Source organism: Acanthochromis polyacanthus, chromosome 20 (assembly GCF_021347895.1).
Source record: "Acanthochromis polyacanthus isolate Apoly-LR-REF ecotype Palm Island chromosome 20, KAUST_Apoly_ChrSc, whole genome shotgun sequence".
In the NCBI taxonomy this organism is placed as follows: Eukaryota; Metazoa; Chordata; class Actinopteri; family Pomacentridae; genus Acanthochromis; species Acanthochromis polyacanthus.
Window position 1 is genome coordinate 20,380,228 of NC_067132.1, and position 63,590 is coordinate 20,443,817.

Sequence of the window (63,590 nt, forward strand, 5' to 3'; positions counted from 1 at the left end):
CAGCAGGTGGAGGTTCAAACGGGTCCCAAACCAGAGGCACCTCGGGAGGGATCGGATGGCTGCTGCCTTTAGGCCTGGCCAAAGTTTGACCCGCTCTAAAAAACAGGCCTGTTCCAGACCATTGCTGCTCCCCCACCCTGCTAAAACAACACTGGGAGAAAGTGTGCGTCAATATAGGTATAAGTCTGGTGTAAATGGTGTGTGCGTGTGTCTATGACTTGTGAAGAAAGGGCACGTAAAGGTGTATATGCACCTGAAAACACTGACCCAAACTTGGGTAAACACACAAATGACAACCTCATGGGCTTCCTACTTTGAACTCACGCTGAATGTGTCAGTGCACGAACATATGACCCGTGCATGCGAAGCATTCTTCATGTGAGGTCAAATATGTGTATGTTTTTATGGATCCACATCAAAGTGCAAAGTTTACGTTGCCTTTTGTGACTTTATTGAGTACATTTTCAGTTCATCATGAGGATTTTTGATACCCAAGTGGTTCTCAAAACTTTATTGAGGATTTTTTTGTGCTATTTATTATGTATTCAATCTTTTATCACTTGTGTCACTGTGCATGCAGCCTATTGCAATCACTCCTGCTCTTCCTTCTACCTTTTCCTAGTTTTAGCTTCTTATTTAACTTTATTGCTGAGAAAATGGATTCTTAGCAACTTTTTAAAGCCTTTCCAACATGTTATTGTAGAGAATTTTGGATTTTTTTTGTCGCCGTGGAAATACTTTTTTCTTGCAACTGGGTCATTATCATAAGCAAAGGATCAATAAAGTATTTCTGATTCTAATTTGTCCCTAAACTAAAAAATAGTACAAGTTTACTTTTTTGCTCATTTAGGAGCCGCATACGTCTTTCCTACATTGAACCTCATTGTTACTCTTAGGTAGTAATAATAATAGGCTTACTATAAGAACAGTATCTATAAAACCCTGAGAATAGGTTGGACATGTGATAGGGTTAGGACTACTGAACATCTTAACAGCCGTTGATGGCCACCAGCTGCTAGGCCCCGCCCTTTGGTCAGTGACTGATGGGCCAAACTTGACCTTCTCTCTTAACGGCAAGGGGTATGGGGCTGGGGTGGGGTGGGGGGTGATTGAAAACATCCTCTCAGAGTGATGGCTGTTTCAGGGGCTGGAGACACGGGAAACATGGCCTGCCAGTCACACACTCTCTGTGGTATCAAAAAGAGCCAGCAGTGGCATGCCAGACATGTCACCCATGCGCCAGGCAGACTTCGCAGGCCAAGCTGAGCCAGCAGGATGCCACCAGTCTCTAACTTTACCAGACACAGAGAGGTTATGATTACAAATGTGAGAGTTTTGCCATAAATTCTGAATTGCAAACTTTCTTCACCAATTGCAACACTATGCATGCGTCTACTGTAGCTGAGTGAGCTGCAGCAATCGAGACTGTGGCTCCTGCCTAATGGATTGTATCCAATAATCTGAAAGACATCTGCTCAAAAATGACAGAAATATCATTACCTGGTAAATGAGGGACAGACTGGGACAGTATGCACACTGTATATTCATGCTCATGTTGGTCTGTGGATGCAGGGAAACCATATTCATGAGGGTTTTGTCCTCCACCAGCTACGAGAGAGGACATGTAAATACAACTTTGATTGTGTGGTTTGTGAGTTGCCTGAGAAAACAAGATCAGGATTAGGTGTCTTTTTAGTTTGACACAGCTAAACACTACAAAGCTCACAAAGGAGATTATTGGGCCTTCTTTATTAAATCAGTATGGAGCTTGTAATGTCATTTACAAACAGGAAAAACCTTTAGAAATACATGAAAAATATTTAAAAAGCTATTTCCAATGTGTGTGTTTCTGTTGAGGATCTGGTTTACACACTATTCTGTGATCTTAGGAAGCGCCTGAAAAAAGAAAGGCGGCGAGAAAGACGGAGACAACAGTGAGCGTGCCTTTGATTGTAATTGACAAAAAGGCCATTTTGGGGATAAGGGAGGGTGGGTTATATGTGGGCTGGATGTTTGATTTGCCGTTGATTTGTGGAGTCCCGCAATTTAAATCAGCAACATGAACTCCAAAAGGCGATTAGAGGTGATTTAGCTTTTTTGAAAATGGAGACATGGAAAAACAATTTTACATCTTTATGTTTAGGTGTAATTATTTATAGCACATTTGAAGGCTGTGTCATGTGGGACGGTAAGTAATCCATAGCTGATTTCAGGGAGTTACGCAGTTTATTCCCACTCTAACAGACTCCCTCTGCACACCTCAAGAAGTCATTCCAGATTGTCCCCTCAGTTTTCAGGCAAAAATGAGGAGGGGGGGCTCAGCTGATCGAACAACGGCTGTTCTCGGCGGTGACCTCAGGTGGCAAAGCAAAACTGCCACAGAGCCCTGAAGTGTCATCTCGGTGTGGAGAGGAGCGAGTCCAGCTGAACGGAGGAAGGTATACGTGTGACTGGGCCTAGGTAGAGCCACATATAATGTTGAAGTGGACATCTCCTGATAGTCACGCTTGAGGAACGGCATGAGAAAATGATGTGCGCCCAGGTGGTCAAATGCTCTTTTTGTCTCTCAGCAGACAACCAGTGCTGCTTTTGTTGCTGTTCATCACTTTGAAGGAGGACCCATGGTGGGTGTTTACGGTTCCTCGCTTCCTCTTGGTTCTGCATGCTTCCATGCGCCCCTCGCCAAACGAGCAGGAGCTTTTGTTGTAGGAGGGGAAGTGGAAACTTGTAAGAGATTATAATATATGGCGTGAATATATGGGGTGCGAGTAATAAACCATACATCTATTCAAGTTGAGCTGCTTGGTGGCCGGACTCCCTCATATTCTACATGCCTCCCCTGAGGACCCCATATCGGCACCCGTTTAATCTATACAACAACAAAAGGAACACTCAATTCATTTTACACCATATTATACATATACTGTGGTAGCCCTATTGGGCACACAAGCTGGAAACATATTGCCGCCATTCATTAGGCCCAGATTAATACTTGCAAAGATATACATAAAGCCCAACAGAATGATATTGCTGGGAGTTGGCATCCATAAATTGTGGAGATATAGTGTCGGCAGATAGAAGGCATATGGCCATGGTAGGACACTGCTCCTTGTAATTGAGCAGCAGAGCAAGCAGTCCATAAAGATGCCAAGACATAGTTAAATATTTATGTAGATGAATGGAGTAATAAATAAATGGTTAAATGAATAATGGCTTGACTAACGTGATCGCAATAGATAAGCCATGTTTTATTCAGGACCTCTAACCCGTTTAGAGAGAAAAGAAGACGTTATTCTAATGAGTCGTTTGTTTAAATTCCCTGTGAGTGAAAGTAAGGAGACGGTATTTTGATAAAGCAGGATTTTCACCGCTCAGTTTAAAAGGCTTACGACCTTAATAAAATTATGCACGCGGCCTTTTATGCAGGTTTGCTGCACAAATTTGACTCTTTGGTGATTTGAGGTGATATTTCATTGTTTTAAATAAAATGTCACTTCTAAAATCACTGCAAATTGGTGATGCTGTAAAAATCAAAGTTAATCAGCATTTGAGTAGCACTTGAATATTATTGTTTCTCTGTCTAACAAAGCCATTTCTTCTCTTTATGGACAGATAAAAGTCTCCCTGTGCTTTTCTCCAATTGGGGATATTGTATGTCTATGGACTCCCCACTGAGCTTGACCAGATTGCTGTTTTGGCATGCCCTCTACAGGCCAAACCTGGAACTGACACCACAGGCAAGTAGAGCACTGCCTTCTGAGATTATCTTTTTAAAATCCCTATGAGGAGATGTAACACTGAGACGCTGGTAATTAAGAGAAAACATTTGCCCGCTTTCAAATTAATAAGCTATATTCCGACAGTGTAAACTCTCCTTTGCTTTGATGTTTATCTCACCAAAATTAAATATCAGATTATTTGGGAGAAATCCAAAGAAGTGGTCCGTGCTTTATCATACCCAGAGCCTTTGAGATACTTCCTTCAGTGGACACAAGGGAAGAACTGTCAACAGCATAGACACAGATTCCCACTGTGAAGTCAGGACCACATCAGACATGAAGCTGTCCACAGCATGCCATCAGGATTTCACTCTTTGTCCTTCAGATTCTTTTCTCTTCTCCCTCTGCATGAAAAACGATGCCATTATGCTATTTCATGGCCACAAATATAGTCATTCATAACCCACTGTTGTCGGTAATTTTCAAGTCAAGAAATTCTAAACAGATCCACATTAGGTTGGAAGAATAACAAAGGATTTTTTTTTCATATAGTGTGTATTTATTTTAGATTTCCCTAATCAGATAAGACACTGTAAAGAACTTAGCTTCATACATTTTTTGATTTATAGCGAAAAATAGATATTTGACGGCATTCTATAATGAATCATTTCCAGTGGCATGTTGCTGCTGTCCATCTTAAATCTCACTGGGGGCCCGGGGTTCTTCAGACAGACCACATTCTAAGACATCTCTTTGAAAATTGTGCCTGAATAAAAAAATATTTGCAGAGATGGCAACAAATCCATTTTAAAAAAAAAAAAGGTAGTGATTCTTTCAAAAATCAGGCGAAACACACTTTTTTTGGGGGAGAAATTAGGCATAAGAAAGATGAAGAAAGAAGAGAAACTCAGCATGATTTCAGAATTTGTCTGCAGGAACTGCATGATATTGTGGCGGAGAAAATAATTTTCGGCTGTTTGTGTTCATGCGCTTGTTTGCCTGTGTGTGTATTGCTCTGCATATAACTGAGAGTGTGTATTTGTCTAGCCTTTGAAGACACTGCCTTCCCCTGTGTGTCTTTATTGTGGGGCAGCTGAGGCCCTGCCTGTAGCTCTGTCCAGCACCGAGACTCAGACACCAGCTGCATTCACCGTCACAGACCTCTGCTGGCCTTTGATGTCTGTTCCGCTGCCCAGCCCCTGACCACTGAGACACTGTGCATCCACCAACCATCTCCAGTACAAAAAAAAAAATATATATATATATATATATATATATAAAAAGACCGAAACACCTCACTCCTATTTACATGTTTTTATTATCTAACGGGAGAGGAGAAGTTGTTTGATATCTGTGGACAAAAACAAGCTGTTCGGGTCTGGGCACTCTGGGGTGTCGGACTGATTGACTACATGGGCAAAGTTCCCAGGGTCTGTCTTTGTGTCCAACTGCTTTTCAAACAGCCCCAGGCTTGAGAGAGTTTTGCCTCGGGCAGAAAAATGATAAATTAGAATTACATTTTACCAAATCAGAGTGTCTAGGTTTGGACTAGAAAGGTGCAAGAATGAAATGAGATAGCCTTTTATCATGTGGAATCAAAGGACAATGGTGTTGACGTGAATGTAGTAGGTCCTATGAATATGCAAAATAAAAGACAGGGCTCCCCGCGGCTGTGTTGATGCAACTGATAGGACACTTTTTTTATTTGGTTTGTAGTTTACATTTTTGCAAATTAGCGCTGAGATGCACAAAGCTACAACACTGCATTGAGGTGTACTTGCTGGTGCGTCTAATGAATGAAATCTCCATAAATAATATCAATTATGCATATGTACATGTATTAATTAGTCTAAATCAAAGATGATATACATTGCATTAAACGGGGACTTCAAAATATTGCTGAGATCAGTTTACAGTCACACACTGTCTGTTGGTGCAGCGCATTTCAAAATTCAAGTGCTCAAACTGGGGCATACCTGCCTCCCCCCTTTTCGTCTCCTTCCTGTAGTTAGCTGCTTAGAATAAAGACTGTCCTTTAAGACAGCAAGGTGAGCTGTCCACTCAGTGAGCAGCCTGGGCCGACACAAAGGATATGACTTGGAGAAGAAAAAAGAGAAGGAAAAAGCAATATGTCCCATTCCTATTATCCTTTGTGCTTTCATAACGGAGGGTTTTAAAGACTGTGTCTGTGCCATAACCTCTCAGAAATTCACCAGGTAATGGCATTTTCTTCAGAGGCTGTGCAGCGCCGCAGACAGATGACACAGACATCCAAGTAAACCCCTGGATAGCGCCTTGCTTCACGATCGTTGTTAGCCTTAAAGCCCTTGCGCAAGCAACTCACAAATGCCTAATGGTCTTTATCATAAATATCAGTACTGCAAAGGTTATAGTTAGATAGATATGTCCCTGTGCTCCATTTAGTTGCATAGCAGACACTTTTGACTGATGCTGCTTTCAAATAGGTAGAAGCACATTGATAGAGGAGGCTTAGAGCTAAATAACAAGTAGGCTACACTCTGTGTAATCTTAATGCAGGTGAAATATCTACTCTTGTATAAAGGTTATCTCAATATAACTTCTACATTGTTTTCTCAAATCTCAGCAACCTCCTCAGTTAAACTAATGGAAGACCTTGCCATTTTACAATAGCATGACTTAGAGGCACAACTGTGAACTTAGAAAGTGTCTGCATCAACATATAATTCTCACAAAAGAATCTGCAGCTTTCTCCTCTGCACTGGGAGGACTGTGGACAGACTGGAAAGGCTATTTAAGTTTTGACTAATGGTTTACTTGACTGAATTATAATCACATGATAATATCTATTGACTGTCATTGATTTGCTATTAGAGGACTAGTTTAACCTTGATTGATAGCAGCAGACCTGTCGAGTTCAAGGCCATAAAGGGATCACTGACAAGCAACAATAGCCCTTCTTAACATGCCCCTAAGGTCCCCTTCAGCAGCCGATCAATAGCTGACCTCTATAGCTATTATTTACTGGCAATAGCATTCAGCTTTTCTGAAATGATGTACAGTATCTGTCTGAGGGGGGGAAGGGAGGCATTGTTCTTGACCTTGTGCTTTGCAGACTAAAATATTCTGCTATGATTGACACCGAAAAATGGTAAATTAAATTAAGGAAAATATTTACAGAAACTTAATATAGTGCTATATTTTATTTAATGTAATATACTAGAATACACTTTCTCCCATTATAAACAGAAATGTTAGAAATTACAGATTTTTTCATCTCCATACATGTGTATATTATATTATAGTGTAGTAATCTACACTGCAAGCAGTGCCCAAATACTTTATTCTTTACATTCTAAATAAAGAATGTCAGAATCAGCTCTCTTTTATACAAGAGCAAAGAAAGAAGGGTAAACGAAAGTACACCAGCAGTGCTGGAAGAAGTATTCAGATACTTAAGTAAAAGTAGAAAAACAGCACAGTGGAAATCATCCACAAAAGCCCAAATATAAAACAGTAAAAAACTTAATCTGCAAGATGATGTTCCCTGTCAGTGTTTTGCTTTTGTACATGATGTTTTTAGTTTAATATTTCTGCTGCATTAATTTGTAGGTCGCATTTTACTGTTGTGGATGTTTGAGGTTTAGTTCATTTTATCTCATCTACAGTGAGTGTCAGTAACCAGTAAGATAATCATGTATTTATAGGGGAGCTTTCCAGTGAGAATTGTGCATCTTTTAAAAAAAAAATCAACCTTGAATGAGCTTAGAAAGACAGTCCAGCTTTGTACTTAAAAAACAATTGTTTGTATATCTCATGTAGGAAAAGTTCCAACCCATAAAGGAGCCTTAATTTGTATTTGTCAGGAAAAAAACTAATTCAAAATCATCAAATTTGGAGGTGCATAGACTTCACTGGAGAGTAAGGCTTTGAATAAATGAACTGAAGCTGTCGGATAAATGCAGTGGGGGGGAAATATGAAGTTCACAAAATGAAAAACTTCAGCAAGCACAAAATCTCAGTTTGTAATTTAGTTGCTGCTTGAATAAATGTTCTCTTACATCCTGTCGTTAGATGTTCATGATGATGATTTTTCAAGACCAAAGCTAACCAAATTAATTAATCCTCTAACGTCATTGTCTGTATCTTGGATTTCTCTATTCCTCAGTGCCATAAAAAGCCCGCCGTTGCCCTAAAGTATTAATAACACCTGAGCCCCCTCTGTTGCCCCCGGATGACATTATTCTTCATTGAAAAAAATACAGCAACAGCTTAGGAGCAGCACCACAGACTAATGATGGGGATCACTTCCACCCTCCGTAAAGTAGTTTCTGGAAAGTGAAAGTGTTCGAGTGTGAAAATGATCCCTATTATTAGTCTGTAGAGTTGTTTCTAAATAAAATAAAGTGGAAAGACCTTTTCCAACAAAGAACATGTCATCCATTGCAAAGATATGGTTCACTGATGTGTTTTTAATAAGTGTTGGACAACGATTGAGATCTATTGCACGGACCAGTGAGCTAAATCAGGCTTCATACACACAAACAATAACAAGATCAATTCTTTTGTTGGTTTTGTCTTTTGTTTGAAAAATGAGAAAAATTTACTGGAGTTATCCTTTAATTATAGCAAGATGTCTGTGCAGTGGGTTTATATTCGTGCTATAATATCTAAGTCGTAAGTGTGCACTTGGTTGTAAAAGCTACAGTGGCCTCCCCATTAAGAAGGACCTGGGGGACAGAGTATCTCTCACCGAGTGACCTTTATTATGAACTGAACCAGTGGGTCATTGGATGTGACACATATGTATTAGGCTGATTAGGGCCCAGCCCTGACCCGTGGTCTGCAGGTGTCCAGCAGCGTGACACCAGCAGTCTCTCTCTGTCGAATTAAGAGTAAATGTTGGAGGCATGTGACCTTGAGTTCGGAAAGAAAATGACTTTACAAGCTATCCAGTCGGAAGAAAGCCGACTTGCTTTGGGCGTGTTCTTCCTGACAAGGTGGCTGTTTTTTTTTTTTTTACTGGTTTCGCTAAGAATAAAATGATAATGCTGCTTATATTGCACTTTAAAGTAATGTCAGTTTGATAAAGGGATTTTTTTTTTGTTTAATTCAAACCTCCAGCTTCCCTCAAAGGTTAAATGTGCACACGAACATACACGCAAGTGCATGATTACATGTCTGCGTGCGGTGTGTGTCTGTCGGTCAACAGAATCCACTCAGACAGGTGATGTGGGTGAGTAATCCATTAGAAGGATACAGAATCCCTTCCTCAGCAGTGCACAGTTTGAGTGCGCTCAGCAAGACCTTGATGGGCCCCAGAGCCAGGGCCTGTCAAGCCAGGAGGCAGAGTGATGGAGAGCCCCCACCATGGTGCACTGGACCCTGGCTCTAACCCACGCACTGCCACTGAGGCTGCACACTCAGGGGCCTACGGTCACTGCAACACAATCCAGATGTACTTTACTGTGTGCGTGGACGTGTGCAGGTATGCAACGCGCCGGGCGTACGTGCACACGCTCTTCTCGCTAAGAGTATGGGACTGTGCCAACAAAGGCCCAATGCAGATTAAGATATTTCCTGCCAGTCTCCTGTCTGTCTCTCTCAGGGGCTTGGGATATTTCCATTATTGAGGGAAAATTCACTCAAATCCCTCAACCTTGTCAGCCAATGACATGCAGTCCCAGAGGACACTGGGCTTTAACTCTGAGGGACATTAATGAAAAGGCTATCAGCTCCCTGAAGAAATACTGCAGCAGAGAGTGCTGCACCAGATAATGGCCAAGGGAGGCTGAAAGCAGAAGTGTTACGTGGAAAGTTTGCGAAAGTTGGCTTCAAAATCGGTTTGACAGACAGTTGTGAAGATGTTGTTTGTGTGGACGGACTCCAGACAGAAAACCAATGCAGTTCTTCTTGTGACTGTTCGCAACTTGTATCTTTATTTGTGTGTTTTCTTGACCTTGGGCACCGACGGTTACCTGGAAAATGATCTGTGTACATACCTGTGATATATAATATACTTTCTGAATGTTCTGTATAGCAAATGACTTCAAATTAGTAATAAGCCAACACCAGGGCGAACACGATGCAGTTCTTATTATAAATCAAATCTCACAGGACTTATTAAAGCAAAAGGAGAAGCCTCAACTTCACTAATTGGTGCCATGATTTTTTAAATAAGTGTGTGTGATTTCTTCTCCACCAATTGCAGTGAATAAAGACACTCTGGGTTGTTATGAAAGTGAATCAATAATGTAGAGCACTGCTGTGTCTTTATTGCCTATCTGGGGAGCTACCGATTCATAAAAAAAAAAAACACATTACATTATGGGATTTGCTTGCCCAGGGGTTTGGGTTATTGAAATTAAAAAACATGCAATCAAAGTCTTTTGTAAATACGTCTGGTAATTTATTGATGCATGCATCTACAATAATGATTCATTAAAGAGTAAAGATGTGAAGTTATTAAGAGGTGACTCTTAGTTGCTGACACATTGCTAATCACAGACTTGTCTTTTGGAAAACTTTGCTAAAAAATTTAATGGAGTCTCGAAATAGCAAGAACTGATTGAAGCATAAAGCTATCAAAGATGGGCTGTAGATTATGTGAGAACTGATTGTAATGACAGTTCAAAAAATACAATACATTAATAAATAAATTACCATCCTGACACCATGTCATGATGTGCATTTGTGTGGGTTTTTTTGGGAGTGCGGTGGGCGGAGTGAGCGTGTGTGTGAACCCTGCCAGCCTGAAAATCAGTTTGGGCTGTGAAATCCCTGTCAGTGCCCAGGGCTTAGGCATTCTGATCTGCTTGGGAAAGCTGCTACACTAATAAATGGCATTAACCCGGAACGGTCACATTGTCTCACTGTAAATGTTCTATTCATTTTTCATACTTGTGTGTGCAGCCGTCTTACTCTCTACAATATTTTATCTTTCTGAAATTAACACCAACCAGACTGCATTAGCTAAAAACTCTCTTGGGGGACTAAAAACCCATATCTTTTCATCCTGAAGGGGCTGTAAGACTTCAGGTGTGTTCCAATACTCATACTATCATACTATATAGAAGGCCAGAAAAAGATTTAGTATGCCCCAAAACATAGAATGTCAAATGTAGAATGAAAAAATACAAAGATGTCCTTCTCCACCTGGTCAGATTTTAGCATGCTTTTCTGGAAATTCTGATCCAAAATTCTCTGTCCAGTTATACATCATACACAGTATCTTAAGCATGTATAGCCCCTAGCATAAGCCACCAAATCTTGCTGTCAACCTGTTGGCAGATGAGAAAAACAAAGCAACTTAGTTGCCTTAAAAATGTACAAAACTTGTAAAAAAAAAAAAAAAATGTAAAAACTAAGTGTAGAGCACATCTGGATCTTGTTTAGTTTTATTTAGCTTATTTAGTTTTCTCCCTCTATTCTGTTCAGCTTGAGCAGTGAAACTTTTTTGAATTAAACCTCAAAATGTTGAAGAGGAAGCAAAAAAACCAAAAAAACAACAAAACAATAAAATTATGCTCGCTGCCTTACAGACCTACTTTTGTTTCTGCATTGACGAACCATACTTGACATATACTCACACATTATGGCTGCTCTCATTTGCACTTTCCCCTCCAAATGAAGTGATAATGTAGATAAAATGGTCAAACTGGGAAGTCTGAGATGACCACAACTCACATAAATGATGGCAAATAAAATGCAAATACAGATCCGGCATAAAGTGTCTCAGTTACACTTCATTGTGACAATGCTTTCACTTTTTCTGCCGTGCAAAGTTCTGAAATTCATGCCTTTTCTATGAAGATATGCTATAATGGCTTGTAACACGATACTTGTTAATTAATGATGTACAAATAAGTGGACTGTAGTCATATTTCGAGTAACCTATTGTCTTCAGATAGTATCACAGGAATTTTCAACGGTATAATCAGTCATTCTCCCTGCCTAAATAGAGAAAAATACTCATTGTGCTGTTTTGCATCACTGTGTGCACCAAAACCTAATGTGAAAGAGAATATTAAAAGAGTTATCTGAGAAGATCAGGAGGAAAATAATTACCCAAACACGCTTAGAGTAAAGGCTACAAGACCGTCTCCAAGCAGCTTGATGTTTCTTTGAGGCACAGTTGCTCATACTTTTCGAAGAATAGATCAAATGGTGCCAAAAAACTTCAAAACAGACTCTATGCCATCGGGTTCTGTGGATGAAGGCCATAAGACCACAAATTTGAAAGAGAAACATGAAAAAGCCCAACTGGGAATATGTTAAAATGCATCTTGGACAATGCTTCTGGAAGAATGTTCTTTGGACGGATGAAAAATGGAGCTTTTTTGGTAAGTCCCATCAGCCGTATGTTTGTAGAAGAAAAAGCTGTGGCTTTCAAAGAAAAGAACACCGTGACTACTGTGAAACCCGGACGAGGCCTCAGTTGTGTTATGGGGCTGCTTTGCTGCATCTGGCACAGCGGTGTCTTGAATCTGTACAGGACACAATGAAGTCAGAAAATTATCAAGCCGTTTTGAGTGAAGCATACTGGCCGGTGTCAGAGAGCTCTGTACTAGTCACAGGTCATAGCTCTTTCTACAAGATAATGATGCCAGAACATACATCTAGGAGCACCCAAGAATGGACGAGAAAAAATACAACTGAAAGGTTCTGAAGTCGCCTGCTGAGCCAGATCTTAATCCAACTGAACATCTATGGAAGGGCTGAAATTTTGCACTTGGGAGAAGGTTTAGATCAACCTGAGAGAAATGGAGAAGTTTGCTTTGAAAGAGTGAAAACTACCACTTTTTTAAAAAAATCTATCAAAGTAGGAAATTATACATATTACCTTTAAAAAACCTTGATTATATGGATTACCACAAAAATTGTGGACTATGATATTTTATCATGAATCAAAATTTTTGTCTCCACAATTTTAATCTGTTGTATTGTTTAAAATGTTGAATTAAAACTCAGAAGTAAAGTGTAAGTTCTGTTAAATATGAACACAAGAGTGATGGGTGCTGATTGCTTTGTTAGTTACAACTTAATTGAACTTGTCTGAAGTTGCTCATGGGTATATTTTTCCCCACTTTTGACAAAACCAGCCAGTGGAACAGTTTAGTTATGATTCTTGTGCTTGTACTGAAGATAGCTTTCATCTGCGACTGTTGTTCCGATCGCAAACATTCCCCAAATCCAAGACTTTGCCTTGAAACCTTTTAGATTACATCCGCATATTGTAGATTTTACCGTATTGAGTATTTCACGGTCAAATATTTGTACAGCAGTATACTGATGGTTGCATAAGTTAACCAGCTCCCATCAAAATATCATTAACAGTAATTGAAACTCTCCGTGGATGTCTGCCCTCTAGGTGTTGGGGCCGTCAGAGTTGGTTATGTAAAGGAGGACATGATGACAGTGGATGATGTGTGCGCTTGTGCGTGTGTGTATATGTGCGAGCGTGTGTGAAAGGTGAGTGTTGTTGGTAGCTTGGACAGTTCGCGACCCAGCGGGGACATTGGCGCTCCGGCTGGGTAGGTAATGATATCAGATGCCACGCTCGACAACAACAGGTGCCTTGGCACTGCCACCTTCTACCTCCACGCTGTGTCAATGACATCAACACCAACCCTCTGGTTAATTATAGATCACCAATCCCCTGCTCTTCACTGTTCAGCAATGACAGGCACACAAGACTATGGGGAGATGTTCTGCTGAAGCAGGCTGACAGGTTGGGTAAAAAACATGACACAACAAGCTGACGCCTTTTTCCAACTTTGAGCTATTTTATATTAATGTCACGTTGCATGAAAATTCACAAGGACGGCAGTTTTGATTCGAATTTTGCTTCGATTTTTAAAGGCTACAAACAGATGGCATACCCTAATCAATATTTAAGTTTATCCATCAATTATTTCTGGTGAAACATACTTAACTAGACTGCTAACATGCTTTTATTTTGGCTTTTAATAAATGCGATAATGCAGTTCTTCTTATTATGTTCCTGTCAACAAATATGTTAATTTCCTCATTCATTTTTTTTTGTCATGAAGGGCATATGATTTTTGTTGTCTTGTACCTCATATGCTCAGAAGCCCTTGTGACTAATTCAGTAGAAGTGCTCAGCTCCGGGGTGGAGATTGGGAGCAGATTTAGGTGCAGCATTTGGATGACCATATGGAACTCTTTGTGGCGCCAAGAGACCATGCAGCTTGGAAACCTGATCACCATCTCCCTGGTGACAGCTGGAGCCTTTACACCATCAGAACATTTGTAGACTTCTAATTTGTCATAACCACCTCCTGTGGCAAAGAAATATGCTGCAAAAATTAGGTAAGCAAAGTTTGGAATTTCTGGGACGGAGCAAGATTTCGGGAGCACGGCCAAGAAGGGAGAAAGCGAAGAGAGGGTTAAGACGCGTGGGGGGGAGTGCACGCATGAGTACATGTGGGAATCTTATCTTATGCTTACATAATTCTTGCTATCTTGCTAATGAACCGGTTATGAGGGTGTTTTCACTGCATAGGAAAAGAGAAACTCGTTGTTGTGTCTCTGGTATGCTCAGAATACACATTAACAAGAGTCCTCTGGAGGTTTTTAAAGGGTTTACCTTGTTCCTGTCCAGTCATAATTTCATAAGGACATGTATGAGTGTGTTTCTGTGTATGTGCTTGCAGGTCATGCACATGTACCTCTGCACCTAGTGGTTGTCAATCAAGCACAAGCTCCCTCTCTCAGTAGTCCCCAAAGAGAGCTGCTGGTTATGGTAGCTTGTCAGTAAATATATCCCATTAATATTTCATAGAACTGTTTTTTTTCCTGTTGTTGTTGCTGCAGACTTCTCTCGGTGTACCTTGTTCTTCCTCCCCATTTGTCTGAATGGACTGTGTACCTTTATGCTCATCAACCAGAAAATACCTCCCCCCCTCCCCTCCCTTCATTCTCCATCTCCAGTGTGTAAAGTGTTTTCTGCCTGAAGGCACAATTCTCTTGTCATTGTTGTACACTCAGGGTCTTGTTGTGGTGTGATGTAATTGTTTTTGCTCTGAGACCTTTCACATCGCGAGCCTGAAAACAAAAGGATAGTTTTGCGATCTGGGCGCCTCTAAACCTTTTAACACTCGCAGTTAGGACGCTTAAACCGTGATTGTTTAGCTGGCAAATTAATGACTCTCTGACAAAGGCTCACACTAACAGAACAGTAATTGCTCGAAATACAACTCCCGTATCAGCAGTCAAACTGGCGGTGTGGGTCCGTATCGCCGGCAGGAAACGGAGGCTCAAATTCTCATTGCACTTAGAAGAGCTCGGGGAAAGGCTTGTAGGCTAGCATTTTCTAGTGGGAAATAGCCTGAGTGTTTTTTTTCGTTGCAGAGTGGTAATGCTCTCTAATGCTGATGGTTGACTCTCCACAGGCAGTCTTGCAATTCTCAGGTGGGCCTTCCCAAAGCACTAGCTGAATTAAGTGGATATGGCTGCGAGATTTTTAAAGTGCGTCACAGCGTACGGGCTGCTGGTCTACCGTGACATTAGTTGGTTGTTAAGTGTTCTTTAGCGGATTACAGCAGGCTTTGGCATGTTTCTGACAAAGCAAAATGGGGCTATCAAATCCAGTTTGGCCTGATTGTGGACCGAGAAGCGATAGATTCTGTTTCTGTTAATTTGGTTCAAGCTGGCACCTCTGGGAGAACAGCAGACAGAGAAATGTCCAAGTGGGCATCGGGGATGGGTTTAAAAACAATAGATGGGAAGCCAGGCATTAGGAAGCATAAAATGGAAACTGTGGGGATGTGTTCGGCCCACAGTGAGTTAGATAGAAACTGTTGAATACATAAAGCTCCAAAGCCCATTACTGTACATCTGTATTGTTCATTTTGCCAAGAAGAGACAGCTGTATTTGTGTCAGTGACCACAGTAAAAAGTCTATCTTCTCTCTCAACAAAGATAATGAGGATGAAGTGGTCCGAGGCTATCCCTAGCTTCATGTTACACAGAAGCCACACAGTGATATATACAGGGTTTTTTTCAGTTTGACAGGAAGAAGACATTGGTATCGGATTTGTGTCCGCATCAGTAGATGTCGTGAGCTGAGATACGAGAAAGGATACTTGATCAGAAAACAACAGTACTGCAGATGCTTTCAAGTCGAGGTCAAAAGTTTGTGGTATGAGACGTTCATTGAAACAAAAGTGTGTCTCTGATTGTTACTTCTTTTATTGCTCCTCTGGTTTCTGAATAAAGACAGGCAAACAGCTACCAATCTTCAGTGAGTCAATCCTGAGAAGAAAAAGAAAAATCTTGTTCCATGTTAGCAGCCAGGCACAAAAGTCAGGGTGAAAGCAAGAGAATAAAGGGGAAGAAAAGGGACTGGCTTTAGAAATGCTCGGCTTCAGTGGAAAGCTAACTGGACTGTAACTTAGATAGTTTGGAGAGAGAGAGAGAGAGAGGGCTATGGATTTTAATCCGTCAGTCGATAAAGGTCAGTGCTCGAAAGGGCTTTATTCCTCAGCTCCACATCAAAGTGTAAATCCGCTGATTGCAGGCCCTGAATGGGGAGACAACAAGGCTCCATTTGTGGTCTGTTTCTATGGCTCAGTGTGTGTAAGACCCCGCGTGCGCAGACCCATAATACAGGGGGTTTCTATCAGGGGCCCCCTAGATCAATGGGCCGCATGACCTTTGCATTGTGCTGCCGGCTTGGCCCGTGATGTCATGCCATCTATCCGGTGCTCCACTTAAAGGGGCGAAAGAAAAGCAAGGCAAAGTCCCACACCTTCCTCCCACTGAGCCACAGAAAAGACAGCATGAAAGGCATCATCTGCAAATGTATCCACCTGAAACGGAATTTATCCCTCTCAAAACACACCTTCGCAGATTAGGGGGCTCGCCGAGATGCCCGTAGGTGTTCGGAATGAGACGTCCGCTGGTTAAACGCTGACTGTTACAATGACAGTTGTTGTGCTCCGTCACCATTTGTGTTTGCTGATGTTAACAAAAGTCTTGTTGGCTGATTCAGATAGCCCTATCACTTCTGGAGTGTTGTTCAGCACTGATCTATGGCTGCTGAAATTAAACATGGTGCAGCAGAGACTCCGGGGCCAAGAGAAAAGAGAAGCCCTCTCATTGTTCCCAAGTGAAAGGTCCTCTTTATAGTGAGGAGAGACGATGGCAGCTGGTAGGTTCTTCCCTCTATAGAAGATAGAGCACTTTCACAGTGTTGTGGAGTGCATTTGAATGGAAATCTAAAGAGGTAGGCGTGAACCATTTGTTTTGCTATGTTTGTGTTTGCTGTCAACATGTCTGTCTGTGTTTTGGGGCGGCCCCTTTTTACTGCACAAAGTGGCTAACCCCCCAACACACACACACATACACACACACACACGACCCCACCAACTCCTCATCTCCCCCCCGAAAACCCCAGACATAACACGGTGGAAGGAAGAGCTGCCCCAAAAGAGAGCACAGGAGCCATCTTTGTGGGCAGCTTTGTCACGATGACAGATGTTGTAATTGCCAACTGATGGATCACTTGTCAAGGATGTCATTAGGACTTTGGTGGCCGGTGCCCATTGGAAGGGGAGAAGGGGTTAAAAGAACAACTGGGAAAAGACGGAGCCAGCTCAGGCGGGAATGGATGGCGGACCAGGTCACATATATTAGCCTTTTGACTGCAGCCATGGAGATTAATAATGTGATTGGCCACGCGTTAGAGGAGACACCATCGAGAATAAAAGGGTCTCTACTCCTGCCGTCTTGTGATGGCATGAAAAGTGTTAAAGATGGGGCGTACAGACAAAACAAACCCTCTATGGTTTTCTATAAAGCCTTGTATTGGACACTGGCATTGTGCTGCAAGCAACAGCCTTTAGGTGATGAATGATGCACATATGTACATGCTCCCACAAATACTTCACTCTTCATAATTCTGTAAAATAAAAATTTAACTTCTCCAAATCTCGGGCAGATCATTGAAAAAGATAGTGGGGCCCTGCCTGAGACCAAATGAGGCTTCTGAGGGGCCCGACGCAGAGAGAGGCTCTATTCTCTGGTGCCACATTCAAGGTCATTTAACCAAGTGTCCCCATGTTCTACAAAGTGTCACTCTACTCCAAAGTAAATTGTCAGTTTGTTTATACTCGCCATTTGATTGTGTAAGGCACCCACCCCCTAACGCACACACATACACACCCACGCACACATATCCACACACCAAAAGCTCCCCAGAGGTCAATTAGGACAGACAAGGGGCTTTCAAACAAAGGGTGCTAGTGGCCCAGAGCAGCCAAGGGAACCACATAATTAACAGTTATAAAGTACTTTACTCTGTTAATTTAATTAGTTAATCCTTTTATCAGTGATGCTTTGTTAAGGAGAGTCATTACAAGGCTCCTCTTCCAGTGTTAGGGCTGAATGGCTGGTAATCGAGCTTCACAAGTGGTCTGATCTGCGAAAGGCCACAAAGACACTCAGTGGGTTGAGAACTATGGACTTCATCAAGGAAATGTCATATCTTCATTCTGTGGAAGCTGCGAGAAAGTCATGACAAATCGCCGTTTGCGATGTTATTTCATATTTGTGCCACAACTCGACAAGAAAACAGACAGAGCAGTTACAGATCAAATACATTTGAGCATATGAGATTACATGTTTTTTTTTTTTTTTTTTTTAAAAGTCTGATTAAACGGGTACGTTTGAAGTCAAACTATCATTTTCATGTGCTGCCAAGTCTCATCTCTTTGTCCCTTTTGGAACACCACCCCCTCTGCCCCCCAAAACCCATATCCGTATTTTGCACTCTAGAAATTATTCAAATGAGCCGAGCTTGCCATTACATTCATTTCTTTACAGCACCACTAGAAGCTTTAACAATAACGTGCATGTAATCCTGTGTGATGCGGTTGCACACGGTGTCACCTCTTTTCAGGTGCAGCACCTTTTGAACATCACATCTTTTTTGAAATTGTTTTAATAATCAACTCCGTTGCCCCCTGTTGGGCAGTGAGCCTGGCATCCTGGGTTCAGGTGGAGCTACCAAACAGACGCCCTCTGGCCTTCGTCTTGCTGTACTTGCACACGTATTTAACTCGCACTGAAGGATGGAAACACTGCGATTTAACTTCAGATCACTCCTTGAAATATGCAGATGGGGGGAAAAAAATCATCAACAGGCTCTGTGTGTGCCATCATCCCCCCCACTCCATATTAAAGTGGAACACAAGGTCCTGCTGATTGCTACAAGCTTTACAGTCACAGCAAAACACCATTACAGATGCATGTGCTGAGCTGAAGATAGATTTCACGGCTACTGTATGTAAATATTCTGGCGCTCAGTTCATAGCACCTTCACATTTGCTATGGTACATTTTACTCATATGAATGATGTAATGCATCAATGCTGTAAGATTGATTATTAAGCAGCAACTATTTGTTTCTTATACACATTCACAGGAACAGAAACACATAACCAAATTCTATCCAAAGATGTTGCATTTGCTCATTTTCTGCACAGAGGCTGTCTACAATTCCATGAGGATGCTTCAAGTGCAGTAGTCCAATGCCAAGAAAGCGGGTATGGAGTTTACAATCAAACAAAACTCCTCGTCTGACCAGATGGCTCGTTGTTTACTTGTGGTGAGGAAGGGGGAAAAAAATCATATCACTGATTGCAATCATTCTCAACCATTGCAGCTTCATTAGGCAGAGTTGGGAGGTCCTGATGATGTAGACACAAAACACCTGTTAGTTACCACGTTAATGTTAATCTGGACCATGTGCATCTTCCCAACATGTCAAGATGAAGTCTGGAGACACGTCAGACCAACACTGGAAAATTAGCCCCTGGTTAATTACCTGCACCTGCATCCCCCCCAGTGCCCTGCAGCCCCCTGGCCTCTACTTAACTAAACTGATGAAAACAAGAAAGGAAGATTCTTCTGTTTTCCAGTTTCTTCTTACGTTAATGCGCGGTGTAAATAATACACACTGACATAAACAAAAGTACTTACAAGAGAGAGTTCTGAATTTTTAATAAGGCAGTGCACACCTGAATAACATGGACCTTTAAGGCCTGAATGTTTTATGGTCACAATGTGGGAAACGAAGGTTCAATCCATCACACAGATACTACTAAATTCACCGCTAAATGATAAAAAATGAGAGAGAAGAGCACATTGTCTACCTGTCAAAGCTCTTAACGGTGATGGAACATTGCTACACCGAGTTTAATTTTTTCTTAAGTTGACTGGTTTCATTTAATGGTACCTAATATTTCCATTCCATAAAACTAAGGAGAAAATTTTGTACATTTTCTTACATTTATTTGACAGCTAAAGTCACTAGTTACTTTGCCTATTAAGAAATACATAAAGAGCTTATAAAATGTGACACACTGCTCCACAATACATCAGTAACATAAAAAAAGGAATAAATTGTAAATAATTGTGTACAATCAAGGAGGTTGTATGTCTGCATAATGAAATTCTTTACTTTTGAGACTCTGTACAGTTAACTGATTTTTGTACTGTTACATACAGTAAGACATGACTACTGGCAACGTTTATCTAAAAAGGATCCAACAATATTTCCAGATTTTAGTGTATATGTAATCTAATATGCATGCCACAATTAAATTATTCCAAGACAATGCGATGCTGTGCTATAGCCCAATAACTATAGGCTATACGATCAAGTTTACAAACTCCCCCAACCATGAGGAAATGGCTCCTCTATAATTTCTGGCAGTCTTTGATGGGGATTTGTGCCCAAATGAAAATGCATTCGAAATGAGCAGCCCTCTGCGGCCCCCACAGTGTGCAAAGATGGCATACAGCAATAATCTTAAAAAAATGTAATTAAACACAGATAAGATTAATACAATCAGGGAGAGATGATTGAAAGATGCTGTTGTTGTGTAGGAGGGTGGTCAGGCCCCCGGGCCCCTGGGCCCCAAAACGAGGTGGCTAGCTGTGGGGAAGGGGGCCCTTCGCACTGGGATTAGCTTAGCCAGGTGGGGGAGCTTCGTGGTTGGAGCATTTAAATTAGCGGTGAGATGACAACCCCCATTAGGAGGGATTAAAGGCCTGCTGGCAGGCAGAAATGCACTGGCACTGGCAGGGGCATCCGTCACACAAAACCCAAGGCGATGTGGCACAAGTCAGTCACTCGACAGCCGCTGTCGTTCTCTCATTACGGTTACACATGACGGTGTAATGCAATTTTGTAAACTTGACTCTTGTCCATGAATTCCTTTTGTTTTTGACTTTATCTGTTTGTTCAAATTTGCACAAGTGGTTGCACTGAGGCATTTTATCACAGAGATGACATCCGGCCAAAGTTATGGTCTGAGCGCGCAACAACTCTGTTCTGTGAACTTGCCTCAGAGCTCAGTCCTGAAAACACTTTCTCTTATGTTAATGTTTCCATTTTGTGTTTTTAGCCACTCTTTTAATGGCCTTGTTTCAAACTATGCAGTCTCTCTTAAAGTTAATCCAAAAGGACAGCGCCCAGGTTCAGGGGTGGGATCGCACAGAAGCCCAGTCACCATGGAGGTCCCCGCAGAGAGTCTGTCTGTCGGTGGGATTGTGCTAACGTCAAAAAGCTGCAAGAGGAATTACTGGCTTACTGCCACCTGACAACGGCACTTTTTGTTCCTGATGCATTCCCAAGTTATGAAGGCAGAGGAAAACAAAACAAAAACCAGCAATCCGATTAAAACAATCTCCTTGTGTTGTGATTAGCATACATTTGCATGAGAATAGCCCTCTGTGATCAAACAGTGGTAGGTGAGTGCGGCGCCCTATGTGGTGTTATGGCCCCTCAGAAGGAAGCCCACAATGTACGCCACGAGCGGGGAATCTTCCCTGCCTGGCTGTATGCAGGCGGTTTGGCCTGCGCTGCTCGTCGTAAATGTGTCATCTCTCCCACGGCAGCTTACAAACAAGAACTTTTAAAGCCTACCACCTGCTGGACTAAGAACTGGGATCAGTGTGGGATGAGAGGATCGTATCTCTATGCAAACTAACCGATGACAAGTTCCAGATAGACACAACAACAGCTGAGGCTAGAAACAAGAACATCAAGCAGAGGGGGGATTCTCTCTTTTAAGTGTGCATTTAATAAAAAAAAGAAACCAAAATGTATGATTTAGCATTTCACAGTTTGGTGCGTGGTGAACATACAAACAATAGTGTTTCGCTGTTTCCTTATCAGTGAGGTAAGGGCGGCAAAGCAAACAATGACAGGCGCTGCAAGGGTGTCAGGAACAGCTTGAGATGGCGTAGGGGGAGAAAAAAAGGAGATGATAAAAAAAGGAACTGTAGACAGACAACGTCAGATGTCACTGTTTGGTATTTCTACAAAGCTCCAGAGAGAAAGGCTAGCCTGGAGCCATCACAGTGTTTGAGACAAATGAAGTGAGAGTGTGCGAGCTCCTGTGCCAACCTGGGCCTTCGCTCTTCCTCTACAGTATGCCGGGCTCTCCAGCGGCAACAGGAAATCAAACAATTAGCAGGAGGGAAATAAAAGGTCCTTTTTCGCCCTCTGGCACTTGTAAACACGGCAGCAGTGTTTGGAAAATGCTGCCGTCATCATGCAAAGTTCTGTGTCCTGCTGTACCGGGCAATGGTGTCAGACAACACATCCTGACAAATAGAAGACACAGTTCTAAGGTTAAAACAACAAGTCATATATGTTGACAGTGTAAAAATGGCTTAGTATTTATGATATTTGGGGTGAAGGTAGGAAATAAGTTGAATTTCAAAAAATAAAATGACCGCAATTATACAGAAATGCCACAATTTGCCCTTTTATTACCTCAAAAGTAACATTTAAATTATTTACATATTGAATATATGCAATTCCCTATGCAAGACTATATAAGAAAACAAATTAAAAATGTAAATGCGAAATTGGAAAGCACTCGTTATTTCTTTCTATGGAAAAAAAATAATGTCTCACAATTAAATTTTTGACACCACACACCCCAGTGTAGTGAAATGATAACTGGAAATAAATAGAGAAAATAACTGAGAAAACAATTACATCAACTGGTTTTTAATGCACAGACATACATTTTTTTTTTTGCGTAGATTTAATGGAGGATGCAGCCTATTAACTATTCATGAATGAATATAAAAAGCAAACAAGTTTGTGGCTTAACCTAAATTGTTTGTTGTACTTATACTCAGTCAGCTGGGTATTGAGGCTACATTTAGAGCTACATGAAGTAGGTTTAAAGAGTAGAGCAGGAACATGAATCTACCCATATCGCGGCACAGTTCAACGTGCTCTCTAAGTGGAATTCTTAACTATGGGACCCCTTCACAGCGAGGAGTTTCGGTTTACATAAAAGAGCCAACCAAGGTCTGGGACATTGCACTCGGGACCGGGGCATCCCAGTCCTCTGTCTAAGTGGAATGGAGAAAACATGGACGTTAATGTAAAAGCAGAAAACAAGGAACATGTGTTTTCTTCCTGAGATGAAAGTTTCCAGGCTGGTTAGTTTGAAGTGAACTGAGAGCTACTTAAATGTAGGACAATGTGCTGGACCCGATGTTTCTAATTTTTCTATCTGTCATAACTCCTTCACCTCTTGCAGGTTTTTTTTTTTTCTTGCTGGATGTGTTTTGTGCTTGTTTTTCCTTCTAACCAACCATGTTCTATCAATTCATTTATGCCAGAAATGCAGTAAGTGACATTAATGAATTATAATATGTCTATTTAATATGTAACACACTAAAAGAAAAATAATAGGAATGGAAGACATCACCACTGAAATGAATATTAAAAAGCAAAATGTAAGAGATGCTGGATACAGGTGCAGCCCATACCGGGAATATCATCAGAAGAATACTCAGTGGAAAAAATGATGTAAATTATTTTGCAGAAATTCACAGTGAATGTTCACGAAGTCAGTATCTCTTTTTAAAAATGCACATGTAGACTGAAAATAATTCATTTTAAATCTGTTTATTATTGTTATAATTATTACTACTACTATCATATTGCATGGCACCAGTGTTCTGTGAATTCAAAAATGCATTTTAGTCATTACACAGGAATCACCATCATAAAAGACGGACTTTCAAATAACTTATGGCTTTTGTGTGAGTGTAAGTAATGTCATCAATTTGTCTGAATAGATTTTCAACAGCTTTGTGGTTCTCATTTTGAAAGACACTTTAAATGTGGACATACTTATGGCTCATTCTTAATTACAGTTGATTACCTGCCACATGCATACAAGACGATTTGAATAATGCACGTAACAGTGAAGCTAATGGATATTGGCAGCGTATCTTTACTGTATTGAACTATTATTGAAAAACGGGTCAGAGGGTGTGTGTCCAGGCGAAAAGGGTAGAGAAGTACATCTGACTTCTTTCTTTTTCTAAAAGGCTTTTAAATGATGGTATTGGAGTGCATTGACTGGCCCTGGATGAATAGTGCTGACCTTAGATGTCCTTCTGTAGAAATAAATGGCAGTTATTTGTACAAAGGGCGTAGGGAATAACTGTAAGCCCGGGAATACAATGTAGTGATGCTTAGTGACAGTTCTGTGTTTCGTTTTGTACTGCTGTGTAAGACCTCCATTGTAAATTATCCTATAATTGCAGTTTCATAGCTGTAGGTCTGTGTTTACACTTATTTGAATGCATTATGAGGACATGCAAGGATTATTTTAGAATATGATCACAAGTAATCTAATAACTAAATGCAAAAACTGAAAAATAAACTTTTCATATCAATGCAGCCCAGTTGTGAGCGTTTCCTCTCCCTGCAACAGTTATTTTTCCCCACTCCACAGACTTGTTCAGCCTGCCTCTTCACGTGAAACTAAGCACACACACTGCACAGAGTCCATAGAGCCACTGGAGTCCAATGTTGGCCTGACCTGTCCACGTTTTCCCCCAGCCTGTCTCTGTGCTCCCAACATCCCTGTAAGTAGTGCTTTACACTCGGGCACCCTCCAGGGCTTACGGGGGCCACTTTGATAGAGATGGATGCGCTGGTGCTCTACTGCCCTCCAATGGCAGCTGCCATACAAACACTCAGCAGCGCTCCACTCCACTCTGACTGCCAGTGCTGGGCAGTTAGCACTCAGCGCTGAGAGGATGGACTGGAAACCAGGAGACTGACCAAAGTGAGGCCAAAGGAGAAAGGCCTCCACACAGGAAAACTAGTTCAAGCAGATGATGCCATGCAGGAGAGGCATGTAGTGGAAGGCTGTGAACAGGTGTAAAGAAGCATGGTAGCATGATGGATGCTATGACCTGCCACTGCTTCCTCCTGCATTCACAACTGGTGATGGTTATGGTTTACAAAGCAATACAATATGCCTTATTAATTTTGACCTTTTGCTCTCTACTTCTATTTCTACGGAAGCAAGCACACAAACACAAACATACTGTATATACGCATGCAAATACACATTAACGCACTTACACGCACAAGAAAACACGCACCCAGAGCTACATATAGTTCATAGAGATAAATGTAGACAGTGTGCTGAGGCCCAGATGGCTTAGTCACAATGGCGGTGCAGGGCAGCCTTTGATGGGTGTGAGTGATTGATTTCAGGCTTGACTGGCTCTGATAGAGTCACCTCAGGAGGCGCCTGGCAACCACAGGCCCACGCCAGAGCCTTTCGGCAAGAAACAAGATGGAGCTGAAATTCGCTGGATGCCCAGCAGCTTCATTCCCGTCCCCATAGAAGTCCAATACATTCTGGGTACTTACAACCACTGGAATTGGATAGATTTTGTCACTGGCTTCAGCTTTCAATGGCAAAGTGGTTTACAGTAGAGTAATTGGTCATTCAATATGTCACAGCATGTTACCCTCAACACAAAACATGTCTATTTTCAACTATTCCGTCTTCATTTTGGAACTTTTTTTCCCCCCTCCCTTCAGTCTTTCAAGAATGTAAATGCAACTGTGAAGTTGTGATTAACTATCAAATCCAGAGACAAAGTATAATTTGTGAGCGATAGAGTCCTCGCAGAAATAATTCCAGTTTATTTTATATCCATATGGCTTTTCCTTTGTTACTTTCTGCTCCGCTGAAACGCTGTAATTTGCCCTGCATGAAGATATTGAGCGATAGCTGTAATGGAATATGACTGTCATCTTGGGGTGACATTTTCAGCACTGCCACTGTGCTGCGGCTGACTCCGCTGAGCTCACTGGGCAGGAGGGCACCGTGTTCATGAGGACATATTTGCCCCGGAGTCATCTCAGTTACCCGCTGCAGTATGACATGATTTGACAATCAATTAACCGTCCCCTTGCTAAACAAGACCTCTCGATTAGAGTCAGTCCGTGATGTCAGCGGCGAAGGTTCTCCTCCATTGTCAGGCATGTCAGCTATGAAAAGGGAAGTTTTGACTTGGAAACTAACAAACTGTGAACACTATTTGTATTGTGGTGCCATACGAGCTGCTACACCATCAGCCAAAATAGTTCATTATTGTGACTTCATTCATTTATCTTCCTTTTGTTTCACTTCCTTCAGGTCTAAATGATCTTATTCTGATCCTTTACACCATCGAGCTGGGTCGTGTCAAAGGTTGCCAAGAAAAATGCAAACCACAAAATGAAAACAGCCCATAAAAGTGAGAAATCAGTTTAAATTTGCAATTATGTTTGTGTTTCTAATCACACCACCTAATTGCTTTAACTAAATAAATCACACTCTGATTCACCATGGCAATAGCATTACTATGGTAATAATTACTACTGTGATGACATTGACATCAGGCAGGTACACTTTGCCTCATTTGAATAATTAACATCTTAAGACACAGTGCTCTTTCTCCTTCTCCCTCCTTCTTTTTTTTCAATCATCCTCCATTTCTGCTTCTAATTGTGAGTTTATTAAGGAAGGGATTGATGAGGCCTATGCATAATTCACCAATTACTTCTACACATTTATAAAACTGCATCCTAAAATAACATGTGTCACATTTATTTAGGATTAAAGTTTAATGTGTCTTGTTGCTTATGAGTAAGAAATGAATTTGTGTCAGATTATCCTGCAGCTATTCTGCAAGAATATAAATCATGGCTTGATTTATAGAGAAATGCAAAATAAAGGAGAATACTGTGGAGAAGATTCACAGATTGATGAAGAAAGGTTTCGAAATGTATGAAGACAGGACAGAAATGCTGATGCCTTTGCTTAAAAGAGAGCTGCAGTGATGTGTATATGCAGGAATGCATGAGATGTTTAAATATAGAAAGGTAAAATAGATTTTTAAATATCATTGTCAGACTTGATCATTTTGGTTTCTTGTGATAGACTTAAGCTTTTATGGATGTCTAAAAAAAAACACCAGCGTAAAACAACATATTTCAAAAGACAGCATTAATAACCAAAACTCATTTCAGCTGAGACACACTGTCTTTACCCAGATACGTACGAAAACAGAAGCGGGGTGTCATTGCCACTCACGCAGCCCTGGCTCCAAGCAGACATATATCTAACTGGAGACAGAGGGGCGGGCAGAGAGGTGAGAGAGAGGGCAGGGTAGCTCTGCCCGCCTGGGGAGTTTGGCATGTGCCCTCCCTGGGCCTCCTGCAGACCTGGGGTCAAAGTAAATAAAGGGGCGATGTGGACCGCCTCCAGCAACCCCCTTACCACCCTCTTTTCCCGCCCTTCATCCCACACCCCTGTAACAGGAATCGGTCTCTTTACCCAGTTACCACGCCCTCCCGGAGCCATCCATACCTCCACTGCCACATGCCGCCTTTTCTACATTCTCCAGTTCCATGTCCAGACACGAGGCCAGGGCCCCAACTCATCAGTTTGTAACAGTCTAACACTGGAACACAGCCGGGTAGCTGCAATAAAGGGGGCTCTGGTGGTGGTGCAAACAGCGATTCTCCATATGTGTAACGTATTCAAATGCAAACACCGTAAGAAAGCTATGCACACCGAGACAAGATATACAGAGTTACAGCTGCACATGTACTTACATTACAAGTCTCAGCATACGTGTGCATGCCATGCAGCAAATTACATGCACACATGTAGCCATATATACTCACGTATTTGCACACTGGCTTACCTTAACTTAAGTCCATTTTGCACACACAAATGCGTGCACACATACATAAACACACACATATGTGCACACAGATACACACAACTTCACCGGTAATGAAATCCAGAGCTGCGTTTCACCAGAACGTGGGTGGAGAGAGTATAGAAACGGGTTCTGAACTGAGGAAATGGTGGAGAAAGAGTTCACATTCCCCCCATAGATTTAGAAAGTGGAAAAATGCTTTGCACGTAATAAAAAAACAATAGGTAGCCATAGAGCTTGCTGAGCTCATAGCAGGAAACACAGGATTTGCAGTGTGAGCGGGGTCTAAGAGAGCTTAGCAGCCTTGTAACCTCATGTTAAATGTCTGTTAGTCCACGGCTGTTCCAGAGGTTAACACACTCACACATTGTTCCCCTTGCAAGTTTAATGTACCACTATAATACTGCATCGAGCCTCCGTCCATGTTGTGTCACCCTCCCCTCTGTTCATCTGACTTCTCTGAAATGTATCAGAAAAGTTTCCACACATGTAAAAAAATAAAAATAAAAAAAATCATGTAATGCTTTCAACAAGACACCAGCCATGTCTGACAAAAGGACAATACGCCAACATCCTCTCCAAGTTAATGTCAGGGCAGAGTAGACACATGGAGACCGACTCGCTTTCTCCTCCTCCTCCTCTCACATCCCTCCATCTCCCCATCCCTCCTGCTGGAGGAATTCCCAACCCTCTCTGCAGGTAGCCAGCCAGCCAAGACCAGCAGAACATGTGTTTTCCTCCCCTGGTCGGGTCAAAGTGAGGTCGTTCATTCATTCCCAGTGATATAGCGGCCCGACTCGCCTGCTTGTATGCTTATCATGCGCCGCGCCCTCACAACAGATGATGAATTCCTCTCAGCCGATAGATAGATAGAGGAAAGGAGAGGGATGGAAGAGAACGATGGAGGCAGACCCCCCTCCGGTGCCTCCAGACGCATCTCGTCCCAGCCGGTTTGCAACTCAATCAGTGACATGTGCGATTTTAAGAGGAGAATTGTATGTTATGCCACTTTTTTTTTTCAGATGTTCAAGCTGGTGATGGTTTTGAACTTTGACCACAAAGTTATGAATTTTCTTTTAAGGCTCAAAAGGAACTTAAGGAAAACATTTTTTGGGACAATGTACACAGGATATTCAGGTTTCAAAGCAAGTTTAGATTTCAAAAACGTCGGGTCTGGCTTTTAACCATGCTGTTTCCACAAGTTTGTCTTGTTCATTCTTTAGAACATTCATAATATTGATGCTGGGAGTTTAGACAACCCAAATACAATATTGTTACACTGTTGGTCATAGGACGGTTATTAGCTCATTCACTTGGGGAAAAAAATAGAATTGAAGGTTATTTTGGTGACAGAATACACAGCAAATGGGAGTTCTACACTCTTATTATTGATCAGATAGAATTTGCTTCACATTGCATCCTCACCACATCCCTGTGGGTTTGTGATCATGCCAGAGGCGGTGACTCAGGGGGTGTGATAACTGCCAGGAGGAACAATGATGCTGGAAGGGGTTTTGTATGCTAGTAAGTGGACTGTACAGAAATTATTAGTGGGGAGAAGGGTTGGAAGAAAAGAGGAAATTGTACTATTTCTTTTGGCTGGAGGTAGGTTGGGTTTTTCCTGCATGGAGGATCTTTTGTGCCCAACAAAGAGGGTTTAAGGGTCTCATTAAAGAGAATTTCAGCCCCAGAGGAAATTCGCAAGTGCCAAAATGATCGAAATTTAGAATTTAAGAAAAAAAAATTCTTTAAAAAGCTTTTTATTGGCAATTAGGGTTTCATTTAGTCAGGCATAATAGACATGTTTGTTTATTGCTCATTGCTTTTTTATTGGCAGACATCATACTAGTGCATAATCACCCTGCAAAGGTGCATTCAGAGCCAAGAAAAACTCAGGTAATCTGACTTTTTAGGGAGGGCATAAGAGGATCTTTTCGATTTTTGTCTTTGGTTCTTTATTCAGAATTATTAAAGACATTTTTTATTTGCAACACAGCTCATAAAAGTACTCTTCGCCATTTGCAGATGACACCAGTTCTGTCTCAGGCTGCAGCCAAATATCATTTTCAATGTAGGTGATTACTTTCTTGAATAAATGATTTGTTTTTGGTTTATAAAATGTCAGGAAATGGTAAAAAAAAAAAAAAAAAAAGAAAAACTAGCGTTTTCTAAAGTGCACAGTCCAAAGATATTCAGTTTGCTGTCAAAACAGAGTAAAGAAACCAGAAACTATTCTAATTGTAAAAGCTGGAATCAATGAATTATACTATTTTTTCTTTAAAAACATCTCACAACGATGAATCAATTATGAAAATAGTTGGTGATTAATTTCATAGTTGCTAATTAATGGATTAAGTGATTAAACATTGCAGCTCTGTATCAGGGTTTTTTAATGTGTGCACTGGTGGCACACAAAGGAAATTCTGTTATTACATTAATATCCTGAAAGTAGCTGTACTACCAGGTGCCTCGTACACAAAAAATGGATTTGAAAAGCTACCTCTGCTAATTAAATCCTGCAGTCCTCTCAAATCTGGACTATGCACTAAAAAAGCCGCTTTCTCTGCTCTTCTGATCCAGAGAAAAGCACGCAAGTCATTCCATTCTACCACAAAACAACAGCGGCAGACAAGCTGAAGAGGCTGTAACACTAAGGAGACATAAAGTGAATAAACAACAATAATAACACTTAGGTATCACAGCCTGTACTTAATGTTTATCAGGTGTCGTGGCGGCCATGACACCGTGCTGAGTAAGATTCTCTACAGGAGGCATCCTCTTGGCCCCGTCACCAGCATGTGGGCACCGACAGGAGCTGAAAAGGCGAGACAAGAGATTAAGGAGGCAAGAAGCTTTGTCTGTGCGCCCTCCCTGCCTCAAACACAACCACCTCTCCATACACTCCCCCATGCAGCACACACACTCGTCCTGCTCCCATTTTTTCTTATTACCGTAAGCACGAGAGGGAAAAAAGGACAAAATAGTACTTACTAATGGACCAAAAAAGTGCCCAACTCCCTACCTTTTCACTCTCCAAAAGCCAGGAAAACCACTCACCAAATCTGTCCTCAGTCCCACTGTTGAGGACGACATTTAGTCAATCATACACTGGCCTATAAGGAATGGACTTTGGGACATCTTGTGAGACCGGGTGAAATGTGAGTTAATGGGGAGAGAGTCAGTGGTTGAGTGAGGAAGCCAGGCAGAGTAGGTAGTTAAAGAGCAGAACAGTGCCTTAGGGGTACTCAGTGTATCCGGACTCACACTGGGAAAAGTGTATTTATCAATTTAATAGCAGGTGTCTGATTGAACATGACTATGATTACAGTAAGTTGTTCCTTCTTTTGGCTCCTCAGCTCCTCTTCCTCCTCATCATAATCCCCCTCTCTCTCCGCTCCCCTCCTCCTGTTTTCCACCTCGCCATCCTCCTCTCAAAAATACAGGAAGATGGTATGGCGGGTATCACTCTCAGCACAAACTGATTTAATTATTTTTACAGTAGCGTGTTATTTTAAAGGCTGCGATGATTTAAAATTCAGATCAGAGGCATGCCAACAACTTGTGCTCTCAGAACTTCTCCACGTGTTGCTGCCGTCTTTTAGTCCATGTTTTTAATCATAACTTTTGCACAACGCTAATAAATGAGGAGACAGGTGTAGCAGCTAACCCAGATTTGGAGAAAAAGCCGCAATATCTGAAGCAGAAATGGTATTCTGAGAAAGAAACGTGTGAATAAACAAGAAGTGGAATCTGACTTGTGGAATAGGGGGAGTGGGAGCCATTTAGCTGATAAGGCAGGGAAGGCCCTTCAGGTGTCTCCTGCTCCACTGCTGTGTAAATGAGCTCCAATTAAACAGGCGGCCGCTAGCTCCGGGTCTCCCCGCAGCCCTCCCCAGCCTCCTCAGCCTCCTCCATCCCCTAAGCCTCCCCCAGCCCCTTGCTGCTCGCCGTAAGGCCCAACCCACCCCATGGCTCCTGCAGCTGCTCGCTCACTCCCACTCTGTTTTTCACTCACACTGCGTGACCCAAAGGCCTGCTTAACTTGTGTGTGTGTGTGTGTGTGTGTGTGTGTGTGTGTGTGTGTGTGTGTGTGTGTGTGTGTGTGTGTGTGCGCGCACAGTTGTCTGCTGATGTGTGTGCCCCTCTTTGTATTTCTGTGTGTTTGTTCGCCCCGCAGCATTTCGGCTTATTGTCAACTCTCGATAAGTGACAGCATGGTGGAAGTGCTGCATCCCAGTGTCGGGTTGATTTGTGTATATTGCAGTAATTGCTCTGAAGCCGAAAACTTTGTCTCACAGTCGAAATTTTAAACATGAAATGGAAAAGTTGTGTTTTAATCTATACTGATCCAAACTTTTTTTTCTGTCCACAGACCTTGTGACCCGCAGTTCCCGACTGTTGGAAGCGTCTCTGAGCTCTGACCAAACACAACATTAACAGTTTGCAAACATTGTTTGATTCCTCAGAAGGCCTTTGCCACGCAGCAGCGGGGGTTTGAGAACAGTGGGTGATTTGGCCAATTAGATGAGGTGGTGATTTAGGTGGCCAGATTGGGAGAGTCACTGTTGGCTGCTGGCCAGGACACTGGGGTTGCCACCCCTGATCCTCAAGCAGCCATGCCACCAGTTCCTATAGGACCACAGCGAGAGGAGAGGACAGAACGAACATTTGATGACCGGTGCTGCACAAATTCTTGCAAAATAGTTGCTTATCAGCCACAGTGAAGCCTGAGGGGATATTAGTTATGATCATTTTCACAATTAAATAATAGTTTGATGATTTTTTTTTAGTTAATAAGTTAACTTCCTGGGCAATAAAATGGTCAAAATGTTCATTTCAAGCTTTTCTTATTCAACTAACCAAGCAAAATCTGACAATTTTCACATATTAGACCCTGGAAGCAGCTAAAGTTTGGCAGTTCTGGTGGATAAATTATTCCAGAATCAATTAATTCTCAAAACCGTGGGCAGACTTACCAACTTCAGCCCATTGCTTAAGCACTAAATCCTGCAAATTCAGAATTAACTATTGTACAGAATATTAAAAGAACATATTTTTTGTCTTACAGTGTATATGCACGATATTTCTTGTAATATGTGTTGAAAATTCAGTCTGAAAGGTGCCACTGTTTACGATGGATGGGTCAGAGCTTGGAGTCATTCTGTTACCCATATCACTCCGTACCTCCCACTGGAAGAGGAAAGCACAATTACCTGTTCTTGTCGGGGTATACAGTCCCTGTCAGCAGCACCTCGTGCATAATACATACCTGACATTCTGCTAACGTTACCTGCCACATGTAACCAGTCACACTGTAAAAGGTGTTTGTCTGCTCCCTCGCCACTCCAAATGCTAGATATTTAAAATTAATGGCTGTGATTAAGATACTTTAAAACCTGCAAATGGTATATTTAAATATTAAGTCACATGTAATTAAGCAGGGAGAAATATTCATCCCCGTCGTTAGGGCAATTATAACAATTTCCATCAAGGGATTTCTCAGCTTGACTTTTGTTCTGAGCGATAGTGATTAACATTATGGTTAATTGAAGTCATTTTCCAAGACTTGGGGTATTTCTTATTCCCTGGCCTTAGAGGGAAGGAAGGTGGACAGAGCGGAGGCAGCGGGTTCTGGTGGAGAGTCTTAACAACATGATTTTCTCCACCCTGGTTCCTTCCTGTGAGCATATTTAACTGTGCGTAGGGGGGGTCGTCCCCAGGTGGCTGAGGAGGTCAGTCTCCCCTGTGGGGGCGGTGAATCAGTGGACAGTCGGAGATGAGGGCTCAGTGGGGAAACGCCGCTTAGGTTAGCAGCCATTTCCTTACATCACATCGGATGGTGCGATGTCCACCTTGTTGGGTGAGAACAGCTTGTTATAACTCCACCTGTAATGGCTTTCTCCTCATTATACAATCCCATTAAAACTATATCAGTAATTGAGCTATTAGCTGAGTGGTAGGTAAAAATTACAGTCTGATAGTTTATCATGTAATGGTTGTAATAATTTAAAGTCTGCAATCAAAATGTGCTGTAGCTCACTTTCACTGCGCTGAAAGAGAATGACGTATGTGCAGAGTCTGGCGCCAGATGGTTGTTAGGGTGAACGTTTCTCATCTTTAATCTGACTTTAAGATGTTCACGCATGAAGCAAATCACAGTTCAGTATAGAGCTTACACAAATGTGGGGATGGACCAATATTTTATCTAAAAGTTAAAAGGAAGAGATGTTTAAAAAGAATTTAGGAGACACCTTGTCAGACACAAAGCGTGATTCTAAGTAGAGCCGTTTGTGTGCCCATAACATGTCTGGAAGGGAATTTTAGTAAGAAAATGACCACTTTTATATCAAAATTTTGCATAAAAGTCACTCATGAGATTAAGTTTCAAAGCTGCTGTAGTTTGCCAAACCATAAAATGTGAAGCAAAGGCAAGTAAAACTGACACTGTCAATCAAACTGACAAATTTGTCAGAAAGAATTCCTCATCTGTTTGTGCGACAAGTTCACCTCTACTGTTTGTCATTTGCCAAAATTGCCATTTCATTACCCTAAATCTGTTTACGGGATGATTTGCTGATGCGCCCCGATATCAGCTAATTGCTCTCGCACAGAAAGCGTGCAGTCAAACAGTGGCCCCTCTGTTCAGATGCTCAAATCAAGACATAATTGTCACCCAGCATTCATGCCAGACAGTACAGCTCTATCCACAAATCTGTCTTGGTGTAAGTAATATGCCTGCATACTGTCATGAGTGACACGGGCCTCTTCTCTGCAGCGCCGTGACCCGTTTTAAAGATCAACGTCAACCCATGAGCACGCACCCAGCGGTCGTCCTGCCTCTAAATGTTATTACAGAGGGAAGCAAGGTCAGATTGCAGAAATGATGATACATGGGAAGCACTTTTGAAATAAGAAAGTCTTCTTTTTTTGTGTGCTGCTGTGTCGCATATTGACCTTGGCATTTCTGACAATAGCATCCATCACACACATGAAACCTTTCCAACAGGCAACACTGGTCTGCTGAGCAGCCAAGTGAATCAGATTAAGGAATAACACCAGTAGATGGATGCCTGACGTCAAAGCGGCAGACGGATCAACCTCCCAGTTCCTCGTGCATTCCACTTCCTCTGCATCTCCCCCCGCACTTGCCTGCCTGGGTTATGTTTCTCAGATTTTGACACAAATGATTAACCGCCGCAGGATTACGGCGTTTTTGATCGATACCACAGCATCATAGCGGTGATTAATCTAGTGTAGCATTGAGAGGTTGTCGATTGAATCACCTGCTGACCAGGATCCGTCTGTTTAGAGAAAAGTTCTGTGAGACTAAAGTCTGTTACTTATGTATAATTAAACACTCCCTCCATACTTGTTTGCTGTTTGCTAAAACTTGTTTTTATGACAAGTAATTACATTTTGCTTTAATGTGAATGCCCTGTAATAAAATGAACATGAGTACCTTTATGGACTTTCCAACTCATCACTGCAGGACATCCCATATAGGACTAATGAAACACCAATTCACTGCACAGACACTGTTTTCAAAAATCCAGCATGTCTGGTTTCAATTTTCCTTAATGGTTGCATCACTGTGAAATTAAAATATAAAGAAGAGCATCTCTCAAAGAAATGACTCATTTTACAGTGATCCTAAAGTAAGATTCCAAGCTTATGGCTGCTTTGCTCCGGGGCCTGAAAACAGTCAGAATTTGATCCGAGCAGTGACGCAGAATATCCTCCAACACCTGTCCGATAAAAAAAAACAAAAAAAAAACAACAACAGTGGATTCAGAGAATGTCTCCATGAATGACTTCAGAATCCAGAAAACATACTCCATCTTTGTTTTATTTTTTCGTCAGACAAATAAATCCCAATAAAATTTCTTGCATGGCGTATTTAAAGGGGTACTATTAAAAACATTAAGAGTTTTGCTCATTAATGTTTTTCAATGAGTATAAAATGACTCTTCTGAGAGGAAACAATTTCTACGGATTATATAATGAATGAGAAAAACACGCAGTTAATGCTGGAGTTTTTTTGGAGAGAAATGCAGACTGCAACACCGCTAAAGCTTTGTACGGGGTGCCAGCTTGGAAAAAGACATTAGCACAGTGCACGTGTAGATGTATGTGTGTGTGTGTGTGTGTTTCAGAGAAGGGCTGCACTGAAGTACTCAGCTGGGAGCATCCAGTCAGTGACCCCTGTCTTTCCAACTGTGTGGAGAGAACTCTTCAGTGTGCATGCATGAGTGTGTGTGTTTGTGTTTGTGTGCGTGTGAGGGGGGGAGGGAGAGAGGAAGACGAGTGTGTGTTTGCAGGACAGAAAGAGCGAGACAGAGAGGCAGTGAGATAGAAGTGCAGCACAAAGAACAGAGGAGCATTGTGCAGCGCTGAGCCTCCTCAGGTCCGCCCCGAGCTGGCCGTCCACATGCTGCAGCTCGCGGTGCACAGCCTGAGGAGAAGTCCTGAACCGCGCTGGCCTTTGCACTTTGCACTGACACCGACTCACACAGGGCAACATGGCCGCCTCACTGTATTTGTCTGACTCTGGCCCAGTTCAGCACACTCCCTGAGCTGCGAGGAAGCAGCAGTCTCACTCTACACATGGAGCTGTTTCTCATTTAGCATTCAGTGCTGCCATGTTATCTTCAGCACATTTATATCTGAAAGATTTTTTTATTATTTTCAGCAAAAACACTGTGAATGAAATTCTATAAATTTACTGATGTGCAAAATCTTCCCTAAACATGTTTTCCTAAATTTAGAAAATGAATTACAGCAATGTGTGTAAATAGCAACTTAAAACTACTAAATACAAACTGTAAATAAACCCAACATTTTTCTAATTATTAGGCTACAAATAAAATGAACAGTAAACGAAATTGAAATAGTTGTACTCTTTAACAATTAGTTTCTAATTGCCTTTACAGAACTACATAACGATGATGCCAAATGTTATTAATTACAATATTTTGAAGCATCTGCACTCCTTGACGTGAACAATTTTTCTTTCAAAACTGAATCTCACTTCATTTTTCTAGTGAGAACAATAATTCAGAAGTATTTTAGACCACAGTTGAAAATAATCTTTAAAAAAACTACACTACAGTGTGTGAAATAATGTAAAGTTTTTTTAGTCAGAAATATATATTCATATTAAAAATATGCCTACATGTCATGAGGACACCTTAGATTATAAATTTGACCAAAAAATAAAGCTTCTGTGCTGTAACCAACACTTCTCAAAAAATAAAAAGCAACTACATAAAAATAACAACAGTATTTGCAAAACAATTTCTTTCCACCTCTGCTGTTCCAACCAAAATTTGAAAATACAAACATCTCCTATTTTTCCTTTTATCAGTCCCAGCGTGATGGTGTTTTCTACAATCAAGTTTTACGGTGTGCCAGCAGGACACCGTGTCTACAGGGACTCTCTGGAGAAAGAGGTGAGTACCAGGTGCTGCGAACCCTCTCATGCTATTACCACCACACTGTCATGGCTCTCTGTCCCATTTTACCTTGCGTACACCCTCCCCCAACCCGTAAGACAACAGGATGGCACCACAACAGCTGCATGTTCTGCAGCTTTGTCCATTTGCGGCATATTTCATAGTCTCTGCGGTTGTTTTTCCTCCCTTAGTTTGGTGGAATGGAGACCGCCGCGCGGCACAAAACACGGAGGACTCATTTTGTGTAGGCAACTTGGAAAGCGTAAAGGCGCAAACTAAAATGGAGAGGGTGATTTCATTTTTTTTTTTTTTTTTTTTTTGGAGGGGGGAAGAGAAGGCGGTAGTGTCGGGGCTGCAATGCACTGAACAACATTCTAGTCAAACATGGACTTGGAGCACCCTCTACCCATCGCAAGTCAAAATGCAGGCCTTCCTCTGCTCCAGAGTCCTCCCATTGCTACGTCTGTAATTGTCTGGGAGCCAGGCCTTGGTCCCGCTCTCCAGAATTTTAACAGAAACCATGAGAGGGGAGGCTGCTTTAAAGGCTTCATCAACTGTGACCAACCGCCGTCAGCAGTAACCCATGTTATACAGGCCGCAGTTATGACACCCTCAAAGGGCTGCCCATGAGGAGGCAGGCGACAGGGAGGGGGGTACAAGGGGAACAGGGCCTCAGAAGTTTCCCACCTTCCCTTGAACCACAGCCGCACACCCTCGGCAGGAGGTGGACAGGGCCAGCTTTGAAAAATAACACCTTTGTGAGCCCCAGTGTTTGGGGATGGATCGTGGTCTGCAGATGGCTCCGGATACTCTCTGTGTGGATGGATGAGACAGAGAGAGGGAGTAAGAGACCAGACGTTTGCATCCATTTTGTACCTGGGAGACGGCTTTTTTTGGAGGGGTTTGAGGGCAGTCGGTCCAAAAATTCCAATTGTTATAGCTTCTAAATATGGTCTTATTATATCTAGACATTGAAAAAAGATTCAACAGTAAAATACACCTCACAAGACACGAGAAGACACTAAATGTGCGCACACTAAGTGTAGCTTTACAGTGTGTCTCCCCTAAAACAGTCATGATGATGAATACGACTTGCAATTAAGTTATTCGAAAAGCTGCCATCGTTCTGGAAGTCCACACGTGTCCTGCATGTGGCTAGCTAATGGGCGTGAGTGGAAAACTAAGAAGCAGACATAGGAACGGGGAACCAGCAGAGTTTTGTACAGGGGGGAATAAATTATTATCAGCCGAGCAATGGTGACAGCGTTTTCCCCTCAGTCTGGGGGAAGAAAACAGTGTGCTGAACTTCTAACCTCGGATTCTGAAATCATTTTTAGCTGCAGTTGACAGTCGGTAATCGGCACTTGACAGCTAGCTCACGAAGGCTGGTGACACTTTCCTGTGACTCAGCAGGGGCCTCGAATAGTCCGGCCCTCCGTAAAGGTGAACGGCTGTTGTGCTGTTTGCGTCGTCTCAGCTGTCTCTGCGGAATAGAGCCGGTTTGATCCCTCTTCCACCTCATTTACATGTTTCCCTCTTTGTGGTCTGTTGCTAGCATCATATAAAGATCAAATAATTCAAAGGAAAAAGTCAAAGTATGAGCGTAAACTTTTTAGAGACCAGTTAAGGTCACATAATCGGTGGATTTTTATTCAACCAAAACAGCCTGAGGAATTCTGGTAATATTACTCGTCTTGTTGGAAACTCTAAATTTCACGTTGACCTCGTCTTGGAAGGTTTTCTCCCCACAAGTTTAATGTGACGATTGTGTTACTGTATTCATATAACAACTCGGCTCACAAAGTCAGCATGAGTGCCAGTCTGGGAGCTCAGGGCAGAAGACAGTGCCTCGTGAAGTCTTGTGTTGCCTCCAAACAGCTGTGGTGCCTCTTTTGTGTTATTTGGAGGGCCTGTTGCCCCTGCTCTATTCAGGGCTTTCACACCAGTCTCACTCACTTCTCACTCCCTGGGTTCCTCCTCACAGGTCATAAATTAAGCGGAGGGAGGGGAGGCTTGAGATCAGAGAAAAAGATCAGTCAGGTTCTTATTTCTGTTCGGTTTTCTTAACCACGTATTCCGTGATACGACAGCGTAAAAAGAGAGAGAGAGAAGTTTCATAAGCAGCAATAAGATGCAAACCTGCTGCTCGGAGGGAAATTCTGTGATGTAAAGAGAAGCATGTGGATTTGTGAGTTGAGATGAAGCGTTTAGGGCTCATCCACTTGGGGCCACACTGCTGTTGACACTATATGTTATTTTAATGAGTGTTGCAGCGTAGTGGTTAATGTGGCCACAGCCTCGTGGCTCAGAGGTGCCGCGAGGCTGTGCATGTGTGTTGGTGGGGATTCGGGGTCACAATATGGTTACGGTGACAAGCGCTGGGATAACTCACGCCGCCTCTCCTGTCAAAACAAAGACTACTCGAAGTGAATGAGGCCAGCAGCGACATACTTTATGGCTTTTGGTGTCACCGACTTTTATTTTTCCTTCAGTTGGAATTAATTGTCATTCTTACTATTCAAATAAAAAAAAATCATGATGGACATATTGTATTCAGTAAGGTCACCGTACTCAATGTAGCAGTGCATACTGTGACAATGACTTAATGGCATGAATAGGAAAAATATTGCACAGTTCAGTGGCTCGTATTCCGCGCTATTATCCCTTTGTGATACAGAAAGATCAAAATTATGAAATATCATTCGACACATGTGGGATCTATTCAGCGGTATCACAAAACTCCCATTGAAAACAGTTAAATGGCTTTGCATGAGGCTGTGTACGGAACCATATGGACGCCTCCACATCTCCTCATTTCATACATGTTTCTTTTGACATCAATAATGCCTCGGTATCCAGTCGCGTTTGGAACACATCCAAAACAATTATAAAGTTGCCGTGGAAACTGAGGTCCTGTGCCAGGGTGAGGCATACTGTCTCCGCTCAGATAACCACATGGAAAGTCACAGCAAACAAAGCACTTGACAGGGGTGCAGAAATGGGAGAAATAAAGGGAGGGAGGGAGGTGAGGGATGGGCAGAGGTGAAGAGACAGAGACGGAATAACAAAAGCAGTGTTCTTGGGCAGGAAAATATGCACAATAAATCCGCATTGTTTGTGTGTGAGGGCGTGAATTTACGGACACGTACTCGGAAACCTTTGCGATGTGAACATTTATAAGTGCAATTCTAACCAGGAGAAGCACGAGAATCTGTGTTGAGGCTCAGCTAAGGGTTTTAGTTCAGGCAGGTAGCAGCACATTTGTGTGTGTTGGTGTGTCTGTGAACGCACATTATCATGGCAAACTAAAAACACAGGCTCTTCGGTGACACGTGCAATTTTGTGTGCGGAACATTGGGACCGGAGTAATGTATTGTAACCTTATGCTAACCTAATGAACAAGAGGATGAAAGCGGTGTAATGGAGGCGTTTTTACATTTATCTTTAGGCTCCTCATTATGCGGTGGATCTGACAACCTCGTTAGGAGTGCACGAAAGATTACCCATGCGGATAAAGAGCACCACCTTCATGCAAAAAAAAAAAATATATATATACACAAACACATAGAGGAATTGTAGAACAGGTAGAAATGCTAAGAGCAGAGGCTGTACAATTGGTGTCCACACATACACATGCATGCATACCATCCCCTGGTGGGAGTAACTGGGAGTCAGAAAGACAATCTGACTGGCTTTCAAAGACCCCCTGACTGTCCAGTGTGTTTATTCAGATGAGAGTGGAGAACAGCACCATTTCAAGTCATTACATTACTTTGTTTTGATCACAATGATGAAGAACACAAGCTCTGTTTGGGCGGCAATGATAAAATGGACCTTTGATGCTGCCTGTGGTCCACTGTGTTAAAATGTTAATCAAACACGTGTGTGAAAATGTGTAAAATGTATAGCTGCTGGAGATAAATGAGCTAGTATTCATGCTTTATTTAAAAGCTTTTTTTTTTTAACAGCAGAAAAACACTTATAGTTGTACATCCAGTGTTTTCCTAGCTATAGCGGGTCACTATAAGGAATCGTCGTAGCATGAATCAATTAAAACATGTTTTTAGGTGTTTGTGCCTGAAGTGTCAGCAGATCTGCATGCGAGTCATCATTTGTTCTCATTAGCGTTTCTTGGAGAAATCAGTAGCGCTTGAGGAAATCAGGTAATTTGTATTCGCAAATAAGGATACTCGACCTAACAACGTCATGTCATTTGTAACAGAGTAGCGAGCATGTGTGTGTGTGCGTGTGTGCTGCATGTTTCCACATTTTGTTTTACAATGAAAAGGCAATTTCTGCATTAGTCTTAGTAATGGCAATGAGGCCGAGCATCATTAGCTCAACACTGCTCTCCAGTGGATGCAAACTATAATAATACGTGCAGAAAGTTCAGGTGCACATCGGTTGTGTGTTGAGGTTTTTCTATTACGCAGCTGTCTTCCGAGCTGTAACAGCATTAATTATTTAAACTGCTATGTGCCGGTGTTGTGCAGCAGAGCAGCATAAGGTTGTATAAGTGAACTTTGATACCTCTCTTGGATGGTTGAGTTTCACTGTCCAGAAGGATGTATGTTCAGAGTTTGACATTAGAAGGCAAATTCTTCTGCTGGAAGTAGAAAGTTTGAAGTGTGAAACTGCAGGATCTCTAATATCACAACTAGTTTGAAAGCCTCTACTGGTCTTGAGATTGCTATTCCGAGTGTGTTTTTCAATTTCATGAAGATTCGAATTTATATTGTTGTTGAGGTTGATTGAAAGTGCAGTGAATAAGATATTTAAAAAGGCCCCTTTGGAAATATACCACTCTATTAATTTGGATGAAGAATGTAATAGGTCACATGATCACAGTTTAGTTAATGTAGTCACCTGTGGAATTATGGGTCAGATGCAATAGGGCTGCAAAGGAAAAACATGTGGTTCTAAAACAACTATCTTCTGCACTGTCTGAGAGGCAAACACAGTAAGTTGTGACTTTTAACTTTTATTTGCTTAATATTTGTTTTTAATATTTGTCAAAGTGCCTTTATGGACAGTTTGATGAATATATTTGGACCTGTCTATACACTGAGACTAGCTTGAGAGAGAGAACATATAATTACAGATACTTTCTGTTAGCCTAGCCGCGCTAGACAACCCACGGCAACGAATTTAATTCTCTGCCAGGGTGGGTCTAGTTACCCTCCATAAGGCTCGAGGCTGGATGCTCCTAAAACTGGCCGGACCAATCACCATGAAGTGTAGAGTCAGAAGGCGGGCGTAACGAAGTGACGACAGAGGCGCGACGATTCTGACAGAAACAACCAGCGCACAATAAACAGTTATCTTTTGACTCGGCTTTGGCCACAGCCCTTAAAGATTTGAAGCTAAAATTCAACATGAAAGATAAACAAAGGACGGCACTGAAGTGTTTCATTGAGAAGAAAGACGTATTTGGACTTATGCCGACGGGATATGGTAAATCCTTAATATACCAGTTGGCTCCGCGGCTCCGCTGGTTGGGAAGCTAATGGGACTTAGCCACAATCCGCCGGTGCTCTCGGAACTACGTCAGCCTATTCGTTGAGTTGATTGGTTGTATACCTACCCAATTGCTGCAGAGGGATTTGATAGACAACCTTTTAGCCCACCTCCCTCCCTGTCGAGCGTGCCTAGCCCCTTGTGCCTTCAGAACATGGGGTCTAGCACGGCTAGGCTAACTTTCTGTAAAAACAGCTGAACAATGTGTATTTGACATGTTTATTTTATGTCATTAATTTTGGTAGTTTTCACAGTGACAGGGGAGAATAAAAGTTCAAAAGACATGTATGATGTGGGCTTCAATGTAGTAACAATAGGTCTTTTTCAGACATTGGTTACTCAACATTTCTTTATATGTCATTTTTACATTAATCTTCATTCAGACATACCAAGGAAAGTGACTTAGAGCCAGTGTTCAAGGGGAATTTATATTTTTTTTTTGCTGTTTAGTGTATCCTCCGAAATAGTGTTTATTTTGTGAGCTGAGCCACCTGCAAAAATGTATTAGACACTATACATAACAGTGTCCTACATCATAATCTAATACATGCCTCTCCATGAATGCGACTGCACACAGTTCAGACTTGTGGTTGTGGTCGTGGTCACGGTAAAGGCGATACCTAAATGTTACCAGGTCTCACCTGGTCAGATTTCCTGTGCAAGTTTTATAGAGAAGCGAGTGGGGTGCTCATTCAGACATAAAGCTGACAGGTTCAAATGCTGTCAGATTAATGGGGAGGAATGCATGTCTAAAAGGGGCTTTAGTGCGATGTGGAAGTGTAAATCTTGTATATACTTTCAGGGATGTGTAAGACATCTGATACAGAGCACAACATTTGAAATACGTATTTGAAGATTCTGGATTTTGGTGGGATGGAGGAGATATAGATGCAGGCCCGGGGTGGCTAATCGGGAGGATTCCCGGTGGACCGGTCTGATGTTTGGGCCACGAGGGCTGGTGTTCAGTCATGGCACTGGGTTGATTTGATCATTCTGCTGCTTCCGCTGTTCCTGGGCCGCCTCCACTGGCAGCTCTGTTTTTTGTTTTTTTTTGCAGACGCACTGTGACGTAACACGTCCGTGCACACGGTCAGAGGTGTTTGAAAGATGAAAACAGGAAGAGCAAGGATGGTGCGGAGAAGGCAAGAATTAATAACAGGAAAACTCTGGAAACAGACGCAGCCGAATGTGCCGAAATTGGAAACTTTTTCACTAAAACTCGCGGTTTGAAAAGACAAATGAGGCTGAGGAAACGGATGCAGACTTTGTTGAACTTTGCAAACCACCGTTCAAGTTAATTATAAAATCAATTAATTGTGTGTCATTAGAATGAATATAATGAAGAGTCTGGTGTAGACCTGCTCTATATGAGAAGTGCCCTGAGATGCGAGATGATTCAGCACTACATTAATGAAACTGATCTGATGGCTTTGTAAAATGGAGAGATTTGTGCTGAGAATTTTGACCATTTTAAAAATGTGATTTAGTGTCAGAGGCAGAGCCAGTAGTGATGAGGGGATTACTGCTGTCAGTATGAAGGAACAGGTGAGCTGTTGGAACAGAGTGAACAAGCAAGCATTAGTTCCAATACTTTGTATGCCCAAACGATGGTAGTGACCCATTTTATTTTTTATCATGAAAAGATAATAAATACACAAAGCCCACAATTGAAAGGGAATAGGATGAGATAGAAACATTTACTTTCATTACTGATGTTGTCCAGTTTTAATAAAGTTCATGCTATTTTTATAAAATGATGAAAGTGAATAAATTGTATTTCTCTGATCTGTGTTTGATTTCTGTCTTTTCTCCTGTCATCCAGATGTTCAGAGGGAGCTGATGCCACATCTGGTCCAGCCGATGGAAGGTCTTGAAGTTCTCTGACTGGCCTCTACTGACGATGGTCGTCTCACTGGATTTAAGGTTCAGATGCTCAGGAACAAACTCCACCAATGAGCCAACAGGGAAGCTTTAGGTTTATTAAATGTTGCTATGAAGCATGAACACTAAACTCTCCACAAGCATCCAAAATAAGTTGGACTTCTACGTGAGAGCTTTAGTTATTCTTCATCTACTTCCTGAAAAGTTTGGGCAATAAAAAAGACAAAAGATAATATTTTCAGCTGAACTGAAGACAGACTTTGTGATTTTTCTGCTTACATGTTGTGTTGTTGTAAACTTACTCTTTCAAATAAATAGCCACCTAACCCCCTGGAAACCAACGTTTGTCCTGTTTTTGTGTTGTTCCTCAGCGACCCTAGACAGCAGGTTGTAATGTTTTTTGAACAACACACATGCTATGACGTTTTTACAGTGAAGGTTCTACTATGAAACCAGTTTGACATGTTCAGGCGTTCTTTGTGTGAAAGCTCAGAGATTTCAGGTATCAGAAGGTGGTTTTCAACTTTCTCTGTTAACTTTCTGCTTCAACTTCAAACTAAGGCCCCATCCACATGAAGACAAAACGCTTAACAGTTTCAAAAACGATCGCCATAAAGACGAAGGCGTCTCAGAAAATGTGTGCGTCTACATGAATGCACTTGATACACATGGAAACGCTGTAAAACACATGCCAGACCTCTAGGGGCGCTGTAACGATATGACAGAAACACATGTAAACAGAAGAAAAAATAGTGGGCATGCGCACTTGCTGCAAAAGTTGTAAACAGAGACCAAGCCGGGAAGCATGAGTGGGCCATAATGTGTCCTCGATATTTGTTTGTTCAACTCAGTGGTGATTGAGAAGAAGGAGATTTTGCTGCAACAGGGATAGTAGGGTCACTAGCTTCATCAGCACATTTGCTACACTGTACGCCGCTGTTGTTGTTGTCGTTGCCGTTGCCGCATGTGGCGCATTCGTGTCAATGAAGATACGAAACTATGATGCAAGCGTATCTGAAAAGTAGCGGAGAGCCAGTAAACACGGAGCTGCGGATACGGCTTTTCAAAATCTTTCCACTCTGGAACCTGGTTTCAAAAATGATCATTTACAGACCCCCAAAACGCCGTCTTCGTGTGGATGGTACACAGATTCGGCAAGAAACTTATGCGTTTAGACCTCGGTTTGTCTTCGTATGGATGGGGCCTAAATTTACTTCACTAAGCCAGCCCTCTGGACTTCCAGTAAGCTGTGTTCCTATTGGCTGTCCAGGTGGCTGCTTGGTGTTATCAGGAACACCTGAGCAGCTCCCTGTCTTCCTGCTTTACGTCTGCAGTCAAATATTTCCTCTGCTTCTCTTCACTAAACCGGGTTTGGTTCCGTTGCTTTAGTTTGTTCTTTAGGCGTTGGCTTGCAGCTTCTAGCAGTAAAATCATCTTTATTGTGTTTCTTGGTGTGTTTTAGGGCTCTGTACTGGATAGTTGTCTTGGTAAATGTGGTTCTTTAGCCACAGTTAGCACATGGTGCTATTGTGTGCAGTGATTAGTGGATTTGTTGCAGTTGAGTTGTGTCTTTATCTTGGCTGTAGTGAGTCTTTAGAGGTTTTTGGTCAGACACATTCTGTATTCTTGTTTGTGAACCAACGTTGGTTGTCCAGAAGGTAAGAGTTCCTGTCCTGATTCTGTTTAAAGAGCTTCTCTGGTAGGCTGCAGGAGACTTTAGCGTTTGGGTTGTGCTAATTTGGTTTTTGTACGGTTTCATTTGGATGACTATCTTGAGGCCCCTCCATGTCGTTTAGTGAGGTTTTCTGGAACAGTTCTACAAAGCAACCTGCAGCAGAATAAGAGACTAAAAATTTTTAGGAAGTTCTGGAGACCAGACTTGGGAGCAGCAGAGACACTTGTCAGCATTTTGAGCAGGAGAAGGTGAGCTTCAGAGTAGAAATGAGAAGGAAACCTTCTTGACCCGTGTGGTGAGGTCCTGTACCAAGACTTTGAGCAGGTTGTGAAGAGTCTGTAGTTCTTTGGTCTGAAAGCACCAGAAGAGTCGACTCGTTAAAGGAGAAAACGGGAGATGTTGTTGGTTCTTCTGTCGCTCTGCAGTTTCCTTTAACTGAATACCAAGTTTCTATTTTAAATAATTTACCGTGTAAACCCAAGAAGACTTCAATAAACTCCCTCCATCCCCTGGACATAACATATTTTCTTACCATGTTAAATCTTTTTTTTAAATATGTTTTTGAGTTTTAATAATAGTTTTAGCATAGTTTTTTTTCTCTTTGCTTGTTTAGTTTTATCTGTGTAAAAGGTGCTAAACAAAGTTGAATTGACAAACTGAAAAACTAACTCATGATTGCGACAACAGAAGTATTTCATTGTGATTTAAGGGTTTGTTTTATTTTTAATGTTGGGGTTAAAATCTTGACAGAAAAAAATTTTGAAATAAACTACATTAAAAAAGCAATTAAAAGAAAAAAATTAATACAATAAAACTTTTAAAAAGAAAATTAAACATTAAATACAATTAAACTATATTAAACAGACTAAATATTTAATTGGACAATTAAACTGAAGATACAGAACATGTAATTATGAAATTAAACATTTTTTCAACCAAAAAATTAAACATTAAGCATGAAATATTTTATTTAATTAAACATTTAAAAATACAATTAAACAAGAATATTAAACATTAAAAAAATCAAAACCTTTAGATTTTTAAACCTTTAAAAAGACAAAAACATTTAGTTAAAAAAATAAATGTTTAATTACGAAATTAAATCTTACTCACAAAACTTTAAAAATTCATTAAACATTAAATACAATGAAGCATTTAAAAAGAAAATGAAACATTAAAAGGTGACAAATCATTGAAAAGGGAAAACTTTAAAGATTTATTTAAAAAATTATACATTGGGAAAGAAAAGGAAAATTTTCAAACAAGCCGGTTAAACATTTAATAAAACAATTAAACATTAAAACACAAAATATTTCAAAATCAAATCAGACCTTAGAAAAGAACAGAAAGATAAGAAAAGAGCAAAACTAAAAATTTAAGAAAAATCAAACTAAAGGCAAAACATTTGAAAAGCCACCAGTTAGACTTTAGAAGATCAAATTAATTAGAACAGACGATAAAACGATCAAAAATAGCAAAAACGGATAAAGGTCTTAAAGCGTTTTCTAGTCTGAAATGAAAACATCAAGTTGTTTCTTCAAACATTTCCTCTTTCTATGCTCTTGGTTTGATTGTGGACAGATTTACTATGAACTCATTTCAGAAAACTGCTTTCCAAATAAAGTCTACTAGTAGTTGAAGGCATCGATCAAACTAATGTTACCTTCTGATCTCCACAAACTTTACTGTTCAGTGAAGAGAATCAAAGTTTGTTCAGGATTTCTAAAGAACCTGCAGATGAAGGTCTGGGAAGAACTCAGATGAATGTTCTAAATGTGAAGTCAGGACTCATGGTCACAAGTTTTAAGGCTTCTGTTAACCACAAAGTTCAAACTGACAGCCATCTACTCAGGAACTTCTTAAATTTCAGTCCTCAGACTGTCTAAAGGTTCAAACTAACAGTGAAATACTCAGGAGTTAGAAGATTTCAGTCCTTGGACTGTCTGAAAGTTAAATCTAACAGAGATCTACTGTGGAAATTTCAGCCCTGTGTGAAAGCTCAGGTCCTGAGGACTCGGGAGGTCTGGAGGCTTTGTAAAGTCTTGGAACTGAGGGTTCAACCCTCCAGCACGAAGGCTGAAGTTCAACCTCCTGAGAAAAACGGTCAAGTCGAGACTCGAGTTAAAAAAAAATTGAAAATGACAAAAAATTGACGATAAATGCGCAAAAAACAGAAGCATTATTATCTGAGTGAGTAGCTCAGGGGGATAAGAAGAGAGCCTACAAAGTGGAAGGTAGCAGATTCAAGACCCACCACCAGCTTTTTTCTGTCTTTGGCTAAGTTTTTCAAAAAATTTAAGAAGGGTCTGGTTTTGAACCGGCAACCTGCAGCTCCATAGGCAAACCCTTTAATCACCAAGCTACAGATCAGCTAAAACAAACATAGTTTTGTTGTCCCTTTGGCATCGTAGTTTCCAAGTGACCACAGTGGTTCCAAGGTGGAGTCTGGGTGGAGTCAGGGCGGAGAGTAGGTGGGGAGGTGGGTGGCAGCCTTCCCCCTCTACCCCCCCACCGAGTTTTTCGAGTCTCTACGAGTTCCTCGAGTCTCGACAAGTTTTCCCGAGTTTCTGGAGTTTCCACGAGGTTGGAGGCAGAACAAGTTGTCATGAAGAGGTGTTGAAGTCGGCGAGGATGGAGTGACTTTTTACAGCGACTCGAAGGAAGATGACGAGAAGAGCAGGACCCTCATTTATAAAACATTACGTAGGATCCATACTAAAAGTTTGCGTACGCCGAAAATCTGAAATGGGCGTATGCCCTTCTCTCCTGATTTATAAAACTGTGCATAAGCACAGCTGCACGCAATTTCCCCTTTACAATCACACACCAGCTGGAAGATTGTGCAAGTGGATCCACCTCACTTCCCGCTCACAACACACCCACATTTTACCATGAATGGTCAATGCAAAGTAACTCATGAATGTATCTGTATATAAATAAGCTGCTGATCCACGGCATTTTATGCAGCGCTGGCCTGCAGTCTTTTCCCTACACTGAGCATGGTTGTGGTGTGACGCATGTGGGCCTGCATGCCTGCGTGCCTGTACAGGGCTGATTAATGGTTGGACGCTCATCCCATTCGGCCCCATATGGATAAATAAACAAAATAATTTATTTTTTTTTGCCTTTTTACCGAGGATAGTTGACAAATGCATTGTGTCTACTTTCTATACTGCAAGCTGTTCGACCGTTTGAAGTCTAGAACATGGCATTGGGTTTAAACGGCATTTTATCTTTATAATATTGCTAAAACTACACCATTTAAAACAGCCAGAAACTGTAAAGCCTCAAGGAATCAGCTGAATTTCAACACTCTGACGGTCACTGAGTGAGTCATGTGGGTTCTGTCAAAAAACTATGGGCTTAAAATCATGATATTTCATCAAAATTGCTTTATTTGCTTTGTCTCATTTTTTTTTTTTTTAAATGATAAAAAGAAACTGATAGCTCTGACCAGATTTTGTAAAAAGACGAAAAATTCTGCGCTGTGAAGCCGTGAGTGACTCTGCTGTGCCCAACAGTCATATGGCAAAAAAACTGAAGGAATATTTCGGCTGAACTGCAAGCTGTGTCTACACAGAGCAGACAGGGTACAAGTATAGAAACAAACAAATAAAAAAAAACATTTAAGCAGTAAAAGCGTGTAAAGCTCATTTTTGCCTCCAGCACTGGTATAATTGTTTGTACAAGGAGAAGCATTGTGCATGTTGATCTCAGGTTTATTTCAGGAACAAAATCAAAGATATTCAGCTTTCATTTATTCTTATGTTGTGATTTTGGGCATTAAAACTTTTTCATACTGCACTTTTTTTTGAGTTGTCTCTACTTGAAGCCATGGTTGTGCTGTTTCCAAAAAGGTGCAGGACTTAATATTGCAGTGAAAAAATGTGCCAATAGCGAGTAAAAACGTGACAGGAGCAGAAAGCATTTGGGTTTTACAGGGTTAACTGTGGAAACTGGCACTGACGGGTATTCAAAAGCTCTGTTTTACTCCGGTCTGGTCGTGTGAGTGTTTGGTTCTGTTGTGCTCAGTTCTGTGCTTCCGTGATCGTGATTGGCGAACGGGGATGGGAAGTGCGATGACGTCGACCAATGAGATGAGAGGTTTATTCCTTAGGTTTGGTTCCGGAGTGGCCTGTTATTATTTTAAGTAGCGGATAAAACATCGGTGAGTATTTCTGATTCTGATGGGACATCTGTGTGTCTTGTGAATATAATGAATAGACAATGACGTTTATGGGGAATGACTTTATTGCTGGTGGTGGCTTTAAACGTTTCGCTCTGAGTGAATTTTTAAAAAAAGAAAAAAAAAGTGGGCAGATCGGAGCTCGGCATGCGCGCCGCTTCTTTACAGAGGAAACCTTCCCAGGCAGTAAACATGTTAAACAGTGACTTGGATCAGCGCTGGTCTGACCTACATACTGGAGACGGACTGCAGACCTGTGCAGGCTCCAGGCCCTGCTCTTTGTGCGTAAACCTACATTATAAGAGGATTTCTCCTGGTGGTGTATCCCCCTCAGGAGCTCGTCACTTCCAGAAACAGCCAAGAATATCTGTGTCGCCCACCCTGTAGGTGTGCAGCAGCTCCCCCACGCTGCTGGACCCATCCACGGTGCGCTATTTTAGGCAAACACTGCGTAGTAGAGAGCTCACAGACTGCCCCGAGGCTCTTAAATCAACTGGATACAGGCAGATAGTGGGACATAAGCACTGACTGCTGTCCGTCTGCAGTGATTATCTCCGTTTGTTTATGACTGTGACCCAAATACACAGTAGATGGCGCCATTTCTCAGTTTTTAATATCCTTCTCATCAACAGGTTTCTGTCAAATCTGACAAAATGAATATGTATGCTGTGCCCAACCCGGGAATACCAGGCTGTCCACCAGGATTAGAATACATGACTCAGGTAAAACTTCTTCTTTTTTTCATCATAAATGTCTAATATAAGTGATATATGTTAGTCCAGTGGCTTATTACCTGCAAAAAGTCAAGTAGTGATTGCAGAAGTATTTAGATCCTTTGTTTGAATGGAAAATATCAATCCAGCAATGAAAAAAACCTCAGTAACAGGTGAAAGCCCTACTTCAAATTGTTTAAGGAAGGATTTGAAGCAATAAGTAGTTAAAAATGAAGGTAAAGCACAGGTTTGGTATCTCTGCTCAATGTATTATTATATTTAGAATAGAATAGAATAGAATAGAATAGAACGGAACAGCTTTATTGATCCCCAAGAGGACATTTTCTTGTTATAGTAGCAAGCAGAAAGAGTAAAGTGATCACCACTACAATAGAAAACCATGACATACGATAGAAATAGAAATATAATACAAGTGTATGTCACTATTATTGGTTGAGAAGCATCTGTGTGTACGCAGCGTGTTACTGTTGTAACAGCTGGAAGCCTGAACTGATTTATATACAGTTTATTATACCGGTTAAATATGGGGACATGACATGATTAATGTGACAGAAAAGAGAAAAAAAAACAAAGTTCAAGTCCGGTTTCAATTTTTCATCCTTTTTTCCTCCAGTGTTGAGTTTTTTTGTGAGATTTTGAGTCATTTGTACGTTTCCTGAAATGAAACCACGTGAGAACATCTGACAAGTGACCCTTTGACTGCACACTGCTTTGTGTAGGAAGCCAAAAAGTTTGGAAACTGCTGGTTAAATGCTGTATTTTAACACTTGCCATATTATCCATCGTGTGAAATCCTCAGCTTTAAAGCCACTAAAGCTGTCAAATGGATGTAGTCAGGGTAGAAACTATTATATTTCCCTCTGAAATGCAACTTAGTGAAAATATAAAGAAGAATACAATGGAAGTACTTCATCACAAGTACCTCAAAATTGTACAATACTAGAGTCAATTTATTTGGTTACTTTGGACCAAAGTATTCCATTTTGTTCCCCAAATGTTTAACATGACAAAGTAGTGAATACTATTGTGCTCATAATGTCAGTGAATCTGACTTTTTAAGTGACTACATCGACTAAATCATGTGCAATGATGATAATTTATCTTTCCTTTTAAATTAAACTTCAAACTAATATAATTTACTACTCTGCACGTCATGACTGGCAGGAACTACAATGCAGGGATCTTACAAAAGATATTTTGTTCGCTGAGGCATTCTGACATGTCACAGTGGGAAGGTGTTAAGAAAAATTAATGAATAGCTGCTCAGTTCCGTTTACTTCAGTCTCATGGTTGTGGTATTGTGCAAGCTGGCTCGCTGTCACGCCGTCATGGCTTACTGGGGTTTATGCTATTAGGAACACCTGTGCTTTTGCTGCGATGACAAGTCAAGATGTCTCCTGTGAGCGAGACCTATTGGGAAGGGAGTCGCTGATTAGTTCATGCAGCTGCTGTTAGTCTTTCTGCAGACTGAGAGCATAGAAACTGCACTTTGCACGCCGTTTCTCTGCCGCTGGTGCATTTATACACTCTAATAAGCACATAAAGTCCAGAAAAAATAGCAATACAGTATACTGGTGCACTTAAAAAAGACCCCACTGCACATGTTTAGCATTACATTATACGCTACTCTAACAGCTCAGTGATCCACACCAGAATGTGGTTTTACTGGCTAGATGCAGGTTTAAAGTCATGTTAAGGTTCTAAAATGCATAAATTTGAATCCATTGTTTTTGGTCTTCCAGGTGGATCAGCTACTCATCAAACAGAAAGTTGAGCTTGTCGAAGGTACGGTATGCAGCCTTGCTCTCTGCTGCTAGTTTTGTTCAGTCTGAGAATGTTTTATAGCAACAGCAGCCCATTTTTGTTCCTTTTTATCCGTGCAGCCCTTGTTGGTTTCGAGAGCAATAACAAGTACGAAGTCCGCAACTCCATGGGCCAGAATGTGTTCTACGCCGTCGAGGAGAACGACTGCCTGAGTCGACAGTGTTGCGGTCCGCTGCGTCCCTTCACCATCCACGTCCTCGACAATTTCGGACAGGAGGTCATCACGGTGACCAGGCCGCTAAAGTGCATGTCTTGCTTCTTCCCCTGTTGTTTACAAGAGGCGAGTGCAGCCGCTCTCAGACAATGAAATGACAGTGTTGTGCACCATATCCATTACTGTTTACATTTCAAGTTATGTATGGATTTGTGAAAACTGAGGAGGTATGATTACAAATCGCACTCTTGTTTTTCTACATTGCTTCACCCAGCTGGAGGTGCAGTCTCCCCCCGGTAACACAGTGGGATACGTGCAACAACAGTGGCATCCGTTTTCTCCTAAATTCATCGTTGCAAATGAACACAACGAGCCTGTACTGAAGATCCACGGGCCTTTCTGTGGATGGAGCTGCCTTCCAGATGTTGACTTTGAGGTGGGTTTTCATCTAAACACAGAAATCCATTAAATTTGCACGACACGCTAACATTCTCGCCCCGGGGACGTGTTTTTTGTAAGGGATCCTCTTCATGCTCTGAAGCGAGAAATATGTTTCCAATCAGAGCGGGCTGCAGCTCGGCCGAAGCCACCGCACAGGCCATGCTCTTGTGTGGTACAGTGTGACCATTGTTCCATGGCTGAGCTAGTTTTATTAGATTGAGCTGTGACGGGGATTTGGGTCAGTGATACAGACCTTTCACCAGACCCAGAGGACGGTAACTGAAGCATGATATTACCATCACGGTTCCTCCAAAGCTGCTTTGAAGTCATTTCCGAGCACACAAAACTGGAATTGCTGCGGCAACACATAAAACACGATAAAAAATGTGAATAGTTCCAGGATCTCTTTCCAATACAACCAAGCATGGTTCAGGACTGATTTTTATCCTGCTGCAACACATGTACGCCATTTGTTTTCTGTGTAACTCTTTCCTCAGATTGTGACGATGGATGAAGTCAATAAGATCGGGAAGATCAGTAAGCAGTGGACGGGACTACTTCGGGAAGCTTTCACAGATTCAGACAACTTCGGTATCCAGTTTCCCATGGACCTGGATGTGAGAATGAAGGCGGTGATGATTGGCGCGTGTTTTCTCATTGTAAGTTATACATTTGTTATATACTTTTAGTTGTTAAAGAGCCCATATTATGCACATTTACAAATTTATCAATGAGGTTTATTAGAGGAGGTTTACATGCTGTAAGGATAAAACCCCCCCACATATTTTACTTGTACTCTACATTGCTTCAGCACCTTTTCTCACCTTCAGTCTGAAACACTTTTATTAGCTGCCTGTCTCTTTAAGACTTGAGTCCTGAAAAGCCCAGTCTGCTCTAGTAACATATAAGATAAGACACACTTGCGCATAGTTGATCACCGGCAATCCCTGCACAATGCATGTAGGTTAGATTTCTGTTCGTCTTGATCCCGAATTGCTCTGATGTCATGCAAATGTAGGCAATAATAACATCACAACATCTAGACTGTTTTTTGAAGCCGAATGCCACAGGAGCCCTTTAGAGACTGCACAGCCTCAAGGCATTATGGGAAATGTCTGATTCATTTAGATGTTGGCTAAACAGTATGATGTTTGATAGGAACTTTTCATTTAGTTGAGTGACAGAGATTTTAATTGTATTTGTCTGACTGTGACAGTTTATTCTGTATGTATGGTTGATGAGAGGCTGAAAACATTCAGATTACACATCATTAACTGCGTTCAATATATAGTTGTAATCTATTGTTTGCACTAGGCTGATCTTAAAAAATATTTAAGAAAACAAAGGAGATGCTAAGGAATGTGAGGATTGTTATCGTAACATCTGGACAGACGTTTTAGCTCTGATAGTTTAAATATCTGACAGTAATAAAAGCTGTTATTCTGTATTTCTTTCTATTTTATTTGACTTTCATTCCATGGTTTTGTAGTTTATTTATATAGTTTCAAAGGGACAGGGTTGGTCATGTGATTTATGTACAGTGCAAAGCTGATCTGATGCTGATTTATATGTGAATTCATGCAAAATTGATGATGAAACCATAAACAGACATCTCAGATTGCCTGTAAAACATTTTTAAAGGCTATTTTAAAACTGTTGGGGACTGTGCACCCGGTCGAGGCAGATGGCCGCCACCTTTGAGCCTGGTTCTGTAGGAGGTTTATTTTTCCTTCCTGTTAGAGGGGAGGTTTTTCGGTTCCTTCCCACTTTCGCCTGCTGCTTGCTCAAGGGGAGTCAAAAAGTTGGAATTGTTGGGTTCTCTGTTGTGAATTGACGCTATGTATCTGTTATGTCTGTGAGCATTTCAGTAAATTGGTGTGTTTCTGTAAGGTTCCATACAGCCACCGTCTGCTGTGGTTCACTTTCCCGATGAGGCGCAACTCACCTCGAACAAGCCATTGGTTACATATCGTTGCCTGGATCTTTTTGAATAGGCAAAAGCAAAAGCAGCTCTAGCTAAGAAATGATTGCAGATTGCAAGGAAGCTTCTCATTCTCTAAAGAATAGTATTAAAATTTTACTCAGCTTTCTCAAAAATAGGCAGAAAATTAGGCAGTTTGCGCTGGTCTCCTTTTTGTTACTCTGAAGATCTGCTCATTCTGCGTGCCAAACTCTCCACCAGATAGGTGTTATGCAAATGTTTTACTTGCTGACATACATAAGTAACAGAAGAAAAGCCTGGACTTCACATGAGGCATTTCATGCATTTAAGAAGCAGTGTATTCTCTGAGAAAGAATAACTCCCTTTGGCATGGACTTTGGGCATTGTAAGCTTCTAAAGCTTTTGCATGCACAAAAAAAAATCTATAACACACTAAAAAAGAAGAGGGAAAACCCCAAAAAGCATAAAATTGGCTCTTTATTCAACATGTCTAAAATATAACTTCATAACCTGTCCTGTAAATTGTGTAGTTTAGGGATTTTCACAGTGCAATTTAGGAGCAACTGTCGGCACAATGCGGCTACTGCAGATGCTGTACCCTCATGTGACCCAACTTTCATGGGAAATAGCTTGTTTCTTGTCACTGGTAGTCGGAAATTTCACATACCTACCACTTAATGTACCACTCAGCCTACATTTAGTGGGAAATGTGACCTAAAACCACCCCAATCACCACATATGCAAAACAGCTTGTCAGAGCTGCGCTGTATAATAGCACGAGTTTAATTCGCTGAACTGCAAGTCTCCCAGCGTGGTTTAAATGTTAATTTTGCAGTTACATATCAGTGAATACATTCTGTGCTGTGGCTGATACATTTTAGCTAAAAATTAGGCATTAGTTCAATGTCAGATTAAGGCTATTCGGCTAACTCTTTCTTCTCTTTATCATACAGGATTTCATGTTCTTCGAGTCGACTAACTAGAAGCCAAACAGGATTTCTATGTAACATTCCTGGAGGAAGACGGTCACTAAGCCACGAGTCAGTCCTAAATGCCCTACCAGAGAACAACCTTCAAACGGATAGTTTCACGGAAGTACCACGAGCTACCTACATGTTATAATTTTGCATGAACAATGAAGTAGAAGGTTTGTTTTAGTCGTAGCTGCTCAGGTTGGCTGTAAAATCATGCCTCTGAGCTGTGAGTGCACGATGAAGATATTTTTTAGACAGTATGTATGAGGATTTTTTTTATTATTTTCAAATGTGTGTGTTTACATTATGGTTTCTGATTTAATTTGGGCGCAAAACCTTTAGTCACTACTAACAAAAACTCAAATAGAAAGGTAACATCCATGTACACATAAAGGGAATTCAGCTGTTACAGTTATAACTAATACAATCGGTGTTCTTATGGTTAGTATGTATTAGTCCAAATGCTAGTTCACATAATCCACTATGCTTGCAGCTATATTGTACAAGAGCTAAAGGACTCATGTAATGTAGTAATTTGTGGTTCTGATATACAATGCCCTTATTTTTTTTTATTAATTTCTATTTTGTTTGTCACTTTGTCAACTTAAAGTGTGTGTGCACTGCATTGTGTGCGTACTTGTGTGTGTTTTAACTGACACAGAAATGATCGTAATGTAGAATACAAAGTATATTTATATTTTCAATTGCCACAATACTTATGCATTGTCAACTCTGCAGAAGTTGTTTTTTTATGGAATAGATGGGTTATGTCATGATGTACCATCCCAGGTTTGCCCAGAAGAGGGAGCTAGATATTCATCTACGAGTAACCCGGCCCATAGTCCAAATGAACAATCTCAACACTTGCTTATGCCATAGCAATTTATTCTAACAGTAGTGTCTGATGACATAGTACATTTTTGGACAAACTCAGGTTGAAATGCAAGCTACTGTATCATTGTGTTGGCTACTGCTGGCTCTGGGAATGACACACCTGCATCTGATACTATGAGCATACAGAAAGATTTTCTTTTTGGACAACATTTTGTACATCAAATCATCTTAATATCCATATTTTGAATATATTTCCAAGCAAATCGACTTGAATTGTGATATTTTCCACTGTTATGTTACACGTGATTCAGTCCCACATGTGTCAAAATGAAAAGATTAAATACAATATGTTAAAATGAAGTTTTCATGATAATTATAGCTTCCATTGAATAGATATTGATGATTCTACACCATGTCATAATGTAAAATTCTGATATTTTGTCAAAATAGCCATAAATGTAATGGCCGAAAATACAGTATTGTAGCAAAATGTTACATATGTGCTGCATTAACTTTAAGGCCAGTAAGCATTCTTGTATAGTCATGATAACATTTTTTTCTCCACAGCTGTTATCAAGAACTCTGCAAATCTGAAAAAAAAACATGTCCATCTTAAGTGTTTTTCATATTAAGTCTTAAAAGCTTAACAGCTGTTATTTTTCTAAGTATTACTATATACTGCCAGTTGGAAGAGCTAAGGTTGCCAGTTTAGACCTCAATTTTCTTGCGTCAACAGTGTTTTATTCTACCTTCAGTGTATTGACACTTGTTTGTGGAATTACCATAAGTGGATTTATCTCACTCTTTATGAGCAGCATTTTTTTTTTTAACCCTTGATGTTAAGACTAGCAACACAATTAAATACTTAAGATGGATGTTTTTTTGGAGTCTGTTCTGTTTTAATGGCATTCAATTTGTTGGGAAACTACTGAATCACATTGCTGCCAATAGGATTAGTCTGATCATTTGGTATGGTTTTTTTGAATGCCATAATAGTATAAAATGCTGGTACTACATCCTCTGAAGGCTCTTTGGTTGTGTTTTAAAAGCCAAAAATTAAATTCAGAATGTGATACAGAGGGAATTTTGCTATTCTTCGTTTAGTTATACAACAAAGCAGTTCTTATTCTTCTACTTTTGCACTAATACTGTGAACTAATAACCCATTTAGTCATGCAATGAATGAAAACTGAGCTAAGCTTCAATTGTGCAAATAGTCCATGGAAACACTTCAATAAAAAAACGAACTAAACTAAAAAAAAAAAAAAAAACATTGTGATGTGTGCCTTTCTTCCGATTTCTTTGTATACAGTATCGACTAAGCATTAAAAACCAATGATGCTCAAAAATCCTGGACCTTCTTGGCAATAGTCCTTTCAGTACATTTTATAACTAGAAAAGCACTCAGAGGAGAGCAGTGCTCTGCCAATGTTGCTCAGTTCACTGAAACGTCATAGTTTAGATATGCTAAACTATGACGTTTTTGGTCATATTTTGGACGACATACTAAACTATAACGTTTTTACCCCATTTTGGACCACGTACGAAACTATGATGTTTTTACCACATTCTAAACTATGACATTTTGGATAACATACACTATATTGCCAAAAGTATTTGCTCACCCATCCAAATAATCAGAATCAGGTGTTCCAATCACTTCTATGGCCACAGGTGTATCAAATCAAGCAATTAGGCATGCAGACTGCTTTTACGAACAGTGAAAGAATGGGTCGCTCTCAGGAGCTCAGTGAATTCCAGCGTGGAACTGTGATAGGAAGCCACCTGTGCAACAAATCCAGTCGTGACATTTCCTCGCTCCTAAATATTCCACAGTCAACTGTATTACAAGAAAGCGGAAGTGTTTGGGAACGACAGCAACTCAGTCACGAAGTGGTAGGCCACGTAAACTGACGGAGCGGGGTCAGCGGATGCTGAGGCGCATAGTGCCAAGAGGTGGCCAACTTTCTGCAGAGTCAATCGCTACAGACCTTCAAACTTCGTGTGGCCTTCAGATTAGCTTAAGAACAGCGCACAGAGAGCTTCATGGAATGGGTTCCCATTGCCAAGAAGCTGCATCCAAGCCATACATCAAGTGCAATGCAAAGCGTCGGATGCAGTGGTGTAAAGCACGCCTTCTCCATCTGGCAATCTGATGGACCAGTCTGCGTTTGGTGCTTCCAGGAGAACGATACTTGTCGGACTGCATTGTGCCAAGTGTAAAGTTTGGTGGAGGGGGGATTATGGTGTGGGCTTGTTTTTCAGGAGCTGGGCTTGGCCCCTTAGTTCCAGTGAAAGGAATTCTGAATGCTTCAGCATACCAAGATATTTTGGACAATTCCATGCTCCCAACTTTGTGGGAACAGTTTGGAGCTGGCCCCTTCCTCTTCCAACATGACTGTGCAGCAGTGCACAAAGCAAGGTCCATGAAGACATGGATGACAGAGTCTGGTGTGGATGAACTTGACTGGCCTGCACAGAGTCCTGACCTCAACCAGATAGAACACCTTTGGGATGAATTAGAACGGAGACTGAGAGCCAGGCCTTCTGGTCCAACATCAGTGTGTGACCTTACAAATGCACTTCGAGAAGAACGGTCCAAAATTCCCATAAAGACACTCCTAAACCTTGTGGACAGCCTTCCCAGAAGACTTGAAGCTGTTCTAGCTGCAAAGGGTGGACCAACGTGATATTGAACCCTATGGATTAGGAATGGGATGTCACTTACATTCATATGAGAGCCAAGGCAGGTGAGTGAATACTTTTAACAAACTAGTATAGTAATCTATGACGTTTTTACCCCATTTTGGACGACACACTAAACTGACATTTTAGACAACATAATAAACAATGACATTTGTCACATTTTGGACAACATACTAAATTATGAAGTTTTCAGTCAATTTTGGACCACATACTGAACTATGACATTTGTCACATTTTGTGTTAAGGCAGGTTCAGAGGCTTATTTATTGTACAGAATAAGCCAGAATCAAAGACAAACAGGAACGGAATTCAAAATCTGGTAATGGAACTCTAGATAATGCTAAAGGCGTGCTGGAACTAGGCTCCCCCTAGGGAGATAGGCTAAATACAAGATTAAACAGAACCAAAGGTTAATCCACTCATGGTAACATTAAAGGCAGGGAAACAAATAAACAGGAACCCAAAATAGCCAACGACCTAGTCTGCACAAACCCAAATACAAAATCCCAATATTTGCAAATATCTGAAGCAGAAATGCACAAACTGATAATCAATAAACATCTCTATTTTCTGGTGTAGCTTAGGCGAAAACTTAACTGTCTCTCAGGCAATAATGGATCTGGAACCCAGCACCTTCCAGTCTCAGATGTTATGAAAGTCAACTGATGGTATTCTGGCATAGAAGGTAAGTGGCCAGCGATGGATTTCCAGCCTAACAGAATGGCATCCTCAGTGGTGTGGCAGGCTCTTAAATGGCGTGATAGCAGCCAAAGTCTTCCTCTGACCTCAGAGAATGCAGAGGTCCAATGGAAGTCAAGAAGCCTCGGCCAGGTGGTGAATTCCACTTCCAGAGACAACGACAAAGCAGGCGAGAGTCAGCACTAGACATAGAAAACAGGATTAATGCAGGTACAAGGATAAAAATGACTCAGACAGTTCTGGTCCCAACACTAACTGTTCATGAAGGGAGAGTCCAGCATCAAAGGCGAGTAGAGTCACTTTTTAAAGGGAAGCCAGCCTGCTTGATTAAGTGACTCCCATCTGCCCACAATCGGCTGATTAGAATCACCTCCACCTCGTGCCAGCCTCTGCCACACCAAGAGAAAGAGAGACAGAGTCGGAGGAGGGGAGAGCACTGCCACCTAATCACAGCCTCCAGCTGTGACTGTGACATTTTGGACAACATACCAAGCCAAAATTTGTGACATTATGGACGACATACTAAACTATGACGTTTTTACCACATTTTGGATGACATATTAAACTATGACGATTTTTCCACATTATGGACAATATATTAAACTATGACATTTATGTGACATTTTGGATGAAATATTAAATTGACGTTTTTTACACATTTTGAACGACATATTAAACTATGACGTTTTTGTGACATTTTGGACAACATACTAAACTATGATATTTTTGGTCACATTTTGGATGACATAATAAACTATGACATTTTTGTCACATTTTGGACGACATATAAAACTATCATGTTATTTCCACAGTTTGGACGACATACTAAACTATGATGTTTTTGTGACATTTTGGACGACATACTAAACTATGATGTTTTTCTGACATTTTGGACGATATATTATACTATAACATTTTGTCCACATTTTGGACGACATACTAAACAATGATGTTTTAGGTCACATTTGGACGACATTTTAAAATATGAAATTTTTACACATTTAGACAACACACTAAACTATGACATTTTTGTGACATTTTGGATGAAATATTAAACTATGACTTTTTTTCCATATTTCTGATGACATACGAAATTATGACGTATTTAGCGCATTTTGGATGACATGCTAAACTATGACATTTTTTTCCCCCATATTCCTGATGACATATGAAACTATGATGTTTTTACCGCATTTTGAACTTTTTAAAATATTTTTGTTTTTTTGGCCTTTTTTCGGCTTTATTCAATAGTTGAAGTGAGATAGAGACAGGAAAATGGGGGAGAAGAGTGTGAGAGAGACATGCAGTAAAAGGCTGCGAGCAGGAATTGAACCCAGGCCACTGCATGGGACACCAGCCCCTACATGTGGTTTGCCTGGTTAACCCACTGAGCTATACAGGTACCCTAAACTATGACTGTTTTTCCCCCCATATTTCTGACAACATATGAAACTATGACGTTTTTACGGCATTTTCAACGACATACTAAACAATGACGTTTTTTCCCACATTTTAGACAACATACTAAACTAGGATGTTTTTGGACTACATACTAAACTATGATTTTTTTGGGGGCCTTTTTCGGCTTTTTTATTGATAGGTGCAGTGAAGAGACAGACAGGAAACGTGGGAGAAGACATGCAGCAAAGGGCCACAAGCAGGAATCAAACCCAGGCCACTGCGTCAGGGACCAGCCCCCATACATGGTTCACGCACTTAACTTGTTGAGCTATACAGGCACCCCAACTATGACATTATTGTCACATTTTGGACGACATACTAAACTATGACATTTTTGTGACATTTTGGAAGACATATTAAACGATGACGTTTTTTCCACAGTTTGGACGACATACTAAACTATGACGTTTTTTACACATTTTGGATGAAATATTAAACTGACTTTTTTTTACACATTTTGAACTACATTCTAAACTATGTTTTTTCCACAGTTTGGACAACATACCGTAAAACGGGGCTATAAGGGACAGCAGGGTAATAAGGGACATTTTTCCGGAAAATGTTTTAAATGTAATTCTGCGGTTTTGACCTAGATTTCTTGAAGAATTCATGGATAATTGATCAAAACAACACAAAACCGCATCCTGCTCAACATAAAAACCGCAGAATTACATTTAAAACATTTTTCCCTTATTACCCCGCTGTCCCTTATAGCCCCGTTTTACGGTACTAAACTATGACGTTTTTCTGACATTTTGGACGACATACTAAACTATGACGTTTTTCTGACATTTTGGATGAAATATTAAACTATGACGTTTTTTACACATTTTGAACGACATACTGAACTATGACATTTTTGTGACATTTCGACAAAATATTAAACTATGACGTTTTTTACACATTTTGAACGACATTGTAAACTATGATGTTTTTTCCACAGTTTGGACGGCATACTAAGCTATGACGTTTTTGTGACATTTTGGACGGCATACTAAACTATGACCATTTTATCTCCATATTTTTGACGACATATGAAACTATGACGTTTTTACCGCATTTTCAATGACATACTAAACAATGACGTTTTTTTCCACATTTCAGACGACGTTTTTGGTCACATTTGGATGAGATTTTATAATATGACGTTTTTTACACATTTTGGATGACATACTAAACTATGACATTTTTGTGACGTTTTGGATGACATATTAAACTATGACGTTTTTTTCCACATTTTGGACGACATATAAAACTATCATGTTATTTCCACAGTTTGGACGACATATTAAATCATGACGTTTTTGTGACATTTTGGACGACAGACTA

At 41.1% G+C, this 63,590-nt stretch overlaps 1 protein-coding gene across 2 annotated transcripts; it reads left to right on the plus strand.

Moving 5' to 3' along the window:
• The first annotated feature begins 36,926 nt into the window (after positions 1–36,926).
• Positions 36,927–58,479, plus strand: si:ch73-206p6.1 (phospholipid scramblase 1). 2 transcript variants are annotated; one of them, XM_051940414.1, is made up of 8 exons: positions 36,927–37,230; positions 44,573–44,673; positions 51,125–51,214; positions 52,969–53,011; positions 53,110–53,330; positions 53,479–53,640; positions 54,143–54,304; positions 56,541–58,479. In XM_051940414.1, the coding sequence occupies exons 3-8, from the start codon at positions 51,146–51,148 to the stop codon at positions 56,568–56,570; spliced, it is 687 nt and encodes a 228-aa protein (XP_051796374.1). In that variant the 5' UTR covers positions 36,927–37,230; positions 44,573–44,673; positions 51,125–51,145; the 3' UTR covers positions 56,571–58,479. The 2 variants fall into 2 exon arrangements, with proteins under 2 accessions (XP_051796374.1, XP_022063076.1); XM_022207384.2 differs by lacking the exons at positions 36,927–37,230; positions 44,573–44,673 and adding an exon at positions 50,347–50,474.
• Positions 58,480–63,590: the final 5,111 nt, after the last annotated feature.

What these genes read in the sequence shown, in the direction of transcription:
- si:ch73-206p6.1 (XM_051940414.1), top strand. Translation starts at nt 51,146, where the DNA reads ATGAATATGTATGCTGTGCCCAACCCGGGAATACCAGGCTGTCCACCA. An exon ending in GATTAGAATACATGACTCAG is followed by an intron (nt 51,215 to 52,968) that starts GTAAAACTTCTT and finishes TTGGTCTTCCAG; the next exon opens with GTGGATCAGCTACTCATCAA. An exon ending in TTGGCGCGTGTTTTCTCATT is followed by an intron (nt 54,305 to 56,540) that starts GTAAGTTATACA and finishes TTTATCATACAG; the next exon opens with GATTTCATGTTCTTCGAGTC.